This window comes from Lissotriton helveticus, chromosome 5_1, assembly GCF_964261635.1.
Source record: "Lissotriton helveticus chromosome 5_1, aLisHel1.1, whole genome shotgun sequence".
Taxonomy (NCBI): domain Eukaryota; kingdom Metazoa; phylum Chordata; class Amphibia; order Caudata; family Salamandridae; genus Lissotriton; species Lissotriton helveticus.
The window spans coordinates 1570578305-1570650393 of NC_136065.1; positions in this window are offsets into that span (position 1 = coordinate 1570578305).

The following is a 72089-nucleotide window of genomic DNA, read 5'->3' on the forward strand; positions in this document are numbered from 1 at the left end:
CTCTTACTCCACATCGTCACCATCAGCATTGAGCAGCAGAACACGACAACACACTAGGTAGCAGCATCTCTGTACTAGTTGAGTATCAAAAAGCAGATGGTGTGAGTCCACACACAGGAGCAGCTATAACATGAGAGTCAGCATTTCTCCATAGGATGTATATTACCCCCTCAAGACTCCACAGGATAGACCCTGCCAGATCACACCATTGTACCACATGCAGCGCTCCAAATGCAGACTTCGCTCATCTCGCTTGGACCTGTCCGAACATACATTCATACTGGGTAGCTATACACAAGATGGTGAGCGACATGATCAAGGTTCTAATGACCCCCCTACCTGAGATCGCCCTGCTGGGTTATGTTAACCAGTTCCCATAGGAAACTCGTAGGTTTGTGGCCATTAGCTTACTCCTGGCCAAGAGGAAAGTAGCCATACATTGGGGGGATAAAACAGCACCCTCGGTGAAAGCATGGCTGAGGAGCATGGCATCTTGCACCACAAACAGTGACATTTACGCAACAACACTCCCCCCCAACTCCAGGACCAAGGATATTTGGGGCCCTTTCAGGGATTATCTACTGGTGCAGCAGCGAGACCCCCCTACGCAGCAGGAACAGGGCATAGACCCTACTGAAGTGGGCTGAATTGTCTCAAGATTTTTGTCATTACACGCTTGCACTAGGAGCTGTACTTTCTCCTTGTCACAAATAATGCTAATGAGGTTCCCCCCTGGTCAAATTATAATTTCTTATGTGGCAAAAACTCACCACATTAAATCAAGACCCTTCAAATAAATACAGGTACGACAAAAGATCCCTTATTTCATTTATACATTTTTATTTCTTTTTCCGTTATTTTATTTAAAATATTTTTTCATTTTTTAAATCTTTACTTATGTATATATCCTTTCACAAACATTGATAATAATCCAATTCATATTAAAATTTTACAGTGTAAATACAGTGTGTTAAGAACATACAGTACTTTGCAATGAAACCTAATACCCAGTTTATCACACATCAACCAACATACACACTTACTCATACATACCGCTTCACACAAATATATAAACTCAACAAAGACTAAAAGGGACTCAAAAAAACACAACACTGTCACTACAGTTGTTGCGCGCCCACTGCATGCTGGGGTAAGCCACCGGGATGGTTCGGTGTTGGAGACTTTTTGGGTCAGAGTAAGGTTGGACTCTCGGGGATCCGCTTTAAGTCATGTATGATTATAATGCGTCATGGACTGAGCCACCTGTGATGTATGTTTTTGCTGCTTGTGCATGTTAAATAACTGACTTTGTCCCAGTGTACTGTTCTTCTTATACCTAAATGCAAAATAAAAAAAAACCTGAGAGTCAGCACGCAGAAGGCCAGCAGCGGGAGTTGGTAAGTTTCAGGAAGGACAACCATTAAGAGAAGCACAAAGTGATCTGTCTGTCACTGTGCCGTTTGGGGTGATCATGTTTGTATGTCATATTGTGGTTCTCTAGAACTCTGAGAAAAGGAGATTTAAAATCTAGTTTCTAAGTTGTGATAAAAGATGTGTTTATGTAGCTAAATTACATCATGGCCCGACAATTTTGCACTTTTCAGAGACGGTAATGCCATTATTTGTCCATAGTGCGGCAAGGGTAAGAGCTGCCCTGGTAAGTAGTGGCCAGTCCAGGAGTTTCTCACATTTTTATAGTGGAGGACGGTTGTGATAGTAACCTTCCATTTGAGGTACTTAGCAGCTGTTTCAAGATTGTTTTAGAGCTTTTCATTACCCAAAAGACTGTCATTTCACTTTCCTTGCACTTCAGTGCTTGGTTTTACTCCAGAGAAAGTGTCACTCTAACTGTCACATATTTGGTCATTGAATGTCACTCATAAGTACGTTTAAACCATTGAAATGTCACACATAAGCAGCACATAAGCAACTATGGAGGAAACTTGGGTGTGTGGATGAGTAAGGGGGCAACACAGACAATGGATGTGTCTGAGGGGCTCAGAGCAGGCAAATTGACAACGCATGGTGGGAGAGTGGGTAGAAGCAAACACTGGCAGCATCACGGACAACAACAAGTGGGAGGGTGGGTGGGCGGATTAAGGTACAGAACAATATGGGCAACAACAGAGAAGGGTGAGTGGGGAAAACAACAACACAAGAAAAATGGAAGGAATGAGTGTGGGATTGGATTGGGATGGGATTGGGATTGGGGTGGGATTGCAAGCAACAACACAAGGAACAATAGAAGAAGGTAGTTTAGGTGGAGGCAAGCGACAACAAAGGCAACAACTGAAGGAGGGTAGGTGTTGAAAGCAACTAAACAGGCAACAATGGACGAAAGGAGAATTGGTGGGGAAAGCAACAATAACTGTTGCAACAACGGAAGACGGGTGGGTTGGTGTAAGCAAGCAACACAGGAATGAGGATGGAGGTGCATGTTGCAAGCTGCAACATGGACAACATTGGAAGGAGGGAGGGTGCAAGACACGCAACAACAAGTGCAACAATGGAAATAGGGTGGGCAGGTAGAAGCAATCAATAATGCGGACAACAATGGAAGGAGGGAGGGTGGGAGCAAGCAAGCAACAACACTGGCAACAATGGCAGGAAGGAAGGAAGGAAGGAGAGTGGGTAGTGGAAGCTACAACATGGGCAACAACGGCAGATGGGAAGGTGCGTGTATCATGCAAAAACACAGGCAAAAACAAAAGGAAGTTGGATGGGTAGGGCAAGCAACAACATGGACAATACTGGAAGGAGGGAATGTGGGTACGCAACATGGATGAGTGAGGAACACTAAGTGGGAGAAGTACATGAGGGAGCCAGCTGAACAAGACGCACTCTAGTATAGCGCTTAAACACATAGAAAAAGTAATGATAAAAAATCATGATCAGTGGAAGGATATAAATAGTGTGTCCATGCCCGAGTGGAAGGACAAACACGCAAAAACAGAGGAAGCCTACTGAATCTTGCCAATAAAAAGCAAACAAAAGAGGGTCACAATAAAGCCAACGAATGGGAAGCAATGAGCGGGCTCTAAGCCCACTCTTGGAAAAGAAAAGATCTCAAATTCACAGCGCTTGCTCTGCCTAGGCGAGAGCTCCAAAGCAAATGTATACAATTGTGTATATTTTCTTTTGACATATAAACCGAAAAACGCATGTATGTGAATAAATTCTTTAAAAGTGTCTATTTTTTTAATACTTAATAAAGGAAATGGAGGCATGATTTTTACTAATGTGGACTTAATATTTTACACAAATTCGTTTCCACCTACTAGCTCTTGGCTGTTCCAAAATAGCAAATGTAAGCAAATTTTATTTTTTTCTAGTGTAACCCGATTATCAAGTATCTGTATGTCATGTGAGATTGCAGTCTTCACTTTTTAATTACACCATGTTGCATTCTGGGACTGAAAATGTTTCTCTTTTAGGTTTGACAGTACAGGTGAAACATGATAGCAAGTAAAGTGGTAATGTGGCTAAATGAGAAGGACATTGAATATGCTTGTTGGGCATCAACAGTGCATTAGTCAACAACTTGAAGAGAATCAGTACTTTTCAGGCACCTGCAGTGCAAACCTCAGTCAAACACAAAATAGCTACAGGTACAATAGTACACCTGTGCACTGTTACAAGCACAGGTGTACTAGATGACTTCCTAAGGAGCCAAGAGAAGTGCTTACGAATTTGAGGGAAACATTTCAAAATAAAAACAAAATCAATGAGAAAAAAATCATTAGTCTAGATCTCTTGTTGGTTTTTGATGTTGAATGCATTGTCTATTCGGTTTGCTTATGGTGCTGTGTTATTTAATGGCGGCAAGCCTGGTTGCCACTGGTTATAGCACACCCTTGCCTTGCACTATAGCATGGAGTATTTGACATTTTGCAAAAATTCTAAATTAGTAGATAACACAACGTGGCCATATAAGCTAAGTTAGCAGTGTGCCAAAAAATGGCCCATACTCGCTGTATTTAGTAGCACCTACATACCAAGTGTTAACACTTACTGGCATAGAAAATGACAAGCTATTCACTTGTTGGCTAATTTAGCAGAGTATTTATCTGTCAAGTCACACCCTTCATAGTAACTTCCACTCTGCTTTATAGGAATACCAAATATTAAGGATTACACATTGCTATAATATCTTGTATCTCCTATTATTCAATGGTTACCTTTTAGCCAATGGCCATTTGAAATTAGTTTATTTTATTTTATTTGGCATGGTCTGTCAGCAGGTCTATCTACATTTGGTATTTTTAATGAACCCTCACATTCAGTTCTTGTGGAGGATACCTGTACGCTGCTGTAATATTTTGTTTAAAAAGTAAACGCTTATGCTTCCCCATACAAGTCCATACATACTGTTCTTAATATCTTCACAAATTGTGGGAAATACTTGGGGTATGCCATTAACTGGGGTAAGTCTGTGCTGTTCGTGTTCCATGGGCAGTAGATGGTTTCATATACCTGGGAATCTTTGTTACATCAGATCCGGCCCTCTTTTACAGCCATAATGTGGCAACCCCGCTGGCTAGACTGCGAGCAGACGTTAAACATTGGAGGTCGCTGCCCCTGTCTTTGGTGGGCCTTGCTGCCCTTTTTAAAATGTTGGCACTCCCGTGATTTTTATATATCCTCCAAAACTGCCTGCACAGAATTCCAGATGCATACTTTGTAGCGGTTGAGCGGGAGGTACACACACTGTTATGGAATGGTAAGGCCCCTAGAATAGCGTTGCCTGATATCAGGCTATACTACTATGCCCTGGACAGATACCAGATGGATCGCTCAGGCTATCTGGACGCCCTGTATTCCCGCACCAAGAGACAGAGATTTGTTGGTCCAACACAACACACAATACAAATTTTGCATTTGGCAAACTCATAACTGGGATGGGCTGACGTTCTCACCAAGGCAACACCTTTGTGGTACACTCAGAAACTAGGCATGCTATTCTATCAACCAGGGTTTGATATGTGGGATATGATCGACATCTCGACAGTGAAGGACTTTGTTAAGAAGGGGGCAATACTCAAATTTGAAGACCTCCGAAAGAGTTATCAGATGGCTCCAGGGGAGGTATTTAGGTACCTACAAATAAGGCATGCCTTACAGGCGGCCTTCCCGAACTGCAAGGACATACCAAACTCGTCGCCACTAGAGGATCGCTTACTTGATGGCGCTCTGCAGTCTAAAGCAATATCCTTGACGTACAAAAAATGTAGTAATAATTTACCGGATAGTTTTGGCAATCTCAAAGAACAGTGGGAGAGAGACCTGGGGCTGATCGAAGAAGAAGATTGGCGGGAGGCTCTTATGTCACCTAGGGAGGCAGCCATCACGCTCAGATTTAGACTGATACAACTCAGGATCCTCCATAGGTCATATATGATGGGAAAAACTCTAGAAAAAATAGGGGCAAGCCAGGATGATTTATGCTTGAAGGGCTGCAAGCAGCCGGCTACCTTCTATCACATGATATGGGAGTGCCCGCTGATACGCGGTCTCTGGGATAGAGCCACAAACCATATGCAGTCGGCATTGGTAAAGACGATAGACCTGATGTCCCGCCTGGGCCTGCTAAACATATGGGCGGACTCGGACCTGACTGAAATTGAACAACAACTGGTGACGCTGGGTACACGTTGGTTAAAAGAGAACTGGCAAAGGGATGGGGTGGCGCGGCACCGCCTGCTGTATCGGTATGGCTGAAAGAATTGGGTAGGTGTATGATTGCGAAGAAGGAGGTGTTTGTAACCAGAGGGTGCCCGAAGAAATGGGATAAAAATGTTCGAAATTGAACATTTACAGGGGAGAGATCTGTGTATCACCCATGGTGGACCTGGAAATGTGTAGAAATGTGGACAGAGGTGTAACTATTTGAAATATCTGTTTTTTCAACCTCTGTAACTTGCATGCTGATGGATGTAATTTGCTAATCACATGTATCACTGTTGTATAATTGTAGGTCACCAACCTTTATCAATAAAAACAACAAAAAAAAGTAAACGCTTACCTTGATAAGATTTGAAACAGTTTTATGTTGGCCTGTTGACTACTGTATTTTTCTGCCAAGTCACACACTTTTTTGTGTTTTCCAACATCTTCTTCTACAGGGACACCAAATATTGTGGCTCATTTATTTCTTTTGCTTCTATCCCCTACATTTCAAGGCTTACCTTTTAGTTATTAATGAACTGAAATGGCTTTTTATTTAATAGGAGATTACAGTATCTTTTAGCACTTTTGATACCATTCCACAAGCTTTTCACTTTTGGTTTCATTAGGGATTACAAAATATATTGGCTCATATGGCCTATAATATTTGGTATCCCCTGTTTCTTTGGTTAAAACATACTAGGATTTGACATGGTCTTGAAGTGCTTTTCTGACACATCACACCCTTGTTTATAATTTGCACTGTCTCTTTCAACAGGGATACTGAACATTATGGAGCATGCACTTGTAATTGCATAATAAAAGCTTCCACCTTCTGTTCCTTTGGGGGATATCAAATATAATGGGTAATAAGGGCTGTAATCTTTGCTATTCCATATGCTATTAGAGTTAAAGCTTACTAGGACAACATTTGACATGTCCTTAAGTTGGCAGGGTGAACAGAGTGTTTTCAGCCATATCGCAGCATTTTCTGTGTATTTCAGAGTCTCTTTCTATATGGACACCAAATATCACTGCTCATGTTTTGCTATAATATGTGGTATCTCCTACTTTCCAAGGTTTACCTTTCAGCAATTAACAAGTTGTAATGGCCTCTTATTTGAGTGCAGATTACAGTGAATTTTAGTACTTTTGAATGCATTTCACACGTTTTCACATCAAATTCATTTTGGGGATACCAAATATAATCACCCATACAGACTATAATATTTAGTATCCCGTAGGTTTTGAGGGATAAACAATTCTGGGCTTCATTTGGACATGGTCTTATGTTGGCTTAGTGAGCACAGTGTTTCTCTGCAAAACTTGCACACTTCCTTTAGTTTTCTAACATTTCTTAGTAAGGAGACACCAAATATTATGGCTCATTCATTGCAAAAATGCGTAGCGGGCATTTTTTGCTTGGTCGCAGTTCTCAACATCAAGTTGGTGACCGCGAGCGAGCAAAATCATCATTCTGGCCAAACTGGTTCCTCGTTCGCGATCAGCAACATCAAGTTGCCGATCGCAAGCGTGGAAAATAAACCTCCCGGTGAGATTCTCAATGTGGGGAGGTCAGGTTTCTCATTACGAGTGGTCACGTATGCTCGCGACCGCTCGTGATGAGAAACTACAAGTCCACGTTGAGAAAACTGCAGCTCGAGTACAAATCTACTCGAGCGGCAGAAAACGACCGCTTGCACTGTGCAAGATGCCGTTTGCAATGATTGTACAGTGCGGACAAGCATCTGGCACTGTGCAATCAGTGCGAACAGCATTTTGCACAGTGCACTACGCAGTTCACATAGCTTGCGTAGTGCAAAGTGAACTTCGCTTAGCTACACGTAGTGCTACCATGCGAACTACGCCCAGGGTTACACTTGAAGTTGCCTTTTATATGATAGCAGACTGTGGTATCTTTTCACATTTTTTACATCATTCCACAAGATTTTACATCCCGTTACCTTTGGAGATACCATATATAATGGCCTACACCAGCTATAATATCTAGTATCCCCTGTGTTTCTTGAGTTAGAACTTGCCAGGTATTTCTTGCACAGTATTTCTATGCCAAATAGTACCCTTCCTTTTGCTTTCCAAAATTGTTTACAATGGGGATACCAAACATTATGGCTCACACATTTCTCTAATACCTCGTATCCCCTACCTTTCATGCGTTGCCCATTAACCATTGGAGACTTGAAGATGCCTTTTATTTGAAAGCAGACTACAGCATCTTTTCAGATTTTAAAATCTTTCCCCAAGATTTTACGTCTGGTTCGCTTAGGGGATACCAAATATAATGGCTTATACCGGCTATTATATCTGGTATCCCCTGTGCTTCTGGCGTTAGAACTTACCAGTTTTCAATTTGACATGGTATTATGTTAAATGGATGAGCCCAATATTTCTATAGCAAAGAGCACCCTTCATTTTGCTTTCCAACTTTGTTACAAAGGGGATGCCAGCTATTATGGCTCACGCATTGCTGTAATATCTTGTATCCCCTACGTTTCATTGGTTACCCTTTAATCATTGACCACTTAAAGTTGTCTTTTCCTTGATAAGAGACCACAGTATCTTTTCACATTTTTTACGTTATTCCACAAGATTGTACCTCAGGTTCTCTATAAGGATACAATATATAATGGCCTATACTGGCTATAATATTTGGTATCCCCAATGTTTCTGGTGTTAGAACTTACCAGTATTCAATTTGACATGGTCTTATATGCTATGGGGAGCACATTATTTCTAAGCCAAATAGCACCATTCCTTTTGCTTTCCAACATCTTTTAAAAATGGGGATACCAAATATTATGGCTCAGGCATTGCTGTAATATCTTGTATCCCCTGCGTTTCATTTGTTACCCATTAGCCATTGACCACTTGAAGTTGCCTTTTATATGATAGTAGACTATACTATCTTTTCACATTTTTGTACATCATTCCACAAGATTTTACATCCGGTTCCCTTTGGGGATACCATATGTAATGGCCTATACTAGCTATAATATCTAGTATCCCCTATGTTTCTTGGGTTAGAACTTGCCAGGATTCGATTTGGCATGGTCTTATGTTAGATGGGTGAGCACAGTATTTCTATGCCAAATAGTACCCTTCCTTTTATTTGATAAGAGACTACGGTATCTTTTCACATTTTGTACATTATTCCACAAGATTGTACGTTAGGTTGTCAATGGGGACACCATACATAATGGCCTATACTGGCTATAATATTTGGTATCCCCTGTGTTTCTGGGTTTAGAACTTACCAGTATTCAATTTGACATTGTCTTATGTGCTACAGGTGAGCATTGTATTTCTATGCCAAATAGCACCATTTCTTTTGCTTTCCAACATCTTGTACAATGGGAGTAGCAAATATTATGACTCAGGCATTGCTGTAGTAACGTGTATCCCCTACGTTTCAATGGTTACACTTTAGCCATTGACAATTTAAAGTTGTCTTTTCTTTGATAAGAGACTACAGTCTCTTTTCACATTTTGTACACCATTCCACAAGATTTTACATCTGGTTCCATTTGGGAATACCATATATATTAGCCTATACCACCTATATTATCTAGTATCCCCTATGTTTCTTGGGTTAGAACTTGCCAGGATTCGATATGGCATGGTCTTATGTTACATGGGTGAGCACAGTATGTCTATGACAAACACCACCCTTCCTTTTGCTTTCCAACATCTTTTACAATGGGGATACCATATATAATGGCCTATACCGGCTATAATATTTGGTATCCCCTGTGTGTCTAGGGTTCGAACATACCAGTATTCAATTTGACATTGTCTTATGTGCTATGGGTGAGCACAGTATTTGTATGCCAAATAGCACCATTCCTTTTGCTTTCTGACATCTTTTACAATGGTGATACCAAATATTATGGCTCACGCATTGCTGTAATTTCTTGTATCCCCTGCATTTCATTTGTTACCCATTAGCCTTTGACCACTTGAAGTTGCCATTTACATGATAGCAGACTACAGTATATTTTCAAACTTTTTACATAATTCCACAATAGTGTACGTTTGGTTCTCTTAGGGGATACCATATATAATGGCCTATAACTGCTATAATATTTGGTATCCCATGTGTTTATTGTGTTAGAACTTACCAGGATTAGGTTTGGTATGGTCTTATGTTAGACAGGTGAGCCCAGTATATGTATGCCAAATAGCACCCTTCCTTTTGCTTTCCAATGTCGTTTTCAATGGGGATACCAAATATGGCTCACACATTGCTGTAATATCTCGTATCCCCAACGTTTAATGGGTTACCCTTTAGCCATTGACCACTTGAAGTTGCCTTTTATATGATAGCAGACGATAGTATCTGTTCAGATTTTTTACATAATTCCACAAAATTTTACGACCGGTTACCTTAGGGGATACCAAATATATTGGCTTATACCGGTTATTATATCTGGTATCCCCTGTGTTTCTGGGGTTAGAGATTAGGAGTATTCAAATTGACATGATCTAATGTTGGATGGCTGAGCCCAGTATTTCTATGGGAAGTAGCACCCTTCCTTTTGCTTTCCAAGTCCTTTTCAAAGGGGATACCAAATATTATGGCTCACGCATTGCTGCAATATGTTGTGTTTCCTACGTTTCATGGTTTACTTTTTAGCCATTGACCACTTGAACGTTTCTTTTCTTTGATAGCTGATTATAGTATCTTTTCACATTTTTAACATCATTCCACAAGATTTTACATCCTGTTCCCTTAGGGATACCATATATAACGGCCTATACCAGCTATAATATCTGGTATCCCCTGTGTTTCTTGGGTTAGAACGTGCCAGGATTTGATTTAGCATGGTCTTATGTTAGATGGGTGAGCACAGTATTTCTATGCCAAACAGTACCCTTCCTTTTGGTTTTCAACTTTGTTTACAATGGGGATACCAAATATTATGGCTCACGCATTGCTACAATACCTTGTATCCCCTACTTTTCATGCGTTACCCATTAACCAATGGAGATTTGAAGTTGCCTTTTATTTGAAAGTAGACTACAGCATCTTTTCAGATTTTTAAAATCTTTCTACAAGATTTTACGTCCAGTTCGCTCAGGGGATACCAAATATAATGGCCTATACCGGCTATTAAATCTGGTATCCCTAGTGTTTCTGGGGTTAGAACTTACCAGTATTCAATTTGACATGGTCTTATGTTGGATGGATGAGCCCAGTATTTCTATGGCAAAGGGCACCATTCCTTTTGCTCTCCAACATTGTTTACAAAGGGGATACCAAATATTATGGCTCATTGCTGTAATATCTCGTATCCCCTACGTTTCATTGGTTCCGTTTAGCCATTGACCACTTAAAGTTGTCTTTTCTTTGATAAGAGACTAAAGTATCTTTTCACATTTTTTACATTATTCCACAAGAATGTACGTCAGATTCTCTATGGGGATACCATATATAATGGCCTTTACCGTCTATCATATTTGGTATCCCTTATGTTTCTGGGGTTAGAACTTGCCAGTATTCAATTTGACATGGTCTTATGTGCTATGGGTGAGCACAGTATTTCTATGCCAAATATCACCATTCCTTTTGCTTTCCAACATCTTTTACAATGGGGATAACAAATATTATGGCTCAGGCATTGCTGTACTATCTTGCATCCCCTGCGTTTCTTTTGTTAGCCATTAGCCATTGACCACTTGAAATTGCCTTGTATATGAAAGCAGACTACAGCATCTTTTAACATTTTTTACATCTTTCCACAAGATTTTACATCTGGTTCCCTTTGGTAATACCATATATAATGGCTTATTCCAGGTATATTATCTCGTATCCACTATGTTTCTTGGGTTAGAACTTGCCAGGATTCGATTTGGCATGATCTTATGTTAGATGGTTGAGCACAGTATTTTTTTGCCAAACAGTACCCTTCCTTTTGCTTTCCAACATCGTTTACAATGAGTATACGAAATAGTATAGCTCACGCATTGCCGCAATATCTTGTATCCCCAACCTTCCAAGGATTACCCATTAACCGTTAGAAACTACAGACTACAGCATCTTTTCAGATTTTTGACATCTTTCCACAAGATTTTACATCTGGTTCCCTTAGGGAATACCAGATATAATGGACTTTACCGGCTACAATATTTGGTATCTCCAGTGTTTCTCCGGTTAGAAGTTACCAGGATTCATTTTGACATCACATTATGTTGCATGCGGGAGCACAATATTTCTATACCAAATATCACTCTTTCTTTTGCTTTCCAACATCATTTACTATGGGGATACCAAATATTATGGTTCACGTATTGCTGTAATATCTCGTATCCCCTACGTCTCATGAGCTACCCTTTAGACATTCACCAGTAGAAGTTGCATTTCATTTGTTAGCAGACTACATTAGCTTTTCACATTTTTTACATTATTCCACAAGACTTTATAACAGGTTCACTTAGGGGATACCAAATACAATGGCCTTCTCGCCTATAATATGTGGTACCCCCTGTGTTTCTCGGGTTAGAATGTACCAGGATACAATTTGACATGGTCTTATGTTGGATGGATGAGCACAATATTTCTATGCCAAATAGCACCCTTCCTTTTGCTTTCCAACATTGGTTACTATGGGGGATACCCAATATTATGGCAAACGTATTGCTGTAATATCTCATGTCCCCTACATTTTATGGGCTACCATTAAGCCATTGACCAGTTGAGGTTGCCATTTATTTGATAACAGTCTTTGACCATTTTATACATCATTCCACAACATTTTACATCTGGTTCCTTTAGGGGATACCATACAGTATTGGCTATACCTGCTTTAATATTTGGTATCCCCTGTGTTTCCCGAGTTAGAACTTATCAGGATTCAATTTGACATGGTCTTATGTTGGATTGGTGAGCACAGTATTTCTATGCCTAATAGCACCCTTCCTTTAACTTTCCAACATCGGGTACTATAGGGATACCAAATATTATGGCTCACATATTGCAGTAATATCTCGTATCCCCAACATTTCATGGGCTACCATTCAGCCATTGACCAGTTGAGGTTGACATTTATTTGATAGCAGACTACAGCAGCTTTTATCATTTTATACATCATTCTACAACATTTTACATTAGGATTCCTTAGAAGATACCACATGTAATGGACTTTACCGGCTCTGATATCTGGCATCCCCTGGGTTTCTCGGGTTAGAACTTACCAGGATTCTATTTGACATGGTCTTATATTGGGTGGGTAAGCACAGAATTTCTATCCAAAATAGTACCCTTCCTTTTGCTTTCTAACATCGGTTACTATGGGGATACCAAATATTATGGCTCACACAATGCTGTAATATCTCATATCCCCGACATTTCATGGGCTACCATTCAGCCATTGACTAGTTGAGGTTGACATTTATTTGATAGCAGACTACAGCAGCTTTTACCATTTTATACATCATTCCACAACATTTTACATTAGGATTCCTTAGACGATGCCACATGTAATGGACTATACCGGCTATAATATTTGGTATTCCCTGTGTTTCTTGTGTTAGAACTTACCAGGATTCAATTTGACATGGCCTTATGTTGGGTGGGTAAGCACAGTATTTCTATGCCAAATAGTACCCTTCCTTTTGCTTTCCAACATCGTTTACAATGAGTATACGAAATAGTATAGCTCACGCATTGCCGCAATATCTTGAATCCCCAACCTTCCAAGGATTACCCATTAACCGTTAGAAACTACAGACTACAGCATCTTTTCAGATTTTTGACATCTTTCCACAAGATTTTACATCTGGTTCCCTTAGGGAATACCAGATATAATGGACTTTACCGGCTACAATATTTGGTATCTCCAGTGTTTCTCCGGTTAGAAGTTACCAGGATTCATTTTGACATCACATTATGTTGCATGCGGGAGCACAATATTTCTATACCAAATATCACTCTTTCTTTTGCTTTCCAACATCATTTACTATGGGGATACCAAATATTATGGCTCACAGATTGCTGTAATATCTCGTATCCCCTACATTTCATGGGCTACCATTCTGTCATTGACCAGTTGAGGCTGACATTTATGTGATAGCAGACTACAGTCGCTTTTAACATTTTATACATCATTCCACAAGATTTTACAACCAGTTCCTTCAGGGGATACCCTATATAATGGGCTATACCAGCTATAATATTTCGTATCCAATGTGTTTCTTGGGTTAGAACTTACCAGGATTCAATTTGACATGGTCTTATGTTGGGTGGATGAGCACAGTATTTCTATGCCAAATAGCACCCTTCCTTTTGCTTTCCAACATCAGTTACTATGGGATACCAAATATTATGGCTCACGTATTGCTGTAATATCTCTTATCCTCTGCATTTCATGGGCTTCCGTTCAGCCATTGGCGGCTGACATTTATTTGATAGCAGACCACAGTAGCTCTTACCATTTTATACATCATTCCACAAGATTTTACATCCGTTTTTTAAGAGGATACCATATATTATTGGCTATACCAGCTATAATATTTGGTATCCCCTATGTTTCCCAAGTTAGAACTTACCAGGATTCAATTTGACATGGTCTTATGTTGGCTTGGTGAGCACAGTATTTCTATGCCTAATAGCACCCTTCCTTTAACTTTCCAACATTGGTTACCATGGGGATACCAAATATTATGGCTCACACATTGCTGTAATACCTCGTATCCCCCACGTTTCATGGACTACCCTTGAGACATTCAGCAGTTGAAGTTGTCTTTTATTTGTTAGCACACTACAGTATCTTTTCACAACCTTTACATCATTCTACAACATTCCTAATCCGGTTCCTTTATGGGATACCATATATATTGGGCTATATCATCTATAATATTTGCTATCCCCTGTGGCCCTTGACCAGTTGAGGTTGCCATTTATTTGATAACAGACTTTGACCATTTTATACATCATTCCACAACATTTTACATCTGGTTCCTTTAGGGGATGCCATACATTATTGGCTATACCTGCTATATTATTTGGTATCCCCTGTGTTTCCCGAGTTAGAACTTATCAGGATTCAATTTGACATGGTCTTATGTTGGATTGGTGAGCACAGTGTTTCTATGCCTCATAGCACCCTTCCTTTAACTTTCCAACATCGGTTACTGTGGGGATACCAAATATTATGGCTCACACATTGCTGTAATACTTAGTATCCCCTACGTTTAATGGGCTACCCTTCAGATATTCAGCAGTTGAAGTTGCCTTATATTTGTTAGCAGACTACAGTATCTTTTCACATCAAATACATCATTCCACCACATTTTACACCTGGGGGCATATTATCAAGACAGGCGATAAAATTATCATTGCTTTAGCGGCAGGAAACGGACGCTAAAGTGACGATAATGGCCTTGAAAATATGCCCTTGTGATTTCCCATAGCAGCCCAGGTTCTGGTGTTAACCTGGGCTGTTATGGGAATTCACAAGGACATATTATCAAGGCCATTATCGCCACTTTAGCGGCAGTTTCCTGCCGCTAAAGCGGCGATAATTTTATCGCCTTTCTTGATAATATGCCCCTGGTTCCTTTATGAGATACCAATATATAATGGGCTATACTAACTATAATATTTGGTATCCCCTGTGTCTCTATGGTTTGAACTCACTAGGATTCAATTTGACATGGGCTTATTTTGGATGGGTGAGCACAATATTTCCATGCCAAATAGTACCCTTTATTTTGCTTACCAACATTCTTTATAATGTGGATACCAGATATTTTTGCTCACACATTGATGTAATATCTCTTATCCCCTATGTTTCATGGGTTAACCTTTAGCCACTGAACCCTTTAAGTTGCCTTTTATTTGATAGCAGACTACAACAGCTTTTTACATTGTTTACATGATTCCACTAGATTTGACATCTGGTTCACTTAGGGGATACCAAATATAATGGCCTTTGCCGTCTATAATATTTGGTATCCCTTTGTGTTTCTGGGGTTAGAACTTACCAGTTTTCAATTTGGCATGGTCTTATGTTGGATGGATGAGCACAGTATTTCTATGGCAAATAGCACCCTTTCTTTTGCTTTCCAACACCGATTACAATGGGGATACCAAAAAAATGGAACACGCATTGTTGTGATATCTCGTATACCCTACGTTTCATGGGTTACCCTTTAGCCATTGACCACTTCAAATTGTCTTTCATTTGATAGCAGACTGCAGTATCTTTTCACATTTTCTACATCATTCCACAAGGTTTTATGTTGGGTTCATTTAGGGAATACCAAATATAATAGCCAATACTGGCTATAATATTTTGTATCCAAGTGTTTCTTGGATTAGATCTTACTAGGATTCAATGTGATGTAGTCTTGTGTTGGCTGCGTGAGCACAGTATTGCTCTGCCAAATGGCACCCTTCCCTGAGTCTTCCAACACCTTTTACAACTTTTCAAGGGTTACCTTTTAGCCATTGATCAACTGGAAATGCCTTTTGGTTTGATACCAGATTGCAGTTTCTTTTCACATTTTTAATGTCATCACGCAAACTTTCACATCCGGTTTCTTTGGGGAATACCAGATTTAATGGCCCATACCAACTATAATATTTTGAACAAGGTTTATAAATTACCAGGATTCAATTGGACATTGTCTTATGTTGGCTTAGTGAGCATAGTACTTGTCTGCCAACTGGCACCCTTTCTTGAGTTTTCTAACATCTCCTACTATAGAGATACCAAATGTTACAGCTTTTGCATTGGTTGTAATACCTCAAAACCCCTTCTTTTCATGGGTTACCCTTTAGCAATTGACCACCTAAAGTTGCCTTATATTTGATAGCAAATTATAGTTTTTGTTCGCATTTTTGATAACATTCCACCAACTTTTTTTTACATTCCGTTCCTATGAGGGGGCCTGGCAGACACCACGTGCTGCCCCAGCATTACACTGAACTTACCCGTGGCCCAAACCTGGTGATGAGTCAGGGGCGGTGGCACACCGTCTAGAACCTGCTGGTGCATCCAGTAGGGGTTGATACCAATGTGGGTATGATGGTGAAGCCAAAACCTGCTAAGAACCCCACCTCAGTCATTGGGGATTCAGGGGGCACTCCACCCGTCCTGATAATGTGGCCGGCACTCTGGGCCACTCTCTACAGTCACTCTTTACAGTTTGAAAAGATATTGCAGGCAATTCTGGACACACAAGCCACGCTGAAGTTAAAGATCAAGGCAGTCTCCTTGGATGTGAACCTGCTCTGTACGGACCACAGGAAACTGGTGGAATATGTGCATGATGATGAATCCACATTAACTATGATGTTACCCACATTGCAAGAGCTACAAACCCAGCTGAAGGACATGAGGGTGGAGGTGACCTCTCCACATTAGAGGATGCAGATTGGGGCTCGTGGAATAATACTGTCCACTTCTTGGGATTTCTGGCATACTGGGGGGTGGGGCTGAGTACAGAACTCTTCCTCAATCAGTGGCCAATGACCACAGTGCTGACAGGCAATGTACCCAAATTCTCTGTGGAGAAAGCACATTATCTACCTGGGAGGTCACTGCCATCAGGGGCCCATACGAGTCAAGTAATTGCAAAACATCTTAATGATAGAGAGAGAGACTTTATTCTGAAGTTGTTTTGGATGAAAGGTCCCTGGCACTTTGAGGGCAGAATTTACTGTGGACATGCAGCATCTTCGCAAGTCGCACACTGTGGTGAAGCACCTCCTTCAGGAGCTAGGCCTATACTATGCTCTTCTCTATCTTGCTAAACTTAAGGTGATGGATGATGAGTGAGCCTATTCTTTCTTGACTCCTGGAGACGCATGAGCCTGGTTACATGCCAAGGGAATAGCGAAGCCCACATCAAAGAACTGGAACACTGGTAAATAGATGACATTGCAACTGAGGCGCAGGAGGAGCGGGGGACCCAGAGCTGCCCCTTCATGGCACAGGCGGCCAGGGTGCGAGCACGGGCAAGTGGTGCAGAAATATGGTCAGAACTCTTTTGAGGAGTTACGGTCAGACTGTGCCTCTCACAGTAGGATACTAATGGCTCCATGGTGTTATGTACCCCAATGTACCCCAATATAGGCCTAGGTAGTTACACAACCTTTTACCTACATCTGTCCTACCATTGTTCTACATAACAGGTCTGGCGCTGACCTTTTCCCTGGATAGGTGCTACATGACTCATGTGGTTTTCTCCGAAAACTAGCCTCATGTATTATGCAGGAAGATTCTCAGCATCACAGCAGGATTGTCATCTTCTTCATAATACCTCTGTATAAGGGCCATCTCTGTCATCATCTTTGCCCAACAGGCCCATGTTATACTTCTAGGAAGAACCCCTGAGGGTACCTTTCAGGTATATAAGTGCTACATCTTCACTGGGTAAACCAGAGAGACAGACTTCCATTCAGAAATGCTAACGCAAGACGCTGAGGTCCCTGCAAGCAGGACACTGCAGCACGCAGTTGTCTCTCAGATCTCTTGCAGGATGGCCATCTCAAGACCAAGACAGGGTCCTTTGCGCTCCCACATCAGGTAATGGTGTTGGCTCTATCCAAACGGGGATTCTTGGCTATCAACCAACATACATGCTAGGTACACTTAGGTACATATAGTTAGGGTTTGCTTCGTAGGAGTATGCATTTTTACTGTTATGTATCTATATGCCTGCATATTGTCATTGTTTTAGCACTATGGTAGAATTCTACATTTTCTTTGCTCTACTGGTGCTCATAATCGTATATATTTGTTTCGGTCTCATGGTTGTTGCAGCAGACATATTTTATACTAGAATGATGTTGGTTCAATAAATACTTATTGAAAACGTCCCCACCGTTTATTCTGTGTATCTCTCTGAGACAAAGTAAGCACAAGTGACTGAGCGAAAAGTACTGTACAATTTTTATGATCCCTGAGGGGTCAGGGTTGTCATGTTGAATAGTTGCCAGAAACTATTCTCTCCTTGGTAAGAGGGGCTCGTAGTGGCCCATGTGAGCTAGCTGGTCCACAAACTAACATAACCTTTGGGGTGCCTGGAATCAGTCTGGACACCAATCCCTTAGTTTATGTTATCTAAAAAAGCAGATCCTATATAGATTTGTAGGAACTACACAACAATGGCCTCTGCTTGGGAGTAGTCCCAGGGGCAGGTGTTGACGCCATGACTGGCAGATAATATGCTATGAAGGGTGGGGGTTTGGTCTTTGCTGTGTGAGAAGTGGTGTGGACTGCTCACCAATACCTACTAGAGACACCTTAGAACCTCACGAGGGAGGATTGGACGCCCAGATCATTGGAGACGGCCCTTGTGTCCATGAGCCTGATCTCTCTAAAGAGGACATGTATTTTATTACATATTTCTCTTTGGTTGTTGTTCATTTGTTGGAAGGTTAATGCTAGTCACTCAGCCGAGTCTTTGTCGCAAGGGTTACACATCTTGTGTTTTCTTTTGATGCACAGATTAAGTTTTCTACATATAATTCTGTGGCATGGGCCTGTACTGCACTGTTCTCTTTATCGTTGATCAAACGTTTGCGGGGGCCTTCACACTGGAGTTTTGGGGAAATGGGAATTGTGGAATGTGATGCATCACTCCTTACCACCATATTTAATGGGCACACCTACAGGCCACACTACCCCAAACTATAACTTGCTGACCTGAAATGTGAAGGGCATGGTCACTACCACAAAGAAGTACTGTGTTCATACATATCTTAAACGGCGCTGCACAGACATAGCTTTTTTGCCTGAGATGTATTTGATACAGGCAGAGTTACAAAAAGTAAATGTAAAATGGAGGGGACAGGTGTATGGCACTACAACATCCCATATGCAAAGGGGGGCATGATATGGAATGCCACGGGGATTACATTTGTGAAAGACATACACAGAACTGACACCAAGGGTAGGTACGTGGTGGTGGAAGGACATATGGACAGTGCCCCACTCATGCAGGTGGTTGTTTATGTCCCCAATACTATTCATTCTCCTGTTTCAGGTCTCCTCACCCCAGCTCTTTTCTGGGACCCAGACAATCCCAGCACATCAGGCAGCAACTTTAATTGTGTTCCAGAAGTTGCCTGGGACTGCTCCACCTCTCCGCTGAATGGCACTATGTGTGTCAGGGTGTCAAAATACTTTCAGGGCTGGATGGGTAACAAGAGCATGTTCAATATGTGGCCCTTGCACCATTCGGACGCCGCTGATACACAATGTTGGCTCTCCACAATGCTGAAATAGGCAAAAGCTAATCTGGATGTACTCATAGTGGCACGTACACATGGAGGGGGGATGCTCAAAATGGGTGCTGAGATACCTACATCAGAAACTTGGAGGAAAAAAATGATGCACATCCACCTCGAACCCTGCCTTAGGTCCTTCTGTCCCATCCTTCAACTCATATGATGAGCCATCCCAGCACATAAGATAGCGGGACCATGCCCCTGTGAGGACTCCACATAGGTAATACAGCCACACCAACATTGCCCCTTACAACCGTGGAGTGTGGATCTCATTGGGGGGGTCCTGACGGGCACCCCAGAATTGGTGTCCTGGCCCCGGTGTCACCACTCACACTGGCCTACAGGATCTTCTTACATCTCCATGTGTGAATTACCCTTTACTGGTGCACACATGTTCCTGGGTGTATTTCCAAATCATGTTGTAGCCCAGGGACTATTGCCACGATGCACCATACTGCGACCCATGTCCATGCAGGGGCCTTCTTCATTATGACATGCTACCACACCTGAAGTTGGGGGTGTGACATGTCTCGACTATTATGACAAACACAAGGAGATGACTGACCGAGCACGGACACTTTTCAGACACTCACTCCCAGTCACAGATCTGGGTTGAATCCATCATCGTTCTTTAGCTCAATTTCCCACCTCAGTTCAGACCCAGCCATGTGCAAATCAGTCTTGACCCTGTTCCTCCTGGGAACAGTCCAGCCCGAACTGCCAGCGGGTACTCCCTGGACCAGAAACAAGCATCCTGGGACTGGATTTGTGGTATGAACTGGGGCGGCGAAGTTAGCTAAAGAACGATGATAGATTCAACCCAGATCTGTGACTGGGGGTGAGTGTCTGAAAAGGTTCAGCGCTCAGTCTATCATCTCCTTATGTTTGCTGTAGGCTAGGTGTGACTCCACCGTTCACATTTGTTAATTATGTTTGATGTAATATCGTTTGTGAGTGGCACTTCGGAATTGTCACTATTATGGTTTTTTGTTTCTTTTTCTACTTGTGATAAAACCAATAAAGAAATGTGTAAAAACAAAAAAAAGGTTATGTTTTCAGTGAGTCCTTGAAGTCCCACGATATTGCCACTGGGCGAATCAGTCCTTAAAGAGGACTACCAAATCACTTCAATAACTTAAGTCTTCTTTACGTTTTTTAGGTGTAGGTGTAGGTGTTGAACATTTCATCCGTCACACTGCAGTTTCACACTTTGCCAAAAGTAGAGTCACGGCTACATATCCTCAAGCCTAACAATGCCAATAATAGGAACGACAGTGCAAGGATTTATCTCATCTTGTACAGTGCATTCACAAATTGCCCCCCAAAATGTAGCTATGTATGGACATGTCCATGATAAATGAAGAAAACATGACAATCTGGCTACTTCGGTTTGCACAATTAATTTTTAGTCCAGCGATAACACTGAATCAATCAGTTTCTTGAACAATTGGATTCATGTTTCCAGTTGTGTTCTGTATATACAGAAGGACATTGTCCATGTACAGGTATACAACCAATGGCCTGCCACCTATATAAATTCCTCTATGTGCATGCATCTGTCTGTAAACAAAGGTCAAGGGTTCCACAGAAATGGCAAATAAGAGTGGTGATAGAGGGCAACACTGTCCGGTGCCACTGCCCATTGATAAACACTCTGGCCAAGGGGTTCCTACGGAACACGTTAATTTTGATAAAATGCCTAACCAGGCCCATTTTAGTTAATACCTAAAACATATATGTTTTTATTTACCATTTTTTTTGTTGCCTCATATGTTTTTGCTGGTGTTAGATGCTTTGGGCACTGTGCCACTGCTGTCCAGTGCCACAGTGCGAGTGCTCCCTACTGTAAACTAATGTATTGATTAGTGGTTCTATGATTGGATATTTGGTTTACTTGTCAGACCCTAGTACAGTGCACTGAGTGTGCCCAGGTTGTGTAATTCTAAATGCTGCTAGTGGGCTTGCAGCACTGGTTGTGCCACCCACAGAAGCAGCCTTGTAAAACGTGTCTAAGGTCTGCCATTGCAGAGCCTGCGTGCAGTCTGGTACTGTCATGCTGACTGGGCAAGTGCACCCAATTGCCAGTCCCTAAACCTTCCCTTTTCTTCATATCAGTCACCCCTATGGTAGGCCCAAGGGCAGGTGCATTTTAAGTATTAGGTAGGACAAGCCCTGATGTGTGTGGAATGTCCTAATAGTGAATTACAGCCATTTTCGTTTTTCACTATTGCAAGGCTACTTGTTCTCCATAGGCCAGAATGGGCTGCTAGATTTTTACTCAGAGAACATGATAGAAATTCGAGTTTAGTATGCCTGGACTCAGAATAATAAAATACATCTTTTAGTGAAGTTTATTTTAATATTCTGTGTTTGCAAATACCACTTTTAGAAAGTAGGTATTTGCTTGCCTAACCATTTCAGCCTGACTCTGCAAGGTTGTGTATTTCTTTGTCTGGTTTTGTGAGTGACAGGGCTGGGGGATTCCAAGAGACAGGCTGGGGCAGCCCAGTGGTGAATAGGGAGATCGGCATCTAGATGGGAGGGAGGAGTTGCACCTGGGACCTGAATAGGGCTGGGCCTTCCCTCTACAATGTCGACTCCACCCCCTGTGGTGCGTCTGATGTCTCTGCCCTGCACACTGAAAGAAGAGAAGGAAGACTGTCAACAAAGTGCTCCAGTATTGTACTTGCCTTCCACAATGCTGGCTCCACCTCCTGTGGGGCGTCTGATGTTCGCGACGCACCACCCGACTCACACTGGTGTCCAGACTGATCGACGCCAGCTCCCAAACTCCGGCTCTGTCGCCGCACCTCAAGCTGGAAGCACTGCAACGAAGCACTGTCTCGCCCTGCAACGCAAGCCTTGAATCCACTGACTCGGTCAACGGGCCGCTGCCTGCACTGCATCGAGGTACAACGCGTCCTGCAACGCTTTCTTTTCTGCACCGCGATGAACACTGGAACCGGCTCGCACATCTGTGCCGGCCGCCTCAAGTCAAAGGTACTGTGACTGAGTCTGTCGACATTTGAATGGGCCCAGACCGCCGCAGTCCGCTGGATTTGTTAGACTCTGTATTATTTCAGCAACACTGTAGCCGGACAAGGCTACCGACTCGCACAGAACTTTGATTTAAGCCTTTTAACCAGAACTCTTGAAATCTAATAGTATTGTGGATTCTTTTTGTCATTTATTGGTCTTGTGGTAACTCTATATAAAGCATAGTTATTTTTTATATAAAACCTTGTGTGGTGTCCATTTGTAGTGTTGTCACTGGGTTACTGTATGTGGTCACAAATGCTTAACTTACAACGTCTCTGAGATAAAGCCTTGATATTTGATATTTTGATATTTGATATTTGAAGGAGTATTTCTAAAGCGCGGCGGTCGCTCCGGAGGGAGCATCATGGCGCTGAAAATCCTTAAAACCAGAACGAGGGGTGGGGAGGAAGGGGCTAGATAGCTGCTTTGGTCCAGTCGTCAGAGAGGTTAAAAATCCATGTTTTGAGAAGTTTTCGAAAGGGTTTCTCTAGGGTCTGCTGTCTTAAGTGAATGGGCATGCTGTTCCAGGCTTTGATTGCAAGGTGGCTTAGGGTTTTCCCCCCTTTTGACTTCAGGTTAAACCTGGTGCTGGCAATGAGATTTTCTTGTGCGGAGCGCAGCGCACGGTTCGGGGAGTAGTGTGGGAATCGCCTGATTAAATATTTGGGGCCCGTTTTGTTATAGGCCCGGAAGGCAACAGTGAGTATTTTAAAGAGTATTCTTTTGTGCAGGGGTAGCCAATGAAGAATTTTAAGGGCTGCCGAGATTGAGGATTTGCGGGGTAGTTTTAGGACGAGGCGTGCTGCGGTATGTAGGATACTTTGGAGTTTAGAGAGAGTGGACTTCTTGGTCCCAGCCAGGAGGCCGTTACAGTAGTCGATACGCGAAATAATGAGGGCCACTGTTACCGTTTTTCTGGCCTCAAGGGGGAGAAAGTCGAAGAACTTTCTTAGTGATTTGATTATACCGAAGCATCTACCGGCCACTGTCATGACATGCTGGTCAAATGAAAGGTCAGAATCAAAAAGTACACCAAGATTTCTAGCAGTGGTGACGGTCTGGGGGGGGGCGACAGAGTTATCAGGCCACCAGAGCGCAGGGCAGAAAGGGGTGTTCTTTCCAATGGGGAGGATCTCTGTTTTACTAGAGTTACACCGGAGGTGGTTGGAGTCCATCCATTGGAAGACCGCAGTGAGGCAGTTTTTAAGGTTGAGCTCAGCATTGTTGGAGCTGTCGTCTAGGGGAACGATCAACTGAGTATCATCGGCATACGAGGTGACAGGTATGCCGAATGATTCAACAAGGTTGAGGAGGGGAATGAGATAAATATTAAAAAGCAGGGGGCTCAAAATGGATCCCTGAGGTACTCCCGATGAGACCTTTGTCTCTTTGGATTGAAAAGGGCCCAATGCGATAGTTTGGGATCTATCGCTGAGAAAAGAACTGATCCATGATAGTACAGTGTCCGAGATGCCAATGTCCATCAATCTGTTGATCAGAATAGGGTGGGATATGGTGTCGAACGCCGCCGTGAGGTCGAGAAGTATCAGAATGGCTTTCTTCCTCTGGTCATGTAACGTTTTAATGGTTTCTGTCAGTTCGATCAGGGCGGTTTCAGTGGAATGTTTGGGCCGGAAACCAGATTGCTGAGGGTGAAGTATGTTGTGAGTTTCTAGGTAGGATTTGAGTTCTTGGTGGACTAGCTGCTCTGTTATTTTTCCCAAAGCCGGGAGAAGGGTGATTGGACGAAGATTGGTCAGATCCACAGGGGATTTATTGGCTTTCTTCATGAGGGGTTTGACAACACCCTTTTTCCATAATCGGGGAACAGCTCCAGAACTGAGGGATAGGTTAACTATGTCATTGATAGTAGGGTTTATCTCATCAACACTTTCTTGAACGATATGCTCAAAACAAATCTGGAAATCAGCTTCGTCAGCCTGGCGACTGAGCACCTAACAGCGAACCTAAAAAGTAGAGAAGAGAGAGAACTCCTAGACCTACTACTCACAGCAGCCCTTAAAATAATCCTAACGAACTGGAAAAACACAGCCAAAGCAAACTTCAAAACATGGATCAACTGGGTCACCTTCCTGAGAGGAGCCGACAACATTACAGGCACTTTCTCAAAAGAACATAAAGCCAAGCTGCACATGTGGGACCCGCTCGACGAGCTCCTGAGGAAGACCCAATAAAGGACAATTAAGGACAATAACGTGCGTGCGCACCCCCCCCCTCCTTTCTCCTCCTCTCCTTTCCTTTTTTTCTTCTCCAGTGGAGGGAGAACAATAGATATGACCGCCACCATTGTACTCAGACCTGTATATATATATTTTTTGTACGGCCTTCTTTTGTATGCCAATAAAAAAAATTCTAAATAAGAATAATTTGGTGGAGGATCTTGGGGGGACAAGGATCGGAGGGGGAGCCGGATTTGCATGATAGAATCGCATCTCTTGTTTGGGCCAGAGTGACTGGAGTGAACTTTTTAAGACTGCCTGCTGTCGCGTGGAATTGGCCGGGCAAGGGAGGAGTGTTGAGGGGTGGGGGGTCGGGGAAGTTCTTTTGGATGGAGGCAATTTTTTCGAAGAAGTAATCTGAGATCTTGTCACATAGGTCTTGAGATGGGGGGATTTCGGGTTGAAGAGCTTTAGGCTGAGTGAAAGTTTTTACTATAGAGACTAAAGTTTTTTGTTTTTGACTAGCTTCTTTAATAGCTTTAACGTAAAAAGTTCTTTTGGCCGATTTAATCTTAGAGAGATAGTTTTTCTTCTGAAGGACATAGGTATGGCGATCGTCGTTGTTGTAGGTTCGACGCCACTTACGCTCAGCTTTCCTGCAAAGTAGGTGCGCAGAGGCTAAGTCAAGGGTGAACCAGGGGGCGTTGTTTTTAGTTTTCTTCTGGCATCTGTCAGAGGGATTAGCGGGGCTACGTTTTGAGATTTCTTGTGTGACCCAGTTATGGAGGAGGACTGCATCACTTTCAATATTTCCGGCTAGGGCTGGGAAGTGTGCTTGGAGAATGGGATCATGAAGAAGGTGATGATGATGAGGTGGTGATGATGATGCTCGTGCCACGCTACCAAGGGGGTGAGTAGGGGTTATTTTAGGAGTGTAAACCCCCTTATCCTGACTACAGGAGAGTGTCCCTATTTGGCACAAGTACCTATCTGTGCCAACTAGAGACTCCCAATTCTAACACTGGGTATAAAATCAGTCTGGTCTGGAAGTACCAGACCTGACATAAGTGGTTTTAACCTACTAACTAGAACTTTTGCAAATACCATATTGTTAATGTAAAGCAATTATCGTAGTCTTTATGATGCGCAGCGTTCTTCTGATCTGTTAGGGTTTGAGAAGTGCTGTCCTCTAATGTCAATATGGGAAGTCACCCTTCCAGAATGGCTTCTTCATACTCCTTAAGTAGGAGGGGGCATTTTAAATCAGCATAAGTTTCATAAAATATAATTAAAATCCCATCAGGCCCAGATACCTTACCACTCTGCAGCTACTTTATTACCTCTAGTAAATCCTCAAGGCAGACATGTGAACCTTTCCAATCATGAAAGTGCGATATCAAGTCAAGTCAAGATAAATGGTATTCGGCGAGAGGCCATATAAGGACACAAAAGGCAGATCACATAGTTATAAAAATATGGTAAATAAAAACATATCACTGAGTCACATAAAACCAAGCATATTCAGTTCAATTCATAACATTTCATAAGATTAAAAAGTGTTGACTGTAATTGATTCATACAGAAACTGCATCTTTTAAGGTTCATAAGCCCTCCTAATGTGTAATGCTGATTTGATACAATTGAGTCCCGCACACCAAACTTCGAAGAACCTAGTGCCTGCATAATCAGTAGCCCTTCCTAGTACTGTTTCACATTGGCCTTCCGTAAAAAGGATGCTAAGGATCAAAGTCTTGGCTCCTGGTACAAGTGGAAAAACTGAAATAAGTGGCTGATTGTTCGAGTTGCAATATTGTGGTACCTGCAGGCGAGTACGTCTTGATACCAGGGGCCCATTGTGGAAGAGTCAAATTTAAAGTGCAAAGTCCTTAATTTAAAAAGGGTAAGCCAATAACGATAAGTAGGGTATATAATTCATCCCAGGTAAGGCTCCAGACCAGAGGTTGTTGTTACTTGAGCTTTACGTACAATACTTTGAATGTTTTGGGGTGCATCTAAGAGGTATTTTTGCAGTGCTCAAAGTATGCTTTCTTAACGCGTTGCTTAAAATTTGGGCCAATTAAAAAGGGGGACCTGTAAAAATCGGACAGACATAAGCATGCAAAAGAAACCTCACGTACTTAAGTGGTGGTCCTGGTTCTGCCCCATCTAATAGAAGGCAATCGCAGATACAAGATTTTGTTATTCCAGCCTCTTGTGATGGCCATATTTTTGTCCAGAGTAATAGGGGTGTTAGCCCTATCACATCTTTCAGAGACAGCATGCCAAGCTCTTTGTGACAAATTAGGGAGGGAGTGCTTCCCAGGACTCATAAAAGTCTACGCATAATTTGATTCTCTATGCGTTATAACGTTTCTATGCCCCCAGAGGCAAGTACCTTAAACGCATGCTGACATACACTTACTCTTGCAAATATTCAGCATTGCTTCAATTGGTTTATTTTGAAGCTTGCTGGCAAATCTAAAACTGGATTCAATATGTCCTAAAAAATCTGGCCTCTCAATGTTATGAGTGATGACCAGCCTATAGGTGCTTAAACAAAATCCCTAGATAACTAACATTTTTAACCGTTGATAAGGCTGATTTGCCCATCTTAAAAGACTTTAATTTGGTGCCAGGGCTACCATTGGTTATGATGTAGAACTATGAAAAATTAACTTTGAGGTATAGGTCCTCCATTTACATTACAAAACAAGTCTAAGAGGTGCCGGAGACTATTTGTAGGTAGGTCTATTTGAACTGCGTTGTCCACATATAATAGGATGGGGATAGGAGTACGGCCCATGTGTGATATCAATAAGATAGTCTCTACTGAAGTGTAGACCGATTCCACTGTGGTGTGAACGCATGCAATATTTCAAAGTGTACTGGACAGTACTCAACTGGGTGTTCTACCTTTCTCCAGCCTATTGCCCTGAGTTTTGGGAGTGTGCTGTATCCTAAAACCTTACACTACAAAAAACACTCCCACTGGTGGCGTGGATTGGGAATACTGTTCAAATGCAGCTAATCTCATTTATAAGCCTAACGTCATTGCAGTGAAGGCTCTCTTTAATAGCACAATACATAGTAATAGGCAAAATCCATAAAAGAGCAAGTTCCAAATATGCAGAAAAATCAGTAAGAACTCAGACAGCTCACCCCCAAAATTGGGCATTTATGTATGAAATCGCCTCATGGAACAGTATATAAACTGCTAAATCATGGTGCGAGGAAGACAATTCATGTTCAACAAATCAGAATATAGACTTTAAAAACATCGTACAGCCTTACTACCTAAGCACTAACCTACTATGTGAATAATGAACACTCGCTAGCCCTGCCTAATGTCATCCGGAGGTGCCAGAACAAACTAGTTACAGAAACAACAGTAAACCATTGTGAATAAATGCAATACCTCATGTGAGAGCCTTGGAAAAATGTTATAGTCTAAGTCCATGCCAAAGAGTCTTCTTCACGAACAGTGTCATTCAGAAATAAACAAACATGACTTGCTTGACTATGTTCAGCAGAAATAAATAGTGAATGTGACATACATTTTTTACAAGATGGTATTGAAAATCAACTGAGGCCTAGTTAGCCAGGATACCACATTTTAACAGGTCATATCAAATTGTTTCAAATGAAATAGCATCAGGTCAGTATAAATGTGTGAATTTGAGTGCAGATTAAGATTATGCAGATTTTTAATAATGCACAGTTATTTATTAATACACAAATCCTCAGCTTGCTTTGCCAAGAATCTCCTTTCGTGCTCTGCAACCTCTATGTAATTGCTTAATGGTTCATTCATTCAGGAAAGTGTGGCATAATTATGATCTCGTGTTTAATTTTTTCCAGCTACCTAAAATAATTTTTAAGTCATGTTAATCCTTATCACAGCAATGTCAATGTCTTTGCTTCCTTTGCTATGCCCTTACCTACAACATACACTTTAAAGGCCAGCCAAAATGTAGTTATCCACAGCACAGAGACCAGGTTGAGGTCGAGTGTTCACTGATTGCTTTACACTGCTCATTCCTGGAAGAGACATCTAATTAGAATTCTGGTTTAGATCTCCAAGTTCAAGTATGTCAGGTACCTTGCTTACAGTCCTGTACCAGAACTATTGGGGAGTTGTCTGATAAGGATCTGAGTAGAATGCAAGGGTGCCTAATCTAGGATATCAGGTCCATAGACACCAGTCGATAGTCTATTCTTCAGTTTGCATTGTGCACTAAAGGTTAATATTTATATTGTACTGTGGTTGGATGCTGTGGTAACTAGAGATTCAAAAAGTCACTTTGTTAGACCTTGCATCTTTTGGCGTGTTTCCCCAGGCTTTTTGCTTTCTGACCTCCCGGTTTTGACTCTGTTTTTGCTAGTTTTATGACTCTGTGCACTTTCTCCCTTCTGTTCAGTGTTAAAGTGCAAGTGCTCCTGTTGTAAATTGTGTTATATATTGGTGTTTCCATGATTGGCATATTTCGTTTACTAGTATGTCCGTAGTAAAGTATACTAAGAGTGCCAGGGCCTGTATATCAAATGCTGCTAGTGGGTCTGCAGCACTGATTGTGCCACCCACCGAACCAGCCCTGAAAGGGGGTCTCAGACCTGCCGCTCAAGTGTCTGAGCGCTGTTTTCAACTGCCATGTCGACATGGCAAGTGCACCCACTTGCCAGGCCCTAATCTTCCCTTTTCATACATGTATGTCACCCCCTAAGGTAGGCTCAAGGTACCCCTGTGAGCAGGGTCCTGTGTATGTTAAAGGTCGGACATGTACTGGTGTGTGTGACATGTCCTGGTGGTGGATTAGAGTGTATTTTGTTTGTCCCCTACGCGACCCAGCAGTCAGAGCGGTTGTTGTCTCCATTTGTTTCTTAGGTCTCCCTGGATTTGGGAGAAGGGATCTGAGTAGTTTCAGTCAACAGTCTACGTTGTACTTGGTGTCAGGGTGATTCCCAGGTAAGTGATTGAGGCGCGAGAAGCCAATCCCCCGTACGTCAATGTTCCGCTAGTGGACCTGCGAGCATTGCGGTCCAAAGAAAGGATCATGGACTTATCCACATTCATTTTGAACCCCGATACCTTCCCAAAAACCTCCATTTCTTTCAGGAAGGCTGACACGGACTGTTTGTGGTTATCCAGGGCCGACAAGATGTCATCGGCGTAAAGGCTTATGGTTTGCGGTACGCCCTCGAATGTAATGTCAGTTATATCCCGGGTTGTCCCTTATTCTTTGTGCAAGCGGCTCTATGTATAGCGCAAACAGTAAAGGCGAGAGGGGGCACCCCTGCCCAGTGCCCAGTCTGATGTCAAACGGTTGTGAACCGATGCCGTTGAATCGGACAGATGCCCGGGGCGCATCATAGCAGCTGGCCACCCAGGCTCTGATGCGATCACCTATACCGAATTGTATGAGCGTCTTGTCCAGGAAGCCCCAGTCCACTCTGTCAAACGCTTTCTCAGCGCCGACAGAGAGGAGCACCGCATCAGAGTCATTGTAATGGGCTTTGTCTATGACATGTAGAAGTCGTTTGGTGTTGTCGCTGCATTTCCTATTTGGGATAAATCCCGATTGGTCTGGCTCTATGATGCCAGGTAAGCATGGTCCTAATCTAGCTGCTAAGATCCCCGTAAAGAGTTTGACATCGAGATTGAGCAGATATATAGGCCTGGAGAATGGCGCATTGAATAGCAGCTTTGTCCGGCTTCGGCAGTACTAGGACATCGGCCGCAAGCATGTCTGGGGGGTGGAGCCCGGCCCTTGGAAGGTATTAAATAACTTATTCAAGAGTGCCACCAGTAGGGGACAAAATGCTTCATAGAAGCTGGCTGTGAAGCCGTCCGGCCCCGGGGCTTTCAGAGGCTTCAGGCGTAAAATCGCTGCTATCACTTCCTCCATCCTGATAGGTGCATCTAATGAAGTAGCACCGGCTTCATTGAGCGCTGTTACCGCCGCCTCGTTCAAATAATCTGCCTCGCCTTTATCTAGAGAGAGATCTGCGCTGTATAACTCGGCATAGAAGGCCCGAAAGGTTTCCGCAATTTTAACGTCCTCTTGGAGCTCCCGCCCTTAGTTGTCCTGGATAGTGGTGATCTTAGACCTCTGAACCCGCGCCCTGAGTTTGCTTACGTGGGGTCGGGCTCTTCAGGACCGCCGCTGTTGCACCCGAGCCCCCAGATAAACTGAAGATCGGGCGCCCAAAGTGCTTCCTCTCTGCTCACTCCGGCTGCAGGCGCCGCTCCCCTCCAGCACACAGGATGATGGTGTGCCGCGGGTGAACTGCAGGGGCAGCACCCAGACCTCAGCTCTTGAGGTGTAGGCCCCTCTGCCACTGTCTTAATTTTCACGGCCCTCCTCCCGCTCGCTGTCGCAGGGGCAGCGATCGGGTACTCGCTGCTCCACGAGGTCTCTACAGCTGTGATCTAGCAGCTCTCCGGTTCGGGCTGGCTGGCTCCCCAGACTCCACAAGTTCAGAGGCTCCTTCTCTGACCCCACTCTCGAGTGCACCGGCGCTCTCCCGGTCAGGGCGCCATTTCATGATGTCTGGAGTTGAACCTTTCAAGATCGCCACCGCCGCACCCGACTTTCAAAAGCACCAGCAGACCAGGTGCCAGGTATGTGCTCGTCTCCCCGCTAACCCCCGTGTGCTGATGGGGGAGTTTGAAGTAGAATGTGGCCGGCGAGGGGAGCACGGAACGGGGAGCCACTGGAATAAGCATCCTCTTGGGTCGCCATCTTGACCACGCCCCTAAAAACAACTTTTAGTAAAGATTTTTATGTTCTGTGTTTGAAAATACCACTTTTAGAAAAGTAGGTATTTTCTTCCTTAGCTTAGTGCCTCTGCTTGGTTAGTGGATTGACTGTGTGGCTTTGGAGTGACAGTTGCTGGGGATGTGCATTCTCTTCAGACAGCTACTGGGAAGTCAAGGTGTGTACTGCTGTTCCTGGATGAGTCTGGGCTGGGCTGAATAGACCTGGGCTGCATTTAAAGAAGTGGGAAGAGATTCCCTTGCACCTCACTGGTTCTGGTCTGCTTTAGACAATGCCGTCTCCGCCTCCTTCTGGGAACCTGGGCCAGAGAGGACCAAACTGGTTTGGACTAAGGCAGATACTCTCTGCCTGAGAGAGCAAAGGAATTTCGAGTACAAATACTGGGGCCCAGACTTTAGAACTCACTGGAATCAAGGAGCCTGCCAGGAAGAAGAGCTGGAAGAGCTGCCAGGAGGAGTACTGCCTCTTAGCAGTGTTGTTGCTTTGTTGGGTTGGCCTTCAGTTGCTGCCTCTGCCTCGGGCAGTGAAAGGATCGGACAGAACTTTCTTTACTTGTGCTGAGTATCTCCAAGGGCTTGAGGTAGAGCTTGCCTTCTGTTCTGAAGTCTCAGGGACTGCAAAGACTTCACCGACCTTGGGGTACTGCTTCTGTACCAGTTGACTCAGAGAAGGGAAAAGTAAACAACTCCATCGATGGCTCGGTGTCCTTAAGGCACTACAGAAGGCATTGCCACATCTCGCACTGCAACACTGGTCTTACTGAGGATGACGCCACCAAGCTGGTCCTTGTACCATGACTTGTGGGCACCACCCTCCACACCGCCTCAAATCACTTTGTCGCCCTCGTCTCACCGACACCGTTGCTGCCTGCTGACTTCTAAACCGTGAATGTATTGTGGCTGGGGGCACTGCTCGTAAAAAATAGACTCATTAATGTTCTTTCAGTGTCACAATGTCAGAACAGAAGTATTTGCAATGTTATCTACAACGAAGGTGTAGTTGGTGCATATTTATCATATGAAAATAAGAACCATTGACAAAGTCAACAGTCCTGGCTTGTTGTAGGTGTAATGTTACTTGTTGTATTAGAGAGATCTGAATTTTCTCTAGTGGAAGTTTGAGGGTAGCACAGAGGGTGAATATGCCTGCTGCATAGAACGTGTACCATGCAGATCACAAAGTGCATAGAATGAAAATTGGTTAGCGGGTTACTACTTTTGTCAGAGAGGTAATTTTGTTACTTGCAGTTTATACATTAAAATCCTAATATAGAACAGTAAACTATTAACTGTCATCAAAGAACTTCATGCATACTGCAAGGTATAGATTAGAGCATTATGATTTTTTTCCCCAGCCATTCATTATCCTAATGTTGCGAAAAGGGTTCATTTGGGTACAAAGCGATTCTTAATAAAGAGAAATCCCAACCTTGATGTTACATTTTAAATTCTGTGTTTGTGCTTCTCCAGGCAAAGCTCTTTTAAACTATACTGCCTATGAGTATGAATGACATGTTACTCCTATACATTCCAGTCCTCAGTCATATGTAACATTTATTATACATTGATTTGCATACCAATGATTGATTGTCTCTGTTTAATATGTGTGCAATGTAAAGTACACCCTACACTGGTATGAGAGACGCTATAAAACAAATTAAATACATCTCAGAGAGAATGGTAATGGAGACCTTGAGGGGCACTGTAAAAGGTAATTGTGAGGGAATCACTGGCAGGGGTGGTCATTGGGGGCACCAACAAACATTGTCACACGGGGCGCCAGCAGCACTAAGGCTGGTTTACTGGTGCACATAGCCTTGGCTGCAGCACACAGAGACCTTACAGTGCCACACACAGAGGAAAAAAGTTAGAGGGAACATTGGTTGCAAGATGTTGTTTCTGTGGCAGTTATGTATCAAAGTGGTCCCTTGAATTACCTGGTTCATTTACTGATGGGATGGCTGACAATCTGAAAGAGCTTTTACTGAAAATTGTCGAGTGCCTTCTTCATTCAGTTCTGACAACATTACTTAGGTAGATCCTGTCAATCAGTTTTTCACTTATATTTTTAGCTTAAGTGTCATACTCCAAGGAACCTAAATTACTCCTATTCCACAGAAATTGGCCCACTGGTAGATTTTTGCAAGTGCCCAAGGATGGAAAGAGAGAAAGTAAAGTAAGACATTCCTGAATTTTTGAAATGTAAAGTGGTTTGCAAGATGCAATCTTCTGATTTGATTACTACGTCAATAAGTGTTGCATATGTGTTTCTGTGTGACAATGTAAAGTTTAAGCCTCTTGAGGACTGGAATTCTTCTGGTCTGGTTTCATGCAAGAACTCTGATTTTTTTTATGACACCTTTGGGTGAGTTTAGAAGTTTTTCAAACCGTTTTCTCTGAGCAGGCAGACTGAACAAGTTGAATACTTATCTTCACAAATTGGATACATTTTTGCCCACCCACAGTCATGGTACCAGTAGCGATATCTACCCAACTGGATATTTCCAGGGAGCAGGGATTATCCTAGCAACTAAGGCTAAGAACAGCATATGCACTTTATAAATTGTCTCTATGTGTAGCTCCTGCTTTGTTCTTTGATGGGATGCCACACAAACAAAAAGCATTTTACTTCAGCATAGTGGAATGTTGATTAGTGGGTTAAAAGATCCCAGCTCTACGTTTTTCATAATAGCATGCACCATTAAACATAGTATGTGCTATGTGCATCAGCAAGCTCTTGCCTGACTTTGTATGACTTAGCATATTTCAGCCTCTTTCTCACCACAGTGGCCCAGGTTGTCACATGTGGACCTTGTTTTACATCAACAGCATCACTGATAGGCCCACTCTATCACTGTGTCAGGAGGTGCTGAGGATTTTAGACGGGTCATTAATTGAATTACCCGCTTGTGTTTTAGAACAACAATCGTGAGGAAATGAGACCCCGGACCTCCTTATAAGACGAGAGATTTGGTCTATGCCTGGAAAGGACCCACTAGGGCCACCTGGAAGTGAGTCTACTCTCTTCCTGACTAGTCACTTATTTCGGCAATCGTAATCCAAACCTGACCTTAATTCAAATCTTGTCCACACAGGCGGCACACCAGACTCTAACTTCCCTGCCCCACTGTACTGATGAAGACCCGCAGTGACCCACAAACAGGGCCATATCTGGGTTGAAACGTTGACGAACATATTTGGATCAGCAATAGAGACCCTGTGGAACAGCCAACGGATGTGGCCCACAGTTCATATCAATGAATGAAATTTTGTCTGACCAAAACCTTTCCCCCCCCCTTTTTCGACACTGTATATAAGTCACAATTCTATCACTGCACAATATATCACTGAGCACTTGAACTTCACTGTTCCCACAATCTGCTGAGCCGTTTGTAATATTTAAACTGTTTTTTCAATGCAAAGAAGGGTTCCTATGAATGCAAGTAAATTCATATAAAATAATCTGGGATACCCAACATGGTTTGGATTTGGTTATTTATTTAAATTTAGTTTTTGGCATTTGTGGCTGAGATTGACTCATTGAAAATAAATGAACTATTAACTATTAAGTAGATGTTCTAGGAATCTTGTTTCGAACCCAACAGGACCATTATTGCTTTACCTCAGGAGGTGCTAGCAAGCACAACTTGACTGTCTCAACATCAGTCCTACGTACCACATCCTTGCCTGCTGTTCCACCTCCTGGAATCCGGAATTTCTTTTCCACACACAATTTGTTTGAAAGTCAATGAAAACTTCCCAAAGTTGCACAATTGGATGCTTTCTAGAGGTTTGCATGCAAAATCTGTTATAGTATGTGGATTTGTATGGTGCAACTAATCACTCATGAGGGTATCCAGGTGCTTGAGCAGGCATGTAGGCATTAGACTAATGGTGTTGGGTGTTCGGGCCACAGAATTTGTTGATGAGCCAGGTTACATGTGGAATTCAAGAAGTGAGGAGGAGCTCCTAATGTTTTAAGGGAGATCCTGGATGTGATATAGTAAAATGCTCGGCCTCCTGTTCTACTTTTGTTGATGTGGGGTGTGTGTGTGAGTTAGAGTGATGCTAAGCATATGTATCTGGTGTTTTGGTAGAAATAAATGTGGTTGTTCAGGTATGCTGGTCTAGTGTTGTGCAGTGCCTTGTATGTCTGCATGAGGAGTTTGAATTGATTGCATATGTGGCTCGAGAGCCAGGGGAGTCCTTCATGATGTGGTGAAATGTGGGTGTGTCATGGGAGGGCAATAATGAGTCTTGTTGCAGTGTTCTAGATCATCTACAATCAGTAGAGGAGATGGTTAGAGAGCCTGGTATAGAGTGCCTTGTTGTAGTCTAATCAGCTTGTCATGAGGGCTTGCGTGACGGTGTCTTTGGTGTTCAGGGCCATTTGGAGATCTTGTGGAGCATGTGGAGAATATGGAAGAAGAAGGAGCTGACTGTGTTGGCATGTGCTGTCATGTTGAGCTTGTTGTGCAGATAAATTCCCAGGTTTCTGGCGTGGTAGGTTGGTGTAGGTCTGAGCTATGATGGGTACCCGGTGGAGTCTCAAGGAGAGTTTTTGTTTCAGAATTTCAGCACTTCCGTCTTGTCGCAGTTGAGTTTCAGGCAGTTGGATGACACCTAGTGTGCTACATTGATCGCGCAGTAGGAGATGTTGGCTCTGATGGACTTTTCTGTCAGAGAAAGGATGAGTTTGGTGTTATCAGTGTAGGATATGAGGGAGATGCCGTGTGATCTGATGATGTTGGAGAGTTGTATCATGTAGATTTTCAACAGGGTTGGAAGAATCTGATATGCACCCCCAGGGATCATCACTTAGATGAGCCCTGGGTGCTCAGATCAGATTTTTGGATTCCGATGTGTAGGGTGGTAGTCTGACCCACTATATTCTTCTAGTGAGGAAAGAGCTTATCCAGTTGAGGGCTGGTCATTTTTGCCTCCATTGTGCAGTTTTCTGATGAAGGTATGGTGGGAAACTGTATCAAAGGCAACAGATGGGTTGAGTAAGACGAGGGCTGTGGTCACTCCATTGTCCAGTGTGGTGCAAATCTGGCCTGTAGCCATAATGAGTGGCATTCCTGTGCTGTGGTGGCTACACAATGCTGATTGGGTGTGATCAAGTAGGTCGTGGAGTTCAAGATAGTTGGCCAATGGTTTTTTGAGGAGGGCTTGGCCGCTGAATGTTTCCAGTCTTCTGGGAAGGTGGCGATTTGATGGAGGTGTTGATGATGTGGGTGAGGGTGTTGATGATTGGGGTCCTCCCACGCTGTAGCTATGATGGGAGTATGGGCCCGTTGGGGCACTTCAGTGTACTTTTTTTATGATCGCTGTGATGTCTTCTTCAGTGACGGTTTTCCATTCAGTCAGGTGGTTTTTTTTTGGTTGGTGGTGTTCCGGTTGACAAGGAGATATTTGGGGGCTGATTGCTGTTCAAAGTTGCTGTAGATCTTTTCTATTTTGCTGTGAAAGAAGTTAAAATGGTTGTTGCAGATGTTGTGATGGTGTGGGCTGCGCCCAGGGCGGTGGTGACAGTCGAGAAGATCTCCTTTCAGCTGGTGGAGCTCGCCTCTATGCAAATCAAATCAAATCAGTCTTTATTTCGATTTTTTCAATCATTAAAGACACAACAAAACAGTACAGTGCAAACCTACACAAATGCATATTATACATTTAAAAGTGCTAAAAAGTACTTTTTTAAGTTCATAAAATGCTAAAATATTAAAACTAGTAACAAATGATAGATTACAAAATGTTAAATTATGGTTGTGTGTCACTGACTTTTCCACTGTGATATATTGTGAGTGACCGGGGTGACACACATTTCCATGGTCTCCTTTCCATGATTGAGTGAACTAGAACACATTCCTATTACACATCAACACATAACCATAAAATGGAATAAGTTGTATGCATAAAACAGTTCTGTTATGTGTGATTGCCACTCATTGCACCTTGTTTCTTCAAATTGTTTGATCGTATCCCCCACGACCAGCTCAGGAACTTGGCTGTAGCTATTACTATGTGTGCATGCATGTTGGTCTTGAGAATACGAAGTGCATGTATGCTGGATCTTGTGCCCAGGTTTTGGCAGATCGGCTTAAGCCATTTGTCTCTAGGGCATTCGTACGCTGGACATGTGAACAGGATATGATGGATTCATTTGACATGACCGACATATAATATCCGTTGTGTTTTGCCATTTTGCAGTAAATGGTTTTATCGGAAGCAAGCCAACCCTAAACCGATTGTACAATTTCCTGTCACATGGTTTGGTTATAAAGTTCCAGTAGGCCTCGAACTGAGTGCTATGCATATGCTCCAAGAATTTTTGCGAGAGGGAAGTATTCTGGGCGGATGACATACACTTTAATTTAGCCATATTCCTATAGATTTCACTGAAGGCTTTTTTGATGGAAATGTGCTGCCTACTGCAGCCTCCCACAAATGGCTGAACCCCATGTCCACCAATGTACCCTTGATGTTGTGTAGCCATGTAATTTTACAAGATGTGTCGGCTTCTCTTACATGGTTTAATGCATTCGCGTGGGGTAACAGCTCCGGAGTAGTCCAGAGCCTTCTCCAGTATGCTATGGGCCGGAACCGAGCTATCTCCTCTATTTCACAGCAACCCAAATCTAAATATAGGGGTTTTAAGGGAGTTGATTGTGGGAGTCCAGTTAAAACTCTTAGAAACTTATTCTGGGCTGTTGTTAAGGGTGATACATTTTTGAAACCCCAAAGCTCGGCGCCATATAGAATCGAGGCCCTAACTTTAGAATTATATATCGTTAGTGCAGGGCCAACCGGCTTTGTTTGCTAGAGCCAGTGCTCTTTTAGTAAGACACCTGCAAGTTGGGCATGCCTTAGGGCCAATATATCAATCTGGGATTTCTAGCTTAGCTTCTTTTCCAGGGTTACCCCCAGGTACGTAAAGGTATGGGTTTGTTCCAGCTGAGCATTCATGTATATACTTCCTTTCACCACTTTACGTTTATGTAAAACCATAAATGTTGTTTTATCTACATTAAGTACAAGATCATGGTCGCTGCAGAAGACCTTAAATCTGCCTAGAGCTCATTGCAAATCTTTCTGTGTTTTAGATAAAATAAAGATATCATCAGCAAACATTAAAAGGGGTACCTTCGTGCCACCGAGTGTGGGTGCATCCATGGGATATGTAGAAAAATAATTAACTACCCTATTAATAAACAATGTAACAAGGGTGGGGGCAAGGATGCACCCTTGACCGACCGCTTTTGTTACCGGGAACCTATCTGTGATCTTTCCCTGAGAGCCCCAACGGACCTGTGCATAGTTGGACTCTTGCAATTTGACAATTAATGAAAGGAGTTCTGGTGGCTTCCCTGATTCCTTCAAGGCATCCTATAGCTTATTACGGGGTACCAAGTCGAACGCAGATTTAAGATCTATGAATGCTGCATACAAGGTGCCCCCAACAGTAATTACAGTAATCCATTAGAGCAGCATAAATCTAAAAACCTGGTCGATAGTGCTGAGATGCGAACAGAAACCAGCCTGGAGAGTTGATAGAATATCGTGTTCACAGATCCATGTTTGAGTTCGACTCAGTAAAAGCCTGGCCATGATTTGTTTAATCGAGTGTATTAGGCTTACAGGCCTGTAGTTGCTTGTGCATGTACGATTCCCTTTTTTATAAATTGGTATGATTTCTGCACCTCGCCAGGAAACTGGAATGGGAGCTCCACTGGCCATTGCATTGACTAGTATATGGATATACTTGAGCCAGTTAGCTCAATTGTGCCTAAATAGGCCAGCAGGGATGCAATCCGTCCAGGAGCTCTACCCTTTGGAATCGCATCCAGGGTGATTTCCACCTCTCCAATCCCAAAGGTCACAAAAAGTATCAGATATTGAAATAGGTTAATGGTTTAAGTTATCAGGTGTAGCGGCAAATTGGGCCTCAAAAATGAAACCCACTGGTCAAGTAAATGTAAATTGTAAATGTAAATTGATACTTGTATAGCGCACTACTCACCCGCAAGGGTCTCAAGGCGCTTGTACGAATACCGCTGTGGAACCCATCCTGGCTTTCCCTGTGAGGTGTCCACTCCAGGGCACCCCCAAGGTGGAGGCCAGGCATCCTTAGCGTTGTGGGGGCCATTGTGGAGATTAAGCAAGCTATTGCCCAGAGTTGCAGAGTGGGACTCCATGATTGGAATAGGCACTGAGGCGAGAATTATCAGGTCCGTGGAATTTTGAGCCCAAGACCCGCCGAGGCGGGGGAATTGAACCCTGGTCCCAGACTAGACCTCTGCATCAGGGTCTGCCGCTCTAACCATTGAGCCACACTTCTCCACGTCAGGTGCTACAAAATTGTCTAGTGCTTGACTGGGTTCCCCACTACCCCATTTTACCGTCTTCCAGAATTTCCGCTTGTTTTTGTCATTGCTCGCTAGCAGAAGATCATTCCATCATTTGTCAACTGACTCCTTTTTAGGTCGAGCCTGTGCAGCGCATATAGCGCATGAGCTGTCTCAGCGAGACTAAAGTAATGTATATGTTGGGTGAAACTCTGTGTAATTTCTCTCGCCCCTCGTTATTGGTTTAAGTTGGGCATTGCAGTTGTTTTCTTGATTTCTGTTGGCTGTTGGCCCTATGCTCACTTCCGTGTAGTCCCGAGGCAGCGGTGCCTAACTACAGTTTCCCTCCGCTCACACTTAATTGCCTGCAGCCATCTTGTTGGGGGCGTGGCCCCCCTCTTCTCCCTCCTATCAGTTTAGAAAGTTTCCCATACTGCCTCTCGGTATGAAGTACGTTATAGAGTGCGTCACTGATGTACTCCCGTGTGTTTCCGACTCTGTTTCCCGGGAGATGAGGCGCAGACGCAGTGCTTGTGTACATATTTTACCAGCCCAGGGCCCGTTTCACGAGCACCGCGCTGGTTTTTCACGCTGTCTATTCCTCTGCTGATCCTTTTTCTCTTCTCTGTGTCTGGTTTGTGTGTGTTTTGTTCATTCCTCCCTGTACTCATCCGGGCTGTTTCTTTCCTTGGAACCCGTCTGTCTTTTGCTTCCTAACTTCATAGCTGCCAAGGTTTCAGATTGCTCATGTGTGACATTTTCATAATTTCAGTGTAATTATGAGTGACATTCAACGACTATGAGTGACACTTTCTCGCAAGCAAAATCAAGAAATGAAGACGAGGGAAGCATATTAAATAATATCCTCCTTCTTTCTCCTTGCGTGTTTTTCTCTCTCTTACTCTGGGTCAAAGTCATGATGAAGAAAAATAAGTGATGGCCTCCATAAATTAGTGTTAGTAGGCCCCATCTGCAACCACCAGCTCAAATTAAGCATTGGCTGGGGGTGTGGAGGAGACATAATGCCGACAGAGTATGTGCTGGAACGGATGGCTAAGTTCTATTGCTTCGCACTCCAATTCTTAAGTAATATGTCAGCTGACATTAACCTATAGAAGAAAGGAAAGTAAGTACCACCGAGAAACATGTCGCCCACCTGAGGGGAGGCCTTAGCATCACATCCTTAACTCCTGAGTTTAAAGAGAGGATTAGCGAAGGAGGTCTGAGATTTATTACCACCACACTTGGCAACTACAACAAACACTCACTTTCTCACTCCGCCAAACACTTGTCTTGACACACATAATTACGCTAACAAACACAACTGTACACCACCAAATAAATAACATCACACACACACACTGTCAAATCATGAGGAAAGCTTGCACTGCTGAATGTGAGTGTGGTGAGCTGAAAGCATTCCACCATTTATGCGTGTACTGTGCTGCAGCTGGTGCCGTTATTGAGATCTGTAAACTCTTCCATGGAACACAACAACTCCAGGGTCTCTTCACCAGACTCTGAACTGCCCATGATAGTGCCATGCGTGACCAAAACAGCATCTGTTAACTTCCATTTCAATACTGAAAACTCGCACATGACACTCAGAAACTTTCAAAAACAAAGCGCTGCTTTAACATGACCTTTTTTTCCTTCTGTATTTGAGCTATTCATTTTTTCTATGCTCCTTCCGTATATCTTTCATCCCTCCACTCTTCCCTTACGGTCCCTAATGCCCTTCTGTCACTTCCATTCCTTACTTTCTTCCTCATTTTCAATATTTACACGTTTTTTTACAATGATATGCAAATGTTTATTAGGTCACAGTTATGCGCATTTGTTGAAAAACAGTCCTGTGCAACGAGTCCCACGGTTTGTGAATAGCTCTCTGCTGCATGATTTATGTGGCAAATATTTGAAAGGCTCGGCTCGTGCACAGACTCTTCGAGTCAGAGCCGGCCCCGGCTCGGCTCTGCTCTCCCTGTTTTATTGTTGCCTCACTCACCGGGCAAGCTCCACTTGTGTCAAGGAGCCGCCTGAATTTCACGCTGCCTCTTCACGCCAGCTGAAGTGGCTGTGGGGAGACTGATTAACATACTGAAATAAATCCAGCAGCTCACGCACAACACCAAGATGGCTCGGCATCACACTGGCTAAGAGGCATAAAGTAGGGGGGTGTTGCCCACGGGCACTGCTGCCAACGAACACCAGTTACAGAGTAGGCCACACCGCGTTGTCACTTAGTCTGGACGTGAAGTGCAGGGAACAAGAAACAAGCAGAGAACTGCCGCCTGCTTCCAAACCCAATAAACTCCGCCCGTGTCCTGTACACAAGAGCTGTCGAATCACATGCGCGGCTGATAAACAGCCTCACACTATAACAGCTGCTCTGTCTTCACTTTTATTTATCACCACCCTGCTTTGCCCGGAATGTACACTTACCTTACCTGGGGCTGGACCCTGTCCGTTTGGCGACCCGTTTGTTGTGACAGCCAAGTCACATAAGGCTGCACCACGGCCGGGATGAGAGAGTGACACTCACTCGGTTGAAGAATGCAGCCAGCCCCCATGTCGCGGCACGGTGGGTGCCTGCCAACTCAGTCTCTCAAAAGATAAATTCGTTTGCAATTCTTCACTAGGTGTGCAGCAGGCGGAGGCAAGATAGCTCACACTTTGTCCACTGCATGCTGACAGCAGCGAACTAGGCTCATGCTGCTTCTCCTAATGGAGCACAGCTTCTCCTACCATGGTAGCACTTCACAGCCACAGTGCTGAGGCACCACGCATATGCGTGACAATGCATTTCAGTGCGGTAATGCGGATTACCACACTGAAATGCGCTAATGTCACGCCTGATGCGTGACACTTGGCAGGCTTTCCTCTCTCCACGTAGGTCTCCCTTTCAAAGTCATTCCGTGCTTGGCGTGTGTACCCTCCTCCCTCTCCCACGCTCCGTGCCTCCTCTCTTTCAGTCAGGCGGGGCTCCCCACACTCCTCCCCCTCCTTGCAGTTCCTGTTGGCGAAGCAGGCAGCCTTCCCCTCTCGCCTCTGTTTTCTCGTTATAGAGATGTCAACTGCGGGTTGCGGGGGGAGAGGGCGCTTCCGTCTCTTATACAAGAGCCCTTCTTACATCACATTTTATAGGTACGATAGTTATCGACCTCGGGCAGATAAAAGGAAGAGTCAGACCTGTTGGGAAAAGCGCATATCACAGCATTGGCTCTCATCCAGCTGAGCTGTCTCACCATCTGCAAAAAAAAGTCACAACGGGAAGCTGTAGTCGTGCATTCTTTCCCAGCATCACCGATGCATCAGTCCAAAGAGGCGGCATGGGGACCATTTACAGGACAAATCGGCACCTTGAAGATAGCGCTCTCAGCCGTCATTCTACCCGTGTGCACTTTAGCTCCACACTTTTTCAGATGCTTCATTCACAGGCCTGGATGGAATAAGGTTTGACAGTCGGGCACATACGTACATAACGCAAAAGTAGTCAGTTAGTCACCAGTGCACACGTCCGGGAAGGGGCGTTGAGACTACATGCAATATTTGTGATCACAATTAAGAGTCTACGGTACTACACATTCCGTGTGATCTTGAGCACACCCGCCATTTCACAAGCAATGGTGTAGTAAGGGTCCCGGGGGCCTTGTGCAAGCAAGGAAAATGCCCCCCCCCCCCCCCTTCAATTTATTACAGCAATAGCCAGGGTGCATGGGCCTCTGAAGCCACTAACTAGGCCTCGGTGTCACTGCACCTGCTGCAGTGGCACTGATGTGTTCCAGGTGGCTTTACGTGTAACTGAGCCATGCTGGAGCTTAAATAGCGCACATTAATTATTATGGAAATATCGCTTATATTCCGCTATTTTCCCTTCGCTGTCCTGTGTACATCTGTTCTTATGGGATATCCGATTCCTCACCCCTGCCTTCTTGGAGTTTCACGCTGTTCATTCCGTGTTTCACTTTCACAATTACTCGCCCAGGGGCTTGTGATTTCTGCCCTCTGCGACTGTATGAGGTAAAAAATATGGAGGCCGGGATAAAATGTTAAAAAGCGCCCCTCCATACTTTAAACCGATATTTAAGATATTTGGGGTCAGCAATTGAAATGTGTGCGTATACATTATATGTAGTATTTGTAAGTATATGCATATATAAGTTAAGTGTAGGATACCTCGTCCAATCGGGAGTGCAGAGGAGCTGCACTTCTGTATGTGCAGCACGTGAGCTCGATCCACTCAGGTCCTGCACTCACCAGCACCGGCAAGAACCACACGGAGCTAAGGCAGGGACAGTGCAGGCACAACGCTTATAAAGGGATAGTGCGGAGTTCATGCAGGGACCGCATGGGTCTCTTGCAGGGACACCACGGAGCTCATACATGGACACCACAACGGTCACGCATAGATGTAAAGAGCTCGCGCAGCGGCGATCGTGCATGCACCACACGGACCTTATGCAGGGACCACCTGGGCCTTATGCAGGAACGACACTTCGTTAATGCAGGGACCGAACGAGCTATTGGAGACAGTACACTGGGTCAGACATGGACAATTTGGAGCTCATGCAGGTCTGCACAAAGCTCATGAAGGAACTGCTCGGAGATCATTCAGGAACTACACAGAATTCATGCCGATTCAAAGGACGAACAGCTGTGTGAATGTGTAGATATCTACACAGCGCAAGCTACCAAGTGATTGATCGTGCACACCAAATGCAGCCCCACTAGGGGATTGGTACTAACTGAAAGAAACAGAAACAAGCATTGGCATAGCCAATAGGTCTCGCTTTTGCGAGAGTTTATGCTATTGGCATTGTAAATGACAATGCCTTTTATTTATTTTTAAAAGAAACAACACATTAATAAAAGGCATTGAATCTACAATGCCAATAGCTCAAACTCTAGTAAATGCGAGACCTATTGCATTGCAAATGCTTGTTAGCTATGTTTTGAGTTTCTTTGCACAATTTCCAAGCCAAATTTATTTCCTCCATTGATTTAGTTCTTGTAGCTTGGGACAGATTCTTGTAAGCTATTCTACAGTCCTGTTGTACCAATTTGGTGACTTTAAGTTGTCTCTGCTACCAGTTTTTGTTATTCTAAATAAAAAAACATTTAAGCTTGTTTAACAGTACTTCATGAGCCTGTACAATAGCACCATTTTTATTTTCCTGGGCATTTTTGTTGGGGATGGCTAATAAAGTTTCTCTCCCTCTGCCTTCATCTGCTCTAGAATGTTCTCTTTTTCAATTAACATCCCCCACTTCACCCTGCGCAAGTCATTTGTTGGAATTAGGTCTCCAGTCACCCTCTCAATTAACTGTGACTGTGGGTTTAACCCCTGCATCTGTACTATTATCAATAGTGGTTTGTGGTCACTCTCTCTTCTTTCTTGTACCTTCATATCTAAGAGGCAAGACCACAGCTCCAGGTTAATTAAGAAATAATCAAATCTGCTGCTTCTTATGCCATTTTTGAAAGTGTGCAGGCCCTTATAATCTTATTTTGTCCTCCCATTTACAGCCCTAACACGCCTTTCCATGCACAGACTCTTTAGTTGAAGTGCTGTCTCTGTCCATTTTTTTATCGGGGTCAAAGAGAGGGATGGAATGCCCCATTGAGAATCCTCTTTGCTCCTTAGGCTTCTATCTTCGTGGTCAAGAGGTTCCAATGTACAATTAAAATCCCCTGCTATGACCAAGTTGTGTTTGCCCCTATGTTTCTCTATGAAGGCTTCCAGTAGGGAGACTGTGCTAGAGAGCTTCTCTACCACCATCCCTCTGCTATATATATTAATCAGTATTGTATTTGGACCATGTTTAAACCATAAAATAATGGCCAAAATATTGGGGCTGTCTGTTGTTAACTCTTTAACCCTAAAACCAGCTGGTGTTGTACCCAAAGGGTAAGCCCACCAGACGGCCTCCCTTTGTGACCAACAATTGCAGGTTTGGTAAAGTTTAGATACCCTTGTCGGAAAATAGGACTCTGAGACCATGTCTCCTGAAAAGCCCATATGTCTTGACCCTCTATAAACAATGATCATTCGGCTGATGCTGTGTTAGTTTGGAGACCCGCTATGTTCCAAGAAGCAAAGGCCAGTATGGGGTTGGACAATTCAGAGCTTATAGTATGGGCAACTTCCTGATTGTCAGTTCCCAGGTCATTTGGCATGTTGGTGGATTCCTTTCCCACGGCTGCCGCAACCTCATGCGGTGACTGGGGGGGAATAATCTGTAAACATCAATCAATGTTATCCAAATCTGATCCCTCATTCCTTATTGAGAATGTTTTGGAGCAATTGTTGCTGTTGGTTGGTGCAGGAGGATTATATGTCATCCTAATGTTACTTGGGATCAGATGGGATGTTCTTAGGTCAAATGGCACTAAGTTATTTGCAAGATCCTCTGATTTTAAATGTAGGCATGTAGTCTGTGTTAAGGCCAGGAGTCACACAACTTTTGGCTGACAATATGTCTTCTCTTATTACTGACCTACACTTCCTTGTATTTCGTAGCCAATGGATGCTCTTGTTGATCAAAGATTGCTTATCTTCCCCATAGGGTTTGGATGGAATTCTGGGGATGTTGGTCAGAATAATTTGTGCTCTTGAGGGGCCTACCATCAGGGAGTTAGTGAAACAGTGATCCTTGTGTGTAGATAGCCCTGGATTTCTAGGTGGATTTGGAGATGAATTTGCTGAGCAACCAGATTCCTTTTGCTGCTTACTGGAACTATTACGATTGATGTAATTTAAATTAATTTCTGGGTTGGTCTTTTGTTAGTTGGCTGATACCTTCCATTAGTAATTGAATGGGAGCTTGTTTTAGGGGCAGCACATGCCTCTGTTCTACCCATCCGGCTTATGTTGGTCGGATCAAAAACATTATCTTTCGGATTCCTGGATGTTACCAGTCTGCAGGGATCCAGTGCTTTCTCATATGTTGACTTGTTAAGGGTGTCTGTCAGTTTAATGATCAGCACCTTAAGGGTGTTGAAAATAAGGGGGGCACTACCAACCAGAATATAAGATCCTTAAGTATTGCCCGGCGGTGTCGCCTCTTGAACCCACAAAGAAGTTAAACTATTGAAGAGGCAGGCGCTGGAGACTGGAAGGCAGGAAACAAGGTTTTTATTCTCTCCGGAGTAGAACACAACGAAACGGACAGAAGGTATCGTTCTGAGGTGCTCTAACTGCATCCCTGAGGCCTGGCCTCTTATACACAAGTTTATCTCTTTATTGCATGTAACACATTCTCGTCGATACTTTGATGTACGGAAAGACATCCTCAGAATCCCCCTTCCCAGCCCGTTCCCACGCAAGGTTACAGTGGAAGTCCCTGCCCCGTTCACAACAGGTGATGATCATCGCGCAGCTGGATATTCCGCCGATTCACGGAGTGTGTGGGGTTCGATCGGATCTCGTAGGGCGGGGGGCTTTGATCAACCCGGGGATCCCTTGCTGGGGGGAAACTTTCTATTGTACGGGGAGGGGCAAGGATTGGTATCGGCAGAGCTGGGTGTCGGCCTGGGAACGGGGAAGACAAACGGGCACACGGGGAAAAGGGGTTTGCATCAAAGGGCCGGGGATCATAAATGGGAAGAAGGGAGGTGTTGCGCTGGGAACAGGACGAGGGCCTGGGGCAGAGCAGCGCCGAAGAGGGGTTTTATGATTCGCGGCAGGTGCAGGCAGGGGGGTTGTCAGCGAAGCTAGGAGGGAGAGAGAGGCGCGCTGGCTCTCGGCGAGAGCAGGGAAGCCATGGTGCCCAAAATGGCGGCTGTTTTACGCGCACAAAAGGTTTAAGGAGAGCAAGAGGGCGCCGATAATGTTGACGGTTTCAGCCCAACTTTCAACAGTCCCCCCTTTTCAACATATCTAGCCACCTTGCTTTACTCAATGTCAATTTTCATCAAATTCCTAACTTCGGTATCATACAATGCTCTCATATGTTCGCTTCCAATGTCCACAGTTTTGGGAAAAATACAACTCGCACATAAAGAACACATAGGTGGCAGACATTGAATTCCTAAGCATAGGCCACATATTACAACTACGGGAATCAGGATAATGGTGAGCAGTCTCCAGCCCCAGCTTTTGACGGTGTCCCAGAACCAACCACCAAGCGACCATTCTTCTTGCTCTTGGTGAACTTCCGAAGAGAGTCTGTGAAGATGTTCGATGGCTTTGTACACTGAGGGTGAGTTGTCCGGTATGTATGTACAACAGCTGGACCCAATAATGCGGCATGCTCCTCCACGGTCCGCCAGAACCACATCTAGAACGAGGCGGTTCTGAAGAGCCACCAAACGGACCGCTTGGAGCTCGGCAGTGTTGTTGGCAAAGATGCCCGCTGTGATGTTCATGGTTGTCTCGACTGCCTGAGTCAAATGTCGGATGGCACGGCTGTTTGCCATCGGGCCCCAGAGGGGGACGAGTCCTTTCATAGCATCGAGGAACTGTGCCCCTGTTGAGTCGGCTTGCTCAACGTCTTTGGCTCGTTTTTGCCTGTGGTGATTCGCTGGGGCCACATAAGTTGGAGGAAGGACGAAGGAGATGTAGCAAGTGCCCCCCCAGCCTTTGGGGAGCCAGGTGTAGGCCTTCGTGCCGCAGATGAAATACATGTTTGGGGATGACACAAAGGAAGGTGGATCCGTGGAATCCAGAGTGCTGGTAAAGCGGCAAGCGCTGCGACCCACCAGCTGTGTCCCAAGTCCTTCTACACACATGTGGCCTGTGACGTTGATGACCGACAGGGCCACAGTCAGAGTGGCAGCCGTTCGTTTCCGCAGATAGGAGAAGGTGGGTCTGGTTGGATTGTTGAACAGCTGCATTTCGATTCGTTCTTTAGCCGGGATGTCCATTTGGATCGAGTCGCTGGGGGTCAGCGGGCAGAAGTGTGTCTTTGTCTTGTTTCGCCCGGCCCCATGAGAAGAATGTGCTGCAGTTCTGCTGGAGGTGGCATTGCCCGTATAGCTCTCTTGCAGGAGGATCAGCCAGGCAAGGCAGGAGCCGTGGACAGAGAAGGGTGAAGGGATGAATGGTATTGAATGTCCAGTGGCATGGGGTAGCAACCCACAGATCCAGCAGTTGGTGGTGTTGGTGGCAAGATTGTGCTGGTGAAGTAGCTGCACGAAAGAGTTGTTCCAAAACTCCTTTCGCCTCTCTCTTAGTTGAGGAGAGAGCGAAATTAGATAATGTTCCTTCATGGTGGTAGGCTGAGCAGTGGTTAGGAATGTTTCGTGAGCAGGTGCGTGTTCTTCCATAATCCAGAGCGTAGTCATGAGGAGAAAACAGAGGAGGATTACGATGAAGAGTGCAATTGTCTTTGAGCTATGGAGTCTGTCTGTTCTCGGATTTCTGTAGTGGGTATTTCCTGCTGTCTCCGTCGGCTTCTTATTTGGCGCTTCCATCATCTTCTTATCTGGCGCTTCCATCATCTTCGTCTTCAAGGTGCTCGGTAGTGGGCAGGACCACAGACTTAGTTTTAGCTTCTCTCCAGGTAACCCTTGGTAGTTTGGGTCACCGTTCTGAGATCCTTTAACCTAGTCCGTGGCCTACTTAGCCGAAGCTCCCTCCTTTCGACGCAGGAAATACCCTTCTCGAGATGGCACAGTGGGGTCAGGATGTTTTGAAAGTTCAAGTGTCTCAGTATCAGGGTAGCAGTTCAACGATGGTCGGTCCTGGTTCAGGAGCTCTTCTTGGGTGTTGACGGTGTCTGTCGTGGCCAGGGCTGGAGAGACCTTTTTGCAGTGATGAGCGTGCAGCCAGTGTTTCTTCCCCTCCACTCGAAGTGCGGTCCGAGTGGTGATCAGCACTTGCCAGGGGCCCGTCCACCGGGGTTCCAAACTCTTTGATCGCTGAAAATTTCGGATCAGCACGAAGTCCCCCGGCTGGATGGCGTGACCCGGACCCCTGGAAGCATCGGGGATGGCCTGCTGCACCTGCTGATGAAGGACAGACAAAGTTTCAGTCAATTTGTACAGATAATCAGACATTAGGACGTCCGGAACGTCATGAATGGAAGTTGGTTTCGGGGCAGACCAGACGCTCATGGGTCGACCGAAGACAACTTCATAAGGGGTTAAGTGATGTCGGGTGGGGGTAGAGCGCATCGATAGCAATGCCAATGGGAGGGCGTCTGGCCATTTCAGGCCCGTCGTAGCCACTATTTTGGCCAGTTTAAGCTTTAGTGTGGCATTGTGTCGTTCGACAAGCCCAGCAGATTGAGGGTGGAAGACTGCGTGGAATTTCTGTTTAATACCCAGCCCATTTAGGATGAGCTGGATAACTTTGGCTACAAAGTGGGGGCCATTATCACTCCATAAAACACGACAGAGGCCATAACGGGGGAAAAACTCCTTTAACAGAACCTTTGCAGTGGCCATAGCGGTGTTGTCACGGGTTGGATATGCTTCCACCCACTTGCTAAATGCGCACACCACGACGAGTACATATTTCAGGCCTTGGCATCTGTCTAGCTGGATGTAGTCCATCTGCAGGACTTCAAATGGGTGGTTTGGGACCCCAAATCCCCCCCGGGGTACTACAGTTCCTTTCCCGGGGTTGTGTTGCAGGCATATTAAGCATTGTTGGACCAGGCGTTTGGCGGAATCTGGGATCTTGTCATTGTGCCAAACCCTGGAGACAAGTTCGATCATGGGGGCTGATCCTATGTGGGCAGGGGAGTGTGCCATGGTTAATATGGGAATCAAGTACGAATCAGGTAGCAACCATCTGTTCGTGTCTTTTGTCCGCCAGCAGCCTTCATCGTCTTTCAATCCCACCCGTGTCCATTCAGTCAATTCGTGTTGTGTGCTAGCCGTTTGTATGTCTCTAATTGTGTCCTTGGCGTCAGTCCAGTTTTCTGCTTGTGACCTGGTCACGTACATATGTGTTGTCGTTCTATTTTCAGCTGTCGTTCGGGCGGTGATGTCGGCTAGTGCATTTCCCTGTCCAATAATGTCTGTCACTTTCTTGTGTGCCTGGCATTTGATAACGGCAAGTTTGTTGGGGAGGAGGACAGCTTCGATTAAGGCGGAGACTAAATCCCCGTGCAAAATGGGTGTGCCGTGTGAGGTCAAGTATCCTCTCTCCCTCCAGAGGAGCCCAAAATGGTGAACCACCCCGAAGGCATACTGGCTGTCGGTGTAAATGTTCGCTGTGGTTCCTGTTGCCAGGATGCAGGCTCGCGTCAAAGCAATCAGTTCCGCTGCCTGGGCAGATCGCTGGGTGATGCGGGCTGTTTCTACTACAGTTCGAGCCGTGGTGACTGCATAGGCAGCGGAAGTGGTACCATCGGAGAGTTTGATGCAAGAACCGTCCACCCACAACTCCCCGTCGGGGTCAGGGAAAGCTGTGTCTCTGAGATCGACCCTACTCCTGGTCTGTTCGTCCGTAAGAGTCACGCAGTCATGTACGGGGTGCACATTGGGATCGTTCTCTGGCAAGGGTAACAGAGTTGCTGGGTTCAGTGTGGTGCATCTTTTCAGGGTGATATGGGGGGCAAGCAAGGTCAGTTCGTATCCAGTCAGTCGTGCACTCGTCAGATGTTGCGTCTTGGTTTGATTCAGGAGGGTGTTGACTGCATGGGGTACCAGTACCGTGAGGGAATTCGAGAGTACAATCCCCTCACTCTGTCGGATAGAGACTGCAGCAGCAGCTACAGCTCGAAGGCAGGCAGGCAAGGCTCTGGCGACAGGGTCAAGAGTGGCAGAGAAGTAAGCGCACGGTCGTTGCTTAGGGCCGATGGCCTGGGTCAGGACAGATAAAGCGCACCCCTCCCTTTCGTGAGTGTAAAGGGAGAAGGGCTTTTTGTAATCAGGGGTACCCAGGACAGGGGCTGAGCAAAGGGCATCTCGCAGTTCTGTGAAGGAAGTTTGACACTCAGGAGTCCAAGGGAGTGGGAAAGGGACGTCTTTGTTTAGCAGAGAAAGCAGTGGTTTTACAACGAGGCTGAAGTTTGGTAACCATTGTCGGCAGAAGGAGGTGAGACCTAATAGGGAGCGAACCTGCTTCTGGGTCTTAGGGACAGGGGTATCTAGAATGGTTTGGATTCGATCAGGGGTGAGTTTTCTTCCATCTTTGGACAAAAGGGGGCCTAGGTAAGTGACCTGGGGTAGGCAGAATTGCAACTTCTTCTTGGAGACCTTGTGGCCATTTTCCGCAAGGAAGTGCAAGAGTTGAATGGTGGCGGTAACCGCTAGAGGGGTGGTGTCGGCTGCCAAAAGGATGTCATCGACATATTGTACCAACACCACTCCGTCGGGTAACTGGACTTGGTCTAGTTGTCTTTTGAGGGCCTGGCTGTAGATGCTAGGGCTTTCCGTGTAGCCTTGAGGCGCTCGGCAAAACCTATATGAGCGGGCTTTTAGGGTAAAGCCGAAGAGATATCGGCTGTCTGGGTGGATGGGGATGGAGAAGAATGCGTTCTTGAGGTCGATGACGGAAAAGGTGGTGGCAGTGGATGGAATCAAGGTCAGGATGGTGGTGATGTCTGAGACCACAGGGTACTGGGGTACCACCACTTTGTTGATCTCTCGGAGGTCGATGATGAAACGGTATGCTTTCTCATCTCCCTCTCCCTGCTTCTTGATAATGGGCAAGATAGGGCTGTTGCAAACGTTGCTAACCACTTCCTCTACCACTCCTGCGTCTATCAGTGACTGGATAATCATTACCAATGCCTTCTCGCCCTCTGGCGATATCCGATATTGTGGGAGTTTTGGGAGTGTTGCGTCTGGTCAGACAGTAATGTGCACTGGGTCAATTAACATACGCCCTACGTCCGAATCCGCTTTGGCCCACAGATACGGAGGTAGAGTGTCAAGCAGGGACGCGTCAACGTCGGTGATGGAAAACATGTGTCGGGGGGAGCAATGTCTAAGCAGAACGGGGTTGTCGTAAAGAAACACTCGAACTCCATCTTGAGAACACCTGATCGTCGCTCGGAAGTGTTTCAGTAAGTCAAGTCCCATAATGGCGTCAGGGCTATTGGAGGAAAGCAAGAACGTGGTGTCGGTGGTGTTGTTTTCTACGTCAAAGAGAATCGGGGCAGACAAAGGGTTGGTGGAGGGCGTTCCATCGAAACCTGTCGATGTTATGAGTGAGCCAGACAAGGGTGCCCTTGGAATCAGTCGTTTAGATAACGCACTACGTGTTGCGCCAGTGTCTACCAGAAATGGAGACTTGGTACCCAGGACCTTAGCAGTGACATAAGGGCCCTGCTGGTCAACATAGAGCTCGACTGGATCCCTCCCTCGCCCTTGGCTGTCCTATGCGAAGGTGTGAGTGTCGTCATAGTCAGATTGTTGATATTGGTTCTGCCTGGGTCGATCGAACGTATTTGGTCTGCTTGATCTGTCATTAGTCGCGTCATTTGGGGGCCCTCGTTGTTGTCCCTTTGGTCTCGGTCCGTTTGCTACATCCCTGGGGTCTTTGTTTCTGATCATTTCCAGAAGAACTGGGCACTGGGATTTCCAATGGCCAGTCCCTTTGCAGAAAGCGCACTGGTCTTCTCTAAGGTCTGTGCGTCCACTGTAGGAAGTCAGAGTGCGGTCCTGGGGAAATGTAGTCTTAGGGACGTTTGTCTGGTAGTTTCCCCGGTATTGGTCTCGTCCTATAGTCACCCCTTGCAGTTTGGCAATCATCACCCTCTCTTTTAAGTCCTTCTTCTTTTTCTCTGTCGCCCTATCGTTTTCATTTTTCTGATGCTCATAATATTGGGCCATTTGGAGAATCGCTGTAGGTTTGGAGGCTGCCCAACTACTCTCGCTGGCCTGTAGTTTCTGGGAGATTTCCGATGATAGGCCCTTAACATAATTCTGGACAAACAGATGGTGTCCGGTTGCAGTGGTCATGTCCTGGCCGCTGTAATCGGAGAACACCGTTTCAAACCGGGAGAAGTATTCCGATACATCCTCCTGGGGTTTTTGGCGACAGGCTGTTACTATCGACCAGTCCACTTTCTTTTCTGGGATTAGGGTTTTTAATTTCTCTACGATTTTATCTGGGAGGTCTAGAATGGATTTCAACGGCTTTTGTCCTGGTCCCCGTTGTTTGTCCAGGTCATCGAGTTGTGACCAGGTATGTCCAAACAGCTCAAGGTGGTCGATTTTCCGGATTTGCTGACACACATCAGCTGGTAGACATAACCCGAAGAACAAGTCGATGTCAGCCAGGGTCATAATCGTTGAGCCCAGGGCTGTACCCAATTCAGTATAGAAGGCAGTGGGGTTTTTACGTAGGTCGGGTAGAGATTTCCGGAATGTCAGTATCTCTTGCCGGTCCCATGGCTGGTAGACCCAGTTGTACACTACCCTTCCCTTCGCATCTTGGTTGTTTGCATCATCGTGAGTCCCTGTACCCCGAGGAGGAACCCAGTAAGGGGCAGCCTCACGTATCGGCATCATGGTGTTAGATTGCTCGGTTGGTGGTTCGGTCACTACGGAGGCTGCGGATTTAGCTCCCGGCTTTCGTTCAGTGAGGTGGCGGAAAACCTCAAGCGTACGCGTAAGGAGGTCCGACACATCACACTCGCCCTCATCCCCGATATCGACCTTCCGGTACAGAGTCCTTAGGCTCTCGGGACCTTTGTCTCGATATCGGTCCTCGTATGCATTCAAGACATGATAACACAGTCGTACGGTAAAATGTCGTCTGTGACTCCCTGTATACGAGCTGAACATATCTGTGATGTACTCTTCATCATCCTTTCTTTCTACCAGTGTCCTTGCTATTTTGTCGATCCCCGCTCGCTCATCTTTGTATAGTCTGTTTGTTCTTGCAGGGCCAGCCCCTCGAGTCTCATGGTCGTCTAACGTTGTTGTTGATGCGGGTTTTAATACAAGGGGTTCGGCTGGCACAGAGGCCATTGGGGCCGACGCTGTGGCGGTACCTTCGTTTGTACCTGGGGGTGGCGCGTGCTGCGCCAAGGGTTGAGAAGGGGCATATGGAGGGGGCATGTAGATGATAGGAGGACCTAACAGCAGGTCCTCATTGGCTCGTTGTTTCGAGGGTAAATCAGGGTAGAGCATGGAGGGGGTTCTAACCGGACACTGGCTTGGCGTTTCCATTTCTAGTTTCTGTTTAGCTTTCTCTCTTTCCTTTATCTCTTTTTCTAGTTTCTGAGCAGCTAGGTGGGCTGCTTTTCGCAGCTCTTTTTCCAACCTACTCTCAGTTTTCTTTTTACGTTGTTCAGTTTCTTTTCGCCACATGCCGAAGCTGTCAAGCATAGTAGGTGTTGTCTTGTTTTTACCCAGGGCAGTTTCTAGCGTTTTTATTTTATCATCATCGAAGGATCCTATCAGGGGCCATTGACTTTCTTGACCCTTTTTTGTATATTTATGCCATAGTTTACTATAGGCTATAGCGGTCAATCCATGCTTCATGAACATGTCCTTATTAGGGGTGCCTTCCAGTGGGGCTGGATGGTCCATCTCTAATAGGCGGTCCGGGCTAAACAGGCTACTAATCAGTGGGGAGAAGACAGACATGACGGCTCGTAACGAGGGACTAAAAAGTCAGCACTGCCTATCTTATCACTAGGTGCAAAGACTGGACAGAATATTTCTATTCTACGTTGTTTGCAGGCAGTGAATACCTCATGGATCAAAATAACAAAAGACCAATAAATAACAATGGGGAGAATGAGTAGGTCCGCAAAGATCTGCGTTACCTACCCTTTTCTCTGTCTGCAAAAAGGGTGGTCTCTTCCCTTTTTGCAGACAGGGAATCTCCAGGAAACAATAGTTTTGCGAACAACAGTTCAGTTTCAAGTGATTATTGAGTGGGGGAGAAAAAAATAAGCACGGCTGCTGCCCTACCTATCCTCCACTGCTTGCAAAAGAGAGAGCCCGTTGTTTCTCCGTTTGCAGACAGTGAATCTCCAAATAAATAAAAGAGAGCAATACTAGTATTTTTAAACAAACAAGCAATCAAGCAATCATTTCGCAACTTGTCGTGATTACACGACCTTACCCGGACCGCATGGACAGTTTCTTGTCTTCCGAATCCAGCGCCCGATCGTCCTCTCTTCTCCGTTATCCTCGCGGCACTCCTGATGGTTCCCAGTCAGGACCGTAGATCACTCGAGAGAGGTCTGTTCGGAACCAGTGAAGTTCGGATGATCGGCTGTCAGACGAGGGTCTATCGGACAGACGCGTTCCCGATCGTTGCAGTCGTTCACTTTGTCGTCAGGACCTCTCCCACTGGATCCATGGGTCGCTGATGGGCCCCACGCTTGGGTCGCCAATTGTTGAAAATAAGGGGGGCACTACCAACCAGAATATAAGATCCTTAAGTATTGCCCGGCGGTGTCGCCTCTTGAACCCACAAAGAAGTTAAACTATTGAAGAGGCAGGCGCTGGAGACTGGAAGGCAGGAAACAAGGTTTTTATTCTCTCCGGAGGAGAACACAACGAAACGGACAGAAGGTATCGTTCTGAGGTGCTCTAACTGCATCCCTGAGGCCTGGCCTCTTATACACAAGTTTATCTCTTTATTGCATGTAACACATTCTCGTCGATACTTTGATGTACGGAAAGACATCCTCAGAATCCCCCTTCCCAGCCCGTTCCCACGCAAGGTTACAGTGGAAGTCCCTGCCCCGTTCACAACAGGTGATGATCATCGCGCAGCTGGATATTCCGCCGATTCACGGAGTGTGTGGGGTTCGATCGGATCTCGTAGGGCGGGGGGCTTTGATCAACCCGGGGATCCCTTGCTGGGGGGAAACTTTCTATTGTACGGGGAGGGGCAAGGATTGGTATCGGCAGAGCTGGGTGTCGGCCTGGGAACGGGGAAGACAAACGGGCACACGGGGAAAAGGGGTTTGCATCAAAGGGCCGGGGATCATAAATGGGAAGAAGGGAGGTGTTGCGCTGGGAACAGGACGAGGGCCTGGGGCAGAGCAGCGCCGAAGAGGGGTTTTATGATTCGCGGCAGGTGCAGGCAGGGGGGTTGTCAGCGAAGCTAGGAGGGAGAGAGAGGCGCGCTGGCTCTCGGCGAGAGCAGGGAAGCCATGGTGCCCAAAATGGCGGCTGTTTTACGCGCACAAAAGGTTTAAGGAGAGCAAGAGGGCGCCGATAATGTTGACGGTTTCAGCCCAACTTTCAACAAGGGTAGTGATAAGTTCAATGAGAAAATTTGACTGGGTCCCTGGGTTCTCAATTGGCTGACCTGGGCAGGAGCATCTGCATGCTTTTACTGGAGTAATAGTTGTAGTAGGCCCTACAGTCCCTGTATGCTCTATGGAATTAATTGATTATGTTGGCAAATTGTCCTCAGCTATGTCCGTCAAGGGTGCAAATCTATTACTGCACTCCAGCTCACAGACTGTGTGGATTTTAGCAATTGTGCACAGTGTTCCGGGGGAAGTCTGCTCAACTGGATGGTGTGATTTCCTTGTTTGAAAGAGGAGGAGCTTGGTGTATTACTCTTTTAAACATTTCTGGAATGTTTGTTGCATGCTTAGAACGTTTGGCTGATTTCCTTGGCTTCTTAACCTTCCCAGTAACTCCACCTCCTGGTACTTTCACTGCCTTCCTTTTTCCCATGCTGCTACAACAATTACAATCAGTTGTTCAAGAGTGGAAAATAATTAAAATATTACACAAGACTAATATCAGCAAGCGGTTAATCACTACGGGGATGGACCGCCAATGTTCATTAAATAAACTCTTCAGGGATGCCAGTACCCACTGCAGTCAAATAGGAATTAGTTTGTACTTGAGTAACTACTGCACTTTGACCCGTGTACACGTTGTTGATCCAGGTGGTGAGCCCCCTTTACTGATGCCTGTAATTTCCTAAGCACACAAAAACCCCTACCTTAAGTTCATTCAAGTTGGTCGTGTTCTGTGGCAGATGTTAGAGGGTTGGCCCTGCCCTGCTCTTCCTGGCAGTGACATGCAAGAATGGGCCCGACCATTGCCCGGGCTTCGACCGGGTGTGGCCCGCGGTGATGGCAGGCTCCTCCCTCTGGGCAAAACAGCACCCTGGGACTTGGAGTCCTCACTGGCAGCGGTGTAGTGTCTGGTAGCAGCTCATCCCATGCTGCGGTGTTTCAAGGCACTATTAAGCGCCGCAGTGACGGCAGGCTCCTCCTCTGGGCAAAACAGCACCCTGTGACTTGGAGTCCCCACTGGCAGCGGTGTGGTGTCTGGTAGCAGCGCGTCCCACGCTGCGGTGTTTCAAGGCGCCTCTATACATTTGGTCAGTGCTGTCCTTTGGTGTCTCTCAGGAGTTGGTAGTAGCAAATGAGTGTAGCCTTGAAGGTAGTTTTGGTATCTGCATTGTGGCTGGGCCTCCATATTCTGTCAAGCTGCGTTCCAAGGCTGTTAGATTTCCAGAGGTCATTTGCATTCCAGCTGGCTTGTTTGTTGGCTCTTCTTAGTCTGTTGTTTATGATGGACGCGAGGGAGTCTGCACTGGTGTTCATCAATAAGTTGAGGTTGGTGATGTCCTTGTTGAGGTTGTTGGTGGTGTTGGGTTTGTCTGTTTTGAGGATGCTGTGTCAGTCAGCCTCTGTTACTTTGCACCACTTCCGGCTGGGAAGGTTGATAATGGTGGGAGTGTTGACTCAATGTGTGGTGACTAGGAAGTGTATGATGGAGTGGTCAGTCCATGTGAGTGATGAAGCGGAGTCATTTGTGATCCTGTCACTGGTGGTAAAGATTTGAACCAGAGTATGTCCTGCGATGTGTATAAGGTCTGTGATGAGCTTGGTGAGTCAAATGTTGTTGAGGCTTTTGAGGAGGGATGTTGAGCAGGGGTCCATTGGGACTTCAAGGCGAAAATTGAGGTTGCCAAGTAGTATGAAGTCCTTGGAGCTGATGGTGAAGGGAGCAATTAAGTCTGTGATGAGGTTGCTTGAGTTTGTTCATGGTCCTGGTAGTTGATATGCGAGAGTGTCTTTCAGGGTGCAGCTGCTGTTCATTTGCAGACTGGAGTGCATGTGCTCTAGGAAGGGGGTATTGATGTCGATGGATGTGGTGCATTTGATGGTGTCCTTAGGGATGATTCTGAGTCCTCTTCCTGGCTTGTGAGGGCGGTCCTGACGTGCAATCTTGTAACCTGTCTGGATAGCCACAGCAATATCCGGTGCTGACATTGGGTTGAGGCAGGTTTCTGTGAGGAAAAGGAGATTCGGTGTGCTGTTGCTGAGAGATCCCAGACCTCTGCGGTGTGTTTGCTGAGTGAGCGGGTATTGAGAAGCCTGTATGCAAGTGGCTGTTAAAGTGCTGGTTTGCTGTTTTGTGAGGTATTTGCGCAAGTGGGCATGGGGGATGTGTGTGGGTGTGCTGCTGCAGGGCAGAGCGAGTGAAGGATTGCAATGGTGTGGTGGTGGGGGCTGATTAGACCTGGGTTTGTGGTGCTAGGAGTGGGCCTGCCTTTGGTGCGGAACACCCACTGCACACGCTCTGTGCAAGGTTGCATCGCAGCTGCTAATAAGAATGTAGGAGGGGAGGAGTGCGTAGACTAGCAGGCATGGGTAGAAGAGGTGGGAAGGAGACAAGCAGGAGAGTCAGTAAGGAGAGGGGGAGGCAGGAAGAGGTGCAGGAGGGGGGGTGAGTACGAAGCAGAAACTGGTTCGGCTGTGGGAGCCACTGAAAGAGCAAGTGAGGGGGAGGCAGCAAAATGAGGCCGAAAAAACAGTGGAAAGAGGCACAATGTGGGAATGTGGCACAAAGAGGGAGAAAAGGCACAGAAAATTGAAAGGTAGAGAAGTGTGAAAAGTGGCACAGAGAGGATAAAAACGGGGGAGAAGAGACCCAAGTATTGAGACAGAAGAGAACAAACTATTCAGTTTGTTTAAATAAAAAAAAGCAAATGTAGACAAAACCCCTACATGCATCTGTCCCTGTGCTAAAAAAAAATTGAACAAGGTGAACTTGTAGGGAAAATTTCTGCAACATTTTTCCATCTGAACCCCATTTAATTAATGCACATGGTGAATGAGTTCATTTTATGAAGACCTTCACGCCGCCGCTGCGGCTATATGTTTAAAAACAGATCAGTGCCGTCTGCTGGGGGATTTCAACATTCACATAGATATAAGTTCTGATGCTGACACCATCAAGCTAATGGATGTAACTGCCCCTTTAGATCTTATTCCTTTTGTCACCACGCCCACACACAATAAAGGGCATACCCTGGACCAGGTGTTTTCCACAACCCCTATTGCTGTGTCGCCCCCTGAACCGGTTTTATGGTCTGACCATTATCTCGTCAAATTTCAGCTTTCGCTGACTAACAAGTCCATTGCTCGACCCGTAGAGTGTGGTCGTCAATCGCCAAGAGTTTTTAGTCGAGTATTGCCGGACATGTTAGTTCAAGCTCTTACTTTACATCCCTGCCAGCTGTCAGGCAGTCTTGAGGTCGATATTGACTGCCTTCAGAGCTGGCTGACGGAGCGTTTTGCCGAATTAGCCCCTGTTTCAGCTGTCCGCAAAAACAGTATTCGGACATCTGCCCCTTGGTTTCAGCTTCCCTGGCTGTTCTGCGCCGCAGCTGTAAGAAAGCGGAAAGAACTTGGCGCCGTCATTACGACCCCTTGGATAAGATCGTCTATAGGGAGGCCATCAGGGGATATCACGGTGGAGAAGAAAGCCTATCTGGCTCGTAGAATAGAGGCTGCTGCTATGGCCAGTAAGGAAATTTTCCTTATTTTCAAGGAATTCATCTCTCCCAGCTCGGCTCTGCCCACACTTCATCACTCGTAATCCTCGGTGTCCCTTATGGCCGCTTTCTTCACGTCCAAAATCAAGACTATCCAAGACTCTTTTCCTCCTTCCACTTTGGTGATCCCCTCTGATATATACGCCCCTATCTCTGTATCACTCCCGGACGATGGTCCGGTTTTGGCTACTTTCCCTTTTCTTTCTCCTGCCTCCTCTTTGGATCTCATCTCTAAACTTAAATCGGGCTCTCCATGGGATCCTTGTCCAGCGAAGGTTTTGGCAAAAATGGCTCCTGCCATTGATGAGCTTATAAACCCTGTGCTCAACTGTTCGCTGAATTCGTGAGTTGTTCCTCAGGCTTGGAAACATGCCTTGATAGTGCCGCTTCTGAAGAAGCCTAATCTTGACCCTCTGTTGCACGCCAACTATAGGCCTATCTCCCTCCTTCCGGCTTTGGCTAAAGTCGTGGAGAAGCACGTTCACTCCTCTCTTGCGAACTTCCTGGAGAGCAATAACATCCAGTCGGGCTTTCGGGCCAACATGAGTACGGAGACTGCCCTACTGGAGGTGACGGATGCCATCAGAGAGGTGTTGGATGCGGGAGGTAAGGCCATGCTGATTATGTTGGACTTGTCGGCGGCTTTTAAGACCGTTCCCCACGGCGGTCTCCTTTTGAGACTTAGGGAGATTGGGCTGCGGGGAGCGGTGGTTAATTGGTTTAAGTCCTTTCTTGCCGGCCGCCGGCAAACGGTCTGGGCCCCTCCTTTCTCCGCCGAGATGCCACCTCTCGAGGTAGGGGTGCCTCAGGGCTCTGTTTTGAGCCCTACGTTGTTTAACATCTATATGGCACCCCTGGCAGCTCTGGCGGAGTCCTTCGGTGCCCAGGTTCCTATGCTGATGACACCCAGCTGCTTTTTACCAGTCAGAAGGGGTCAGACTTTGATGGGGGGCAGATCAGAGGCTGTTTGGGAGCCGTTTTTGACTGGTTCGAACGGCACAGCCTGAAATGCAACTCCGACAAGTCGGAGCTGCTGTTTTTTGGCTGTCCCGCCGACCCCAGATGGCAGTCTTGGTGGCCGCCGGCTATGTTTCCCCCCGCAGCTGTGTCCTCCAGGGCCAAGAATCTGGGGGTTCAGATAGACGACGGTCTTACCCTGAAGCCTCAGGTCTTGGGTCTTGTTGGCAAATGCTTCGGTATTATTAAGATGCTGAGAAAATTTCTCCCTTTGTTGGCCCTTTGCCATCGGAAGGTTACGGTCCAGGCGCTCATTGGTTCTCGTTTGGACTACTCCAATGTTCTTTACCTGGGCCTGCCGGAGCTTCTTCTTTCTCGCCTCCAGGTCGTGCAAAATGCTGCGGCTAGCTCCATTTATGGGCTTCATCGTAGAACTAGTGCGACTATTTTATTAAAAAATCTTCACTGGCTCCCCATTAAAAAACGAGTGACTTTCAAGGCTCTCTCACTGGCCTTTAAGGCGCTTCATGGCACAGGAGCTAAATACATCAGAAATCGTCTGGCATTCTATCTGCCTACGAGGACGTTAAGGTCAGCATCCTTGGCTCTGGCTCAAGTTCCATTAATTAGACGGGCCAGGATCGGTGGACGTTCTTTCCGCTATCTGGCTCCCAAGCTTTGGAACTCTTTGCCAGTGTCCATGAAACTCAACGCAAGTCTATTGGGTTTCAGGAGGGAGCTAAAGTCCTGGCTCTTTGCCCAGTAGGTCCTTTGCTTGATCCCTTTCGCCCCCGATGTCTGTTTCCTAGTTTTTATTAAAGCGCCGGGACACTCCCTGGAGTAGCCGTGCGCTATATAAAATCATTTTAACATTAACATTAACATTAACAATGAGGAAATTTAACTGAGCAAAAACTTTGCACACTTTATGAATTGTAGCAATTGTGGAAGTCGCAACAATTATATATAAAAAAAACTTGGCAGCCCTCCCATCACATGCCGACTTTGCCTTGCCCTGTGTTGAGAGCTCCACTACCATTTGGTGCTCCATAAATAACACATACATACATATAAATTAAATGTCTCTACTACTTGAAACTGTGTGACTCACAGAATTGTTTGATACATATTGATGCACCAATAAGAAATTAGTTAATATGGGGTGACTAATTGCTAAATATAAAATGTGTTTTCCCTTCTGTATCTCTCTCAGGCCTCTATTAAGAGTGAGCTGATAAAAATTTGTTCGGAAATTGTGGTGTTTGCTATAGTGATTTATGCAAGATGAAACCTGCTGCAAATTGTGGGACTAAATAAAGCACAAGCCATGGTTGCTCACCCCAGTATTGAACAGCATGAACTTTTCACATGACATTCTACAATTCAAGGTGCCTTACTCATAACCATGCACAAATTGCATACCACCTAATTTGTGCACCTATTTTGTGGAGCCCTATCACAGTTGAGGCCTTAATCTTTCTTCTTCTCTTTGTGTCTCGGCTAATCTACCTGAATGAGGGCTGACATGTCACAGAGTAGCCATTTCATCACCGTGGGTATGGTTAGGACCAGCCCCAAATTCCTCATAGAGGATGGGCTAATTCCACAGACCCATTTGGAACACCAAAGCTACGCTGATGTCTGCCCTTTGATTCAATTCTGGAGCTGCTTCTCCTTTTTCACAGAACTTAATAAGTTGTATATTAAGTCCTGCTCCTACAGCCCTTCCCTCTTTTCACTACCCTTGTCTCTGGTTCATGTCACCACTGTCCTTTACACCCAACGTCTCTTAGCCTTGCCCACCTCTCCTAAACCTGACGTGTCACCTATAACTCTCATGTCCAATAAACGCCCATCCTTCTGCACCTAACCACCTTTTCCTCTCTTTGACCAAACAGCAAGCTGATTACATGATTATATGGATTTTAAAGCTTTTTTGGAAGTTAAAGAAAAGCTCATGAACTATTTTAAGTAAGTAAATCTTTAATTCATGATCTGTTAAAACCTTTGCAATAAAATGCATGATAAAACACCAATACAAAACACATAAAACGACGAATTTCATAGCAGTAATCCATTTTAAAAGCATTTAATGTTACTTTAAAAAGTAAAATATTAGATCTGTACCGGTGCGGGCATTAGTAATCAATAACACATTAAAGTACAAGATATCAGTTCATAAAAACCCTTTTTCTAAACATTAAGACAAATGTTAATTGCTGGAAAAAAGGAGTAAGGAAACCGATAGAGCAGTTGTCAAGGGGGTTGAGGTGGGGCAGTTCAAAGTTGAAGTGCGATTGTTCCCTTCTTTCAGTTTTGGGCCTTTGGTTAGAGCCTAGCTACGAGAAATTGCAATGGTTTAACTGCTTCAGCGCTACCGCGTTTACCTGCTGTGCGCTGAAAAAGTAATAAATGGCTTGTTTGTGACAAAGCCAGCTCGTCATGAGCGCAGGGCAGGTAACGCCCATGACGAGCTGGCTTTGTCATTAGCGTCGAAGTGGTTAAAAGTGTTAATGCCCAAGTGGTGACTTCTCTAGTAGCTCTTGCATCTCCCCCGGCTACTTACTCCTCACTCGCAGCCCTTTTTTCCAATCTCTGCAGGAATTTGATCATGGCACAGTTCAGACTGATATCTGTAGGATCAAAACAGGCTAGCACCACCTCCCTTCATGACCTTATGACAGGTTTCTCCCGTTCCTGCACAAACGCTCACGTTGATCCCCCATACTGGTGTGGCCCAGGCATACGACGTGGACGATGTTCTCCAGTTCTTGTAGGCATATAACCGGCAAATGGCTTGCCCTGGCCTGGTTCTCCATGAGCGGAGAGCTTTTAATAATGGTTATAAACCCCATCTGTACATCAGGAAATGCACCGTGGCCCAATTGCAATAGGTTTCGTCAGGGTAGCCCTGTGATTTTAACTTGGTGTAGTTTTGAAGTGTCTTCTACCTATAACTACGTTTAGACAGTTTATCTTTATCCTCTAACATTGATAACAACTTTGATTAGTTTGCTAAGGCCTAGAGATAAACTCCAAACATTTGTTAAGCTTAGTGAACTCAGTGCCTGGTTTACATAGACATGTGCAGGGCATTCGCCCAGAGTTCCAGTTCCTGCCAGAGGTGGTTGCCCAGGGAGCCCTCTGGAGCCTTCCTAAAATTGTGGCAACAGGACACAAAGGCTGCCTTCCGAGCCATTGACTGTTTGGGGATACCAAATTCCAGCCTTATTTAAGCAGGCAATGTGTTCGGAAGTAGTTGGAAAATTCACCCGTATATTTTGAGAATCATTCCGTCCAGATTTGCACTGTCCCTGCCCCTAGGATCCTATAGCCTCCCTCCCATATGAGAAGGTGGAAAGGATCTTAGCTTGTGCTACCTGTAAGATGGGGGTAAGCGTGGGGTCTTTAAACTTGTTGCAAAGAGACTTCAAATCGAGGGCCAACGCTTTACCCTTCTTCCTGATTTCCTCCAGTCGGACGCTATAGCTTCCATTCCCATTGAAATAAACTCCAAGGTACTTGAAGCTTTTTACTGATTCAATTCTATCATCCGCCAGGTATGCATCCATTCCGTTTTTCTTTGCACTGGTAATATTTTTGTTTTTTTCTGTTATTCACGATAGGCGAGGGTTTCATTCAACAAGCGTTGTAGGCCGACCTTGGTTCTGTTTGCAAAGACTAAATGATCTGCATACAGTAGGTTTGATAACTGGAAGCCCACCAATTTGGTGAGTGTAAGTTCACTTTATTTAGTGAAGGTGTGAGGTCTGCAAGGAACAGGTTAAACAAATGTGAGGCCAAATACATCCGTTTTAACCCTTGCATGGTTTTTATTTTCCTTGATAAATGGGAGCCATCCCCTACCTTGATCATGCCCCAGGTGTCTGTGTGCAGTATTTCCAGGGCTCTTAACAAATCATTTGGCATTTTTAGGTTTACTAATTTCCTCCAGAGCCCACCCTGATCCACAATATCAAAGGCAGACTGAAAATCAATTAAACCAAGGTGGACAGGGTTTGTATTGATTTTTGTGGAATCAATCAACAACGAAAGCACTATAATGTTTGTTGTGGTCCTTGTTTGTTTAGTAAAGCCGGTTTGATTTACAGGAACAATTAGGTATGCCTCAGCCCAATGTTGAAATTCCTCCAATAGAACACCTGCACAGTATTTTACATTATTGTTAATTAAGGCTTTTAAACAGTAATTTCTGGGGTTACCCTAATCTCCCCTTGTATTTTGGGGCAAGATTTTAACCTCTCCATGAGAAAGGAATACTATGGAGCTGAATGGGGCAAGTTGAGCTGTCCATAAAAGTGGGTCCTCCCTGAAAATGGCTGGTGGAATGGCATTTGGGCCCAGTGCCCCTTTTCTACGTCCCCTTGCAATTTGCCTCTGCACAGTGCAAGGGCTGAATGTGCACCTGGCTAATTCTGGGGCCCTTTTCCTTTGTGAGGTTTGAGATGTGCTCGCTGGGTCCGGTCATCTAATTTGCACATTTGTTGTTCCTCCAGTGCTTCTTGATTATAGTGGCAGCTCAAGAAATGATACCAGATTGTCTCAGAGTTGTTGGATGCTGCCACTCTTGGGAGTAGCCTGTTGATTCATTTACTGTTTGCCAAAAGAAGGTGGAGTTGTTTTCTCTTCTGTTATGCAGGAGCTTAGCTCAGAATGAATCCTGAGACACCCTTTAAAGCTGCCATTTTGCCATTTTTAATTGTTTCCTTAAAGCCCTGAGATCTTTCAGAATGACAGGGTCCATAGGTGACCTTTTGAGGGCTCGGCAGAGGCGGTTGGCTTTCTTGTTGCTCATCCAGATAATGGGGTTACACTCCCTCCTCTCCAGGGAGTTGACCTTATTCTCTTGATGTTGCCTGTTTATTGAGACTAAATTGACTGGTTTTGCAGTCGGATCAGCGAGTTTTATAATGAATCTTTTCCAGCTGATCAGTGCGTTTTCACCAGTTGTCTTAGAATTAGAATGAATCACCAATAGTTTGGCAATTTGTGCCAGTGCCATTAGGGAGGCGACTGTGCATTTTATGCGTTTGAGGTTGATCCTGTAACCTGGAGTTCTATTATCCTTTGCGGGTACGAGTGCTTCTAAGCCTAAGTCTAGAATTATTTCTTGGGACGAGAGGTCACCTTCCATTTCTTTTGCCAAACTCATAAGCACTAACAACTTGCAGTAGTGAGAAACTTATAAATGTGTAGTTAATAAGTGATGTACCGATCTGGACAGAAAAGAAGGCTCAAGTGGTTTGCCAGGTTGTACCGACCATTCAATGCTCTAAGGCCTAAATGATCTAGGTTTACTTGTAGGCTTTGACTTCTCCTATATTCTTATGCCACCAGAGTTATTATCCAAAGTGCTTCTTGGGCCTCTGTGACCTCATTTTTCGGTAGCTTGCTCATTAGCCACATGTAGAAGTGGCTTGTAACTATCATTTCAGTCTTGTTCATTTAGCCTTAAAACCAGGATTGTCTCAGTCAGCTTCTCTGTTAGCCTAGCCTTGTTTGCGGCGTTGGGGTGAATGTATACGTTCAGCATTATAGTTTTCTTTGGCGGGCTATTTGTAGTCTTGATCGTCATTACTACGATTTGCAGGCCAGCTTCATCAGTTTCTTGCTCTAGGATTTCAATATTGCTTGAAGCTCAGACTTATATTGCCAGACCACCCTTACTGCAGCCATGTTTGTGTGCTTTGTCTGCAGGTATAAAAACTTGTAACGCCCTCTAGATGAGATGTGACCTGAGCCCAGGTTTCTTGGAGGAGAATTACATGGAAGGTGCGCAGGTTTGGTAGGTGTCTAGTCCTTCAAGCTTATTAGCCAGGCCATTAAAATTCCAAGAGCAGATCCCAGGGGCTTTGTCAATACCGGTAGTAAGAGCAGTGTCTTGTCACTCATTGTAAAATTCTGGTTGTGTTCAAGGCACTAGACAACCAGCCCCACTCTGTGCCACGTCTGGTTCTCTGGCAGACCCACCACAGGGCTGTTCAGCCCATTCAATTTGCTTCTTGCGCTTCTCAGGACCGAGTAGACAGTTCTCGGTCAGGTCGATGTTAAGTCAACCTTTTTTTGTGACTTAGGACATGGGGATATCTTGTTCCCTTGAATGGTGTAATGCTACCCCCCCCCCCCAGCCTTGGAATATATTGGCTTCACTCAGGATCTTCTCAATAGAGTCACACACTAATTTAGTTGATTGATTTCACTGACCAGCACATAAATACATTCAGTTGATACTAAATTATGTGAGGCGGCCTCCCCATCTCATCTATTGTCCAAATGAGCTTGAGGATGTTACCTCTATCTGTTCGTAGGGCTGGTTTGTTTAAAAGTGGTCATTAATGTTGCAACGTCTACCCTGTCCTGAACCGCCAGTTTCTCATAGAGATCTGCATCCCTGGGTGGGGAGTGTGGCCTGAGTCTTGTAATGAAGAGTGAGTAGGCTGCCAGCCTGCTAGGCCGTAGGAGCTTTTTGTTTTGACCCTCTCTCTTCCTTGCTTTCTGCTGTTTTGGTGGTTCATTCTTGTTTTATTGGGTCCTGTCTAAATCTGGTGAGCCTGCTGTTAGAATCGGAGGTCTCTGGTTGGCACAGGTATGCACTTGTGACAAACAGGGACCCTCTCCTCTAGTCAGGGCAAGGGACTTACTCCTAAAAATAACCCCTGCTCACCCTCTAGGTAGTGTGACGAGAGCAGACAAGGATAAACTTCACGGCGTTAGTAGTTGAGCATTTATGACCACATACAGCAATATAGCAATACACCACAAATGGACACCAGTCGAGTGTTTGTAAAAATAAGTAGACTTTAAATAAATATATCTCTATGCAGGCTTAATACAAGACTGTGATAACGTTTTCAAGATGAGCCACAAGATTGTTTCAGGCAAGCGTTCTTAAAGATAGTTGCGTAGTTCTTTGGGTTGTGCACGCGGCGCACTCTTGGTCTGACTCCTTGCGCTGGGCTCACAAAGTCAAATGCTACTGTTTGGTCGTTGCGGACCTCGGGGTCCGGAGTGTACACACAGGGGGCATGAACTGGGGCACAGTACCTTTTGAGGAACGGAGTCCGGTTTGCAGGCGGTGTTCACCCGGGTAGGCACCCCTAGTGGCTGGCGGCTCCTCCTGAGGTCGGGGCCGGCTCGGGCTGCGTCTTGGTACGCGGCGGAGAGCGGGCAGACCTCTGGGAGCGGGGCAAGTGATGCGGGATGCGGCCGGTGTTCACGGCGTACGCGCCGTACCTTGGGTGCGGGTGCTGTGGTGAGATGTGGGCAGGCACTGCACGAGGCCACCAGTACACAACGTACGGTAGGCTCGGGGTGTGTGGCGCGGCCCTCAGAAATCCAGAGTGCAGAGCGGGGCTGCCAGGTACGCTTTGTACGGGCCGTCCAGGGCTTCAGGTAGCACGTCTGGTGCGATTCCGGCGAGAGGGGTGAGATGAGCTCAGTGCGATGCGACCAGAGAGGGCGAGGTGTGCAAGTGCGGGCGGCCCAGCGGGACATACGGTGAGCGACTCGAACTCGAGCGGGGCTCACACACGTCGGAGGCTGCCAGGCACAAAAGCGTCACAACCCAAGGAAGGGACGGGGTGCACTGGGGATCACGACTCCGGCAGGGGGAAAGCAAAAGGTCCACAGCAGACAGCGAAGGCAGGAGGAGAACCCAATGGTCCTGGGGCTCAGTTCAGGGAGCAAGCTCGCTTCCAAGCCCTTGGAGATCGTTTTCAGAAATGCACAAGTAGATTTCAAGGAGTCTTTCTCAGTCCTTCTCCTCTCCTTCTTGCAGCAAGGCACCCACCACAGGCCAGTCTCTCAGGTCAGAGACAGTAGTCCTCCATGCAGCTTTCCCAGGTCCTTCTCTTCGGGCAGAGGTTCTTCTTGGCGTAAACGGGATCTAATTTCTTAGGAGCAGTGCTCCTCTTTTTATACACCATTTCTTTTGTTCTTGCAGGCCAGAGGGGCCTTTGCCTAATCCAGTCCTCCAGTTCCTGAGCACTTTGTTTTGGGCGGCTCTGGCTTTTCTTTCAGTGAGAAGGGCAGGGACATCAGACGCTCCGCAGGAGGTAGAGCCAGCATTGTGGTGACAAGTACAGTCCAGGAGTACTTTGTTGAAAGTCTTCCCCTCTCTCTTCACAAGGTGCGGGGCAGAGACATCAGACGCTCCCCAGGGGGCAGAGCCAGTATTCAGGTGGCAGAGAACAGCCCTATTCAGAGGCAAGGGGCCCTCCCCCAACCTATCTGGTGTAATCCCTCTATTCACCACCTGTCATCCCCAGCCCTGTCACTCACAGAAACCAGACAGCAGATACACATCCTAGCTGAGGCGGGCTGAAATTGTTAGGCAAGCAAATACTAACTTTCTAAAAGTAGTATTTGCAAACACAGGATATTAAAATAAACTTTACTAAAAGAAGTATTTTATTATTCTGAGTTCAGGCATACTAAACTTGACTTTCTACTGTGCTCTCTGAGTCCAATGGGATTATAGGGTGTAATAATTCCAGCAGCCCATTCTGGCCTATGAGAACAGGTAGCCTTACAATAGTGAAAAACGAAAATGGCTGTAATTCACTATTAGGACATGCCACACACATCAGGGCTTGTCCTACCTTATGCTTACAATGCACTCTGCCCTTAGGCCTACCATAGGGGTGATTAATATGAAGTTAAGGGAAGGTTTAGGGACTGGCAAGTGGGTGCACTTGCCCAGTCAGCATGACAGTACCAGACTGCACACAGGTTCTGCAATGGCAGGCCTCAGACACATTTTATACGGCTGCTTCTGTGGGTGGCACAACCAGTGCTGCAGGCCCACTAGCAGTATTTGCATTTACAAGCCCTGGCACTCCTGGTGCACTTTACTGGGGTCTGACAGTAAATCAAATAAGCCAATCATAGAAACCAATCACATATACACTTTTCATAGGGAGAGCATATGCACTTTAGCACTGGTCAGCAGTGGTAAAGCGCCCAGAGTCATTAAACCAAGAAAAACAGGTCAGAGAGAATATTGGAGGAAGGCAAAAAGTTCAGGGATGACCCTGCAGAAAAGGCTAAGTTCAACGCCTGCCATTGGTGAAGGTGCCACCCCAGTGTTGGATCCAGCAGTCCCCAGGCCTTCATTGTTGCAGCCAGAAAGGTAGCCACACTTCAGCCCTTCTGACTCTACTGGAAGTGGTGCCTCTGAGGGGCCTGCCTTAGTGTTCAGGGGTCCTATGCTCGTTTGGGGCCTGTTTATATTCACATCTTTGAGGTCAACCAGTAGATTCGACATTGTCACCGGAAGTGTTGACAGCTTGTCTAAGACAGGGGAGCACCCGCACCTCTGCCCTATTCCCTGCGTGTCAGCTTGTGCTCTCTTTTACAATTTCCGGTTCGCAATTTTCTCATCAATGCCTCACACATAAATTGCTAGAGTGTTCAGGAGGCTAATTTGTATGTCCATTTTGTTTGCTTGAAAACGGAGTAGTTCTTGTGAGCCGAGCAGAATCCTTAACATGGTTGACCATAAGGCCCCTTGTGAGTTCTTGCCTCCTTTTGGGTTTGGGCTGGAGTTTGTCCTCATTGTCAGTACCAACTTAATTGTTGACTGTTTCCTGAGGGCTCTGCACAGTCGGTGGGGGGATAGTCGCAGCCACAGCATGACCAGGTGGAGTTGAACAGTTGTTATGGGATCCCATTCCCAGTCCTGAGCGTTTGACATTTCCTTTCTTCCTCTATGGCCTTACCTTACCTTAGCTCACACACCACCCGCCACGCCAGAGCTCAGCAATCTCTGCCAGCCTAGATTCCTTCTTCCTTGGAGCTTCTCTAGACCTTGGCTTGCATCGCTCTCCATGTGGGATTTTCCACCTTCTCCACTTGCAGCCCTGTTGTCTTGCAGGCTCAGTATCTCCAATGGGTACTATGATGACCTTCAAGGCAGACACAGGCCTGCAAGCTATGCGGGAGGTCCTGGTAGTTCTGGCTTTAAGCTCCCCTTCCTGTGAACTGGCTGCAGCACAATATGTGTCTCTGTCTGACATTGCGCCTCCGTGCTGCAAGGAGCGACAAGCACCCCACCAGCTGGCATGGTGGTTAATGTTCAGTGGTAACGCAGGGGGACAAAAGCACCAGAATGGTAAGTGCTGTTGAGGTGAAGCAGTGTTATTTGGCAGGTATACTGATCACTGGCATTAGC